The sequence below is a fragment of the Procambarus clarkii genome, chromosome 15, assembly GCF_040958095.1.
Source record: "Procambarus clarkii isolate CNS0578487 chromosome 15, FALCON_Pclarkii_2.0, whole genome shotgun sequence".
Classification (NCBI taxonomy): domain Eukaryota; kingdom Metazoa; phylum Arthropoda; class Malacostraca; order Decapoda; family Cambaridae; genus Procambarus; species Procambarus clarkii.
In genome coordinates this window covers 34,103,416-34,175,504 of record NC_091164.1, presented here as the reverse complement: position 1 = coordinate 34,175,504, position 72,089 = coordinate 34,103,416, and the positions used below count along the sequence as shown (strand labels likewise).

At 49.1% G+C, this 72,089-nt stretch overlaps 1 protein-coding gene across 1 annotated transcript; it reads right to left on the bottom strand.

Annotated features, from left to right (window-relative positions):
- Nucleotides 1-28,823: 28,823 nt before the first annotated feature.
- On the bottom strand, nt 28,824-68,597 carry LOC138364925 (peptidyl-prolyl cis-trans isomerase-like). The gene is made up of 4 exons (XM_069325008.1): nt 67,914-68,597; nt 66,763-67,147; nt 31,525-31,704; nt 28,824-31,396 (listed from the first exon to the last, which is right to left on the bottom strand). The coding sequence occupies exons 2-4, from the start codon at nt 66,877-66,879 to the stop codon at nt 30,884-30,886; spliced, it is 810 nt and encodes a 269-aa protein (XP_069181109.1). The 5' UTR covers nt 66,880-67,147; nt 67,914-68,597; the 3' UTR covers nt 28,824-30,883.
- Nucleotides 68,598-72,089: the final 3,492 nt, after the last annotated feature.

The following is a 72,089-nucleotide window of genomic DNA, read 5'->3' as shown; positions in this document are numbered from 1 at the left end:
GTTTGAATTCCATTTGTTCTGCCGCCCTCTGTGTGACAAAGATTTTCTTGGAACCCTCATAAAACCGCCCCTGACTAGTAGTTTCCTTTTCCCCTGAGGCAGAGTTAACATGGCTGTTGGTAGGGTTGTAGCAGTGTTGGTTTGGGTCAGCATAGCCCCTGTACTGCCTTCCACTTGACAGTCGTTGTCTGCTGCAGTAGTTTTGGGTTTAACGCCGGGTGACGATGGAGTTGGTCTCCTACCGTCCCCCCTTCACATTCCAGCCCGTTGTTGACGTGAGGAGGCTTGGTGGGCTGCTGTCAGAGTGTGATGCTCCATGGGACAGCATTTCCTCTGTCCTTTAGTAGCCTTATGCTTCTAAAGAACATACCCCATTGCCCTTTCGTGAGAGGGGCTTAGTGGGCAGCAGCCAGGGTGTGATGCTCCATGGGACAATCCTCTGCCGTCTTCACTAATCATGCTGGATGCTATTTCCTCTTCCTTATGTTTTGTTTTGCCTTCCCCTTCTTCTTTCTAATTGTCATTTCCCGCCGATCTTTTGCATGGCTTCATTATTCTTTCGAACATCTTCAGTTTTGACGCCCGGATGTTAGGGGAGGCACACTTTCACCCGTAGAATTGTGGTACCCGACGTTGCGAGGGAGGGGGACGCTTTTATTGTCAATCCTCGCCTTCTTGCTGAACCCGATTTCAGCGAACTGACGGTTCTTAAGGTGATGATTGCGGGGAGTATACTCATGATACACCCTTCTTGCCGGGCCTGTTCTACCTTCTAATTGTGGCTCCATGATGGGTATGGGGGTTTATTCGTAAATTAAATTATTACCTGCTCATTCCTATGCAACTGAATGATCCTCTTATAATTTCCCCCAGGCTCGTGGGGTGGGCGACCAAGCCTCCGAGGCAGACTGTGTTGGAAAATTGGGCTCTTTAGCCCCCACTACATTGGGCCCAGACCAAGCTACTCCTTTGACCCTATCGACTAACCCCCTCCGGTCCCCTCCCACCTCTGTGGTAGGGTTGAGCTCCACGACCCCAGAGATGACCACCTCATCACCTTTTACCCCCCCCCCCCCCCAGCTGCACTTTGCATGATTCCTACCAGTGGTAGTATGATCCACACCTTGTTTGGCCCTGCTACATGGACGAAATACTTTGATCTCAACCATCTGGATTCTACACAGCCTGATGATTTCATCCTCCATAAACACCTCACTGATTCAGTGGATACCTCTGTTTCTTTTAACCCGTACTGGTTCATGTGTCATTGCTGCTCCTTCTCAGGAAGCAGCTGCCCACTTAGCCATATTGTCCAGCATTGGGGAGACCCCTGTTAGGATCTCCAAAAATGTCTGGTTAATTGTTACAGTGACCATGATTACCTCAGTGACCATGGATGGTATTAACCTTCCGTTACAGTGACCATGGATGGTACTAACCTTCCGTTAGTGACCATGGATGGTACTAACCTTCCGTTATAGTGATGATGGATGGTACTAACCTTCCGTTAGTGACCATGGATGGTACTAACCTTCCGTAAGTGACCATGGATGGTACTAACCTTCTGGTACAGTGACCATGGATGGTACTAACCTTCCGTTACAGTGACCATGGATGGTACTAACCTTCCGTTATAGTGATGATGGATGGTACTAATCTTTCGGTACAGTGACCATGGATGGTACTAACCTTCCGTTATAGTGATGGATGGTACTAACCTTCCATTACAGTGACCATGGATGGTACTAACCTTCCGTTACAGTGACCATGGATGGTACTAACCTTCTGTTAGTGACCATGGATGGTACTAACCTTCCGGTACAGTGACCATGGATGGTACTAACCTTCCGTTATAGTGACTATTGATAGTACTAACCTTCCGTTACAGTCACCATGGATGGTACTAACCTTTCGTTACAGTGCCCGTGAGTAGTGGAGATGAAGACTTAGTGCCAATTTTAGTTTTTCAAGTCCAATGGTGTTGTCACACTGGACTGAACGAGCTTTAAAATTGTCGCTCTGTCACACACCCGTTTGAGCCCTAATTTTAGTTTTATTGGTCACTTTGTCACACCCATTTAAAACCGAAATATTTTCAGAGTATAGTTTAAGAACGAATTTATTTCAGAGTTCATATAATGATAGAAGTGTTCCTAATGAAATCTAATAGGAAAAATATTAAGGATCGTCTCTACTTTTTTTTTTATTAAACTCTTCTGTCATAAACATATCTTTTAAACTATAGTGTTTGAGTAACTATTATGTTATGTTTCTGTGAATAATACAATTTCTCCCACCCTACCCATCAACACTGGTGTTCCTCAGGGCAGCATACTTGGCCCTCTCCTCTTTCTCAACTACATTAATGACCTTCCAAATGCCTCCCAACACCTCAAACCAATTCTATTTGCTGACGACACAACCTTCATTTACTCCAGTCCTGACCCCCTTGCTCTAAATGCCACAGTAAATACTGAGCTACAGAAAGTCCATCTTTGGCTAACTGCCAACAAACTCACCCTAACATTGACAAAACGTTCTATATTCTATTTGGCAATAAATCCTCCAATCAAATAAATCTCAAAATAAACAATACCCAAATTTGTAATAAATTAGATGGCAAATTCCTTGGCGTTCTCATCGACCACAAGCTGAATTTCCAGGGACACATTCTAAATATTTCAAAAACTGTTGGCATTCTTTCTAAGATCATATATTATGTACCCCGGCCTGCACTGGTGACTCTCTATTACTCCCTCATCTATCCATATCTCAACTATGGTATTTGTGCTTGGGGTTCTACTACCCAAAATTATTTACGTCCTCTAATTACTCAACACAAAGCTGCTATTAGGACAATATCCAACTCTAGCCCCAGACATCACTCGGTACCCCTACTCAAATCTCTGAATATGTAAGATATTAAGTCACTGCACATTCTCTCATGTGTATTATACATATATAAAACGCTGAACTGTAATGCCAATCCTGACCTCAAAAGATTCATTGAAGGTTGTAACAGAACCCATGAGCACCACACCAGAAATACAGTTTTGATATTCCTAGAGTATGACTTAATTAAACTAGAAATGCTCTTCAAATCAAGGGACCCAGATTGTGAAATGATCTTCCCAACCATGTTAAAGACAGTACCTCTCTCAACCAGTTTAAGATAAAAACGAAGCACTTCCTAATAAATTCCCGGTAACCTACCTTACCCCTCTGTTGTCAACCCATGTATGTTTTTTGTTTTTTTCAAAACAACGCTGTTTGAATGTAATTGTCTGTAATAATTTGTAATTGTATTTGTGCCGCTTTTTCAGCCATGTTCCCCCCTCTTTTACCTCTATTTTTATTTGTTCTCAACACATTTGTTACGGACCCGAATCCAGCATCCGAGCCTGGAGCAGTGACGACCACACCATCTGTGGGTCAGCTCCCGAAACCGCCTCCAAATGGATGATGACACCTGGTGAGGACGAGGTGTACTGGCCACCAGGGCTAGTTTCCAGTCCTAATCAGCTCATAACACAGCCGCTGCTGACCTCTGGTGAGGTGGAGCTTAGACAGCAACGCAATCTATGGAATGGATACGTCGGGCGTTTGTGTCTAATCCTGTAAGTGAGGTGCTTTAGTGTGTCCCTGTTACTGATGACGTGTCTGATTACAGAGTCGACCTGGGACTGCTGTAATGGAAGTTGAGTCAGTCTACCCAAGGCAGCCGTCTCGTCACCAAGTGTTTGCTGCAGCAGCTGTGAGTTGCCCCCCGGATGAACACTGTGGTGTTACCCTGCCTGTGAAGCGGCAGTTGAAGGATTGTCATACCCGGGACTGACTGGTGGAGACGCTTAACCACTGGGGTGTTGTGGAACGGAGAGTGATCTGTGGTATCACACGAGGCTCCTGACTAGGGCGTGACCCTAGTATCGCTCGTGGAGTGGCCTAACCAGCGTCACTGATTTGGAACCTGCCAGCTATCTGCTGGACTTGTGGTTGACGGCCTCCACGACGGTGCCCCCCCCCCCCCTTTGGAACGGTGTTTTGGCTGGCCTGTGGCCGGGGTAGACTCAAGATTCTCGAAGGATTCGTCGTGAGGCCACGAGAGCACCAAGAGCTTGGCACCGTGAACGTCCAGGGTCTTCAGAGGAAGACTACATCGTGTATTATAGTGTTTATACCCCCCCCCCCCCCGTGTAATCGTTTATATCTTATTTATTGGTGACGGTGATAATTATATTATATTAAGTTTTTGACTTTATTTCCCTTCCCCTTTAATTTACTTGCGTTACGGATCACATCCCTTGAAAGCCACTACTGGCTTGGGGCCGGATACCCTTCCTCTAACAACATCAGAGTAAGAACCCGGTTGCGACCCGAGAGGGCCGTAACATTGTTTTTACCCATAAGTAATAAGCTTTAGTCATTAATGTTTTTCCTGCCCGAAACTCTTTGCGTAATAGTGGCTCTAGGCATTGTATATACTAGCTCTATCTATAAATCCAACAAACTTTGTAAAATCTCTTTATGTATGTGCCTTACCTAAATAAACATTTATTTATTATTATTATTTATGTAGGATGTAGTGACACCAGTCAAGCACCTGACATAAGTCAGTGTAACCAAGCTCTAGCTCCTGGTCCCCATCTTACTTTACTTATGTAACTTCGTTAGTATCCAAGCAATTTTCTCATGATTTAAGACCGCTGTATTTCAGACGCTATAAAAGAAATCAAAGCAAAAGACCGAGTTTCAGCTCTGTTTCAACCTTACTTTTCTTATGTAACATCTTTACTATCGGTTTAATCTCCCTGAAATTTAAACCCGCTATATTTCAGGCCCTGTAAATTAATTCTAAATAAATACCGAGTTCCAGCTCCCGTCCTCCACCTTAGTTCATTTGTGCAACTTCTTTAGTATCAAGCCAATTTCCCCGAAATTTATAGCAGACATACTTCTGAGTAAGTAAAGAAAATAGAGTTGCGGAACTTTAGCTCCTGTCCCCCACCTTGGTTCATTCGTACAACTTTGTTACTTTCCGTCCAATCCCCCGTAAATCTACGGCCGCTATATTTCTTAAACAGTAAATTAAATCAAAGTAAATCCCAGGTCCAACTCCCGTCCTCCGCCTTAGTTCAATGTTCATCAAACCTAATTATTCCAGAACAAGTAAGTAGCTCTCATCGCTTATTCAGTCACCTAATCAAAGTAAACAAATCCTCTCCTTCAATACTCTTGTTTACTCAGCTGTGTAAACAATCTGTAATGAGGTAATAATAATCACACGGTCATAATACACCTCAGCTCTCCCTCCTGTCTTCCTCCTTATCTCCCCCACCCCCCACTTACCCTTCCCTCCACACCTTCCTCCTTCCATACCTCCCTCTCTCCCTCCATTCCCCCCACCCCGCTCACCCCCATGTCTCATCTTCCTAACCTTCCCCCTCCCTTACCTTTCCCCCCTCCCTTACCTCCCCCACCCGTTACCTCCCCCTCTCTTACCATCCCCAATCCCCTTCCTCGCCCTTCTCACCCTACTCCCCCCTTCCCCAGATTCAGTCACAACTCTGCACCCTCAATAATGTAAATATACAGCTATATTCTTACCATATGTACATATTCTTTCCATGTTCACAGCATATTCTCTGTACAACTTTTATACCCATTATTCATGTTCTCTGCAAGTTCAAATTATACCTTTTACCTGTTTCTCCATGTTCTGCAAAATGTTCACAGCATGTTCAGTTCATATTCCCAACAAGTTCCCTGCATTCATTGCATTCTCTTGCATGTTTTCTGTATTCTTTGTCATATTCTCCCATGTTCTCTGCGTTCATCGCATTCTCTTACATATTCTTTAAGGGGGCATTAGAGTGGTGTTGGAAAAGTTGTTCAATGTCAACCAATATTATTTGACTAGTTGTATATGAAAAGTGCTGAAATTGTCACAAGTTTCAGTTCTGCAGCGTAAATAGAAAGGGAGATGATTTTTTTTTCAACGGTTTTTACACATTTTCAAGTCCACACTTCAGAACACACGTTTCAGATATGATTATTCTGTGACGCTTTTCTGACACATTAGCATATAATAAAGGATTGTGTGTTTTAGAATTTCCAGAACATCTTTAGTTTTCTTAATACTTAAGTTCAAAGTTCCCCCAAAAAATTATGCAAATATGGCATGTTTATTGCTATTATAAAATCAATAAATGAACTTAGAGAAAACTGAAAACATGCAAATGTAGAGAGATGCCCTCCACATATACTGTGTAAGTTTCATGTAAATTGAATAAAAAATTAATCAGTTTTGTAAACGTTTGTGTCAATTGAAAAAAAACAGAAATGAATAAAGTCTAAGGTTCTAAAATCTGTGGCTGAGGTTGACATCAACCAATTTTCTCCAAAATTGGCATCCTTACAGATAGGCTTACGTACAGTCAGGTGTGTAAGTTTGATGCAAATCGCCCGAAAAAAATGAAAAAAAAAAAAACCATTTTTTTTCTTAAATTTTTTTCCAATTAAACTAATTATAATATTTGTTTAATATATGCTATTGTGATAGCAAAGAGTCATAGCTATGATTTCAGTTGACACTTTTGATTGATAATCGATTTTGACCATTTTGGCATAATTTTCACAACTACTTCAATATTTTTTTTCTCCCTTCCTATTTATGCTACGATGCTGCAACTTGGACCAGATGAAACACTTTTCATATAGAACTTGTCAAAAAAGTTTGATTGAAATCGAACGAGTTTTCATTTATTGCATTTTTGGGGCAAATTGAAACCCTAATGCCCCCTTAAAATCCAATAAACAACTGTTTCTGTCATTCAGTAACTAGTTCTTTGTCAACCACGCTACTGTTCCCCTAATAGATTAGCTAAAATAGTCACCAAATTTATTTTAATAAATTACGTAAATGTATTTCTCGTTATCAACTTATTATTTCTTAACAGCACTGTTCTTAAACTAATCTACACTTTATACAGTAACAAATTTACAAAGACAGATTTTCTTATCGTTTCTTAAGTAAAATTATTCATCAATCAATTAAAAATAGTCCCATTTATTATCTTTTCTTATTATTTCTTAAATAAAATTATTCGTCAATCAACTGAGAAAATAGTCACGTTCATCATCTTTCCTTCATGTCTTAACTTAATTATTCGTCAATCAACTAAAAATAGCCACATTCATCGTATTTTCTTGTAGCTTCTTAACTAAAATAACATTTCTCTCAGCTAAAAATATTCAAGTGTTGCTTCGTTCAATACTTTCTTAACAAACATACTTCATGGAGTAAGAAAAAATAATGAAGTGTAATTTCTTTTCGTCATATCTTAACTAAAATAACCTTTCTCTCAACCGGAAATAGCCGAAGGAATCATTCAACACTGTTCTTAACTAAAATTATGCGTCGTTAAGTAAGAAAATTGTCGAAGATACTCTTCAAGACACCAATAACACACTCAAAGACATCAATAAAACACTCAAACACATCAATAACACACTCAAACACATCAATTACACACTTAAAGACATCAATTACACACTCAAAGACATCAATAACACACTCAAAGAGATCAAAGACATCAATAACACACTCAAAGACTTCAAAAGCATCAATAACACACTCAAAGACATCAATAACACACTCAAAGACATCAATAACACACTCAAAGACATCAATTACACACTCAAAGACATCAATTACACACTCAAAGAGATCAAAGACATCAATAACACACTCAATGAGATCAAAGACATCAATAACACATTCAAAGACATCGAGACATCAATAACACATTCAAAGACTTCAAAGGCATCAATAACACACTCAAAGACATCAATAACAGACTCAAAGACATCAATTACACATTCAAAGACATCAATTTCACACTCAAAGACATCAATAACACACTCAAAGACATCAATAACACACTCAAAGACATCAATTACACACTCAAAGACATCAATTACACACTCAGAGACATCAATAACACACTCAAAGAGATTAAAGACATCAATAACACACTCAAAGACATCAAAAACACTCTTAAAGACATCAATAACGCACTCAAAGACATCAATAACACACTCATAGACATCAATAACACACTCAAACACATCAATTACACACTCGCAGACATCAATTACACACTCAAAGACATCAATAACACACTCAAAGAGATTAAAGACATCAATAATACACTCAAAGACTTCAGTAACACACTCAAAGACATCAATAGCACACTCAAACACATCTATTACACACACAAAAACTTCAATAACACACTCAAAGACATCAAAATTACTCTTTAAGACATCAATAAAACACTCAACGACATCTATTACACACTCAAAGACATCTATTACACACTCAAAAGACACAAAAGTTACTCCTTAAGACATTAATAACACACTCGAAGACATCAATAACACACTCAAAGACATCAATAACACACTCAAAGACATCAACAACACACTCAAAGATATTAAAGACATTAATAACACACTCAAAAACATCAATAACACACTCAAAGACATCAATAACACACTCAAAGACATCAACAACACACTCAAAAATATAAAGACATTAATAACACACTCAAAAACATCAATAACACACTCAAAGACATCAATAACACACTCAAAGACATCAATAACACACTCAAAGACATCAATATCACACTCAGTGACAACAAAGACACACTCACAGTCATTAAAGACACACTCAAAGACATCAAAATACTATTCATGGCCTCAAAAGTTATTCTCAGAGTCATCAATCCTTGGAATTTATTCTCTAACTCACCTTCGTTCATCAAAGAAACTGTCTAGGACATCTTCGTTCATCAAAGTTGTTCTCTAACTCACCTTCGTTCATGAAAGAAGTTCTCTAAGACATCTTCGAGCATTAAAGAAATATCCTAAAACATCTTCACCCTCTTAAGAATTTCTCCGAGGCAGCAATAATACATTCCAAGATCATTTTAATTAACATTTGCACTCATTAACGCGACTTTGTATAAAAGATTTAATCTTTAGAACTTCTATGTGCATTAAATAAACTCTTACTGCAAGTAAAATCGTTCTTTAATCGTCAGAAAATAGTCACTAGCATCTTTGTTCAAGAAATATGTAAACTAGAGTTTGTGCTAAGCTTACTAAGACATGTCATTATGCACTCACAACCAACTTTAAGTATTAAATCAAACTAAACATGTACTACTTTATGTACTAATAAACTTACACTTCAAGTAAAAGTAATAAAATAACTGACTTTTATGTAGTAACAGCGTTCACTAAGACAGTTTTACTAAGACATTTACAGTCAAACACTTAATAATAACACTTATGTCACAAAACACACAAAGCTCTTCAAGCAACTAGTTCACCTTTTCGTAGCAAACTTGTATTTTGTTTTTATTAATTATGCTGTTAAAATACATTTTCAGTGGACAGCACTCGGGATTCATTCGTAGTCCTGAGGTTCCGGGATCGATTCCCGGTGGAGGCGGAGACAAATGGGCAAAATGTTTCTTTCAGCGCAATGCTCCTGTTCACCTAGCAGTAAATAGTCACCTGGGAGTTAGACTCCCAGGTGACTAACGTTGATAACGAGAAATACATTTACGTAATTTATTAAAATAAATTTGGTGACTATTTTAGCTAATCTATTAGCGGAACACTAGTGCGGTTGACAAAGAACTAGTTACTGAATGACAGAAACAATTGTTTATTGGATTTTAAAGAACATGTAAGAGAATGCGATGAACGCAGAGAACATGAGAGAATATGACAAAGAACACAGAAAGCATGTAAGAGAATGCGATGAACACAGTGAACTTGTGGGTAATATAAACTGAACATGCTGTGAACATTTTGCAGAAAATGGAGAACAGGAAGAAACAGGTAAAAGGTATAATTTGAACTTACAGAGAACACAAATAATAAATATGAAAGTTGTACAGAGAGTATGCTGTGAAGATGGAAAGAATATGTACATATGGGAGCCGGGAGCCGGTGGCTGAGCGGACAGAACATTGTATGACCGGGCCGCGGGAACATTAAGCCCCGAAATCATCTCAAGATAAGCTCAAGAAGATTGGTAAGAATATAGCTGAATATTTACATTCTTGATGGTGCAGAGTTGTGACGGAATCTGGGGAAGGGGGAGAAAGGGGATTGGGGATGGTAAGGGAGGGGGAGGTAACGGGTGGGGGAGGTAAGGGAGATGAGACATAGGGGTGGGGGGAATGGAGGTAGAGAGGTATGGAAGGAGGAAGGTGTGGAGGGGGTAAGTGGGGGGAAGATAAGGAGGAAGGGAGAGATGAAGTGTATTATGGCCGTGTGATTATTATTACATCTTGAGGTTATCTTGAGATGATTTCGGGGCTTTAGTGTCCCCACGGCCCGGTCCTCGACCAGGCCTCCACCCCCAGGAAGCAGCCCGTGACAGCTGACTAACTCCCAGGTACCTATTTACTGCTAGGTAACAGGGGCATTCAGGGTGAATGAAACTTTGCCCATTTGTTTCTGCCTCGTGCGGGAATCGAACCCGCGCCACAGAATTACGAGTCCTGCGCGCTATCCACCAGGCTACGAGGCCCCTTCGTTACAGATTGTTTACACAGCTGAGTAAACAGGAGTATTGAAGGAGAGAAATTGTTTACTTTGATTAGGTGATTAGGTAAGGAATGAGAGCTACTTACTTGTTCTGGAATAATTAAGTTTGATGTACATTGAACTAAGGCGGAAGATGGGAGCTGGAGCTCGATATTTACTTTGATTTAATTTACTGTTTAAGAAATGTAGCGATCGTAGATTTACGGGGGATTGGGCGGAAAGTAACAAAGTTGTACGAATGAACCAAGGTGGGGGACAGGAGCTAGAGTTCCGTAACTCCATTTTCTTTACTTACTCAGAAGTATGTCTGCTTTTAATTTAGGGAAAATTGGCTTGATAATAAAGAAGTTGCACAAATGAACTAAGGTGGAGGACGGGAACTGGAACTCGGTATTTATTTAGAATTACTTTACAGGGCCTGAAATATAGTGGGTTTAAATTTCAGGGAGATTAAACCGATAGTAAAGAAATTACATGAGTAAAGTAAGGCGGGGGACAAGAGCTGAAACTCGGTATTTACTTTGATTTCTTTTATAGCGTCTGAAATACAGCAGACTTGAATCATGAGAAAATTGATTGGATACTAACGAAGTTACTTAAGTAAGATGGGGACCAGGAGCTAGAGCTTGGTAACACTGCCTTATGTCAGGTGATTGACTGGTGTCACTATATCCTACATAATAGTTACTTAAAACACTATAATTTATAACATATGTTTATGACAGCAGAGTTTAATATAAACAGTAGAGACGATCCTTAATATTTTTCCTATTAGATTTCATTAGGAACACTTCTATCATTATATGAACTCTGAAATAAATTCGTTCTTAAACTATACTCTGAAAATATTTCGGTTTTAAATGGGTGTGACAAAGTGACCAATAAAACTAAAATTAGGGCTCAAACGGGTGTGTGACAGAGCGACAATTTTAAAGCTCGTTCAGTCCAGTGTGACAACACCATTGGACTTGAAAAACTAAAATTGGCGCTAAGTCTTCATCTCCACTACTCACGGGCACTGTAACGAAAGGTTAGTACCATCCATGGTGACTGTAACGGAAGGTTAGTACTATCAATAGTCACTATAACGGAAGGTTAGTACCATCCATGGTCACTGTACCGGAAGGTTAGTACCATCCATGGTCACTAACAGAAGGTTAGTACCATCCATGGTCACTGTAACGGAAGGTTAGTACCATCCATGGTGACTGTAACGAAAGGTTAGTACCATCCATGGTGACTGTAACGAAAGGCTAGTACCATCCATGGTGACTGTAACGGAAGGTTAGTACCATCCATGGTGACTGTAACGGAAGGTTAGTACCATCCATGGTGACTGTAACGGAAGGTTAGTACCATCCATGGTGACTGTAACGAAAGGTTAGTACCATCCATGGTGACTGTAACGGAAGGTTAGTACCATCCATGGTGACTGTAACGAAAGGTTAGTACCATCCATGGTGACTGTAACGGAAGGTTAGTACCATCCATGGTGACTGTAACGGAAGGTTAGTACCATCCATGGTGACTGTAACGGAAGGTTAGTACCATCCATGGTGACTGTAACGGAAGGTTAGTACCATCCATGGTGACTGTAACGGAAGGTTAGTACCATCCATGGTCACTAACGGAAGGTTAGTACCATCCATGGTCACTAACGGAAGGTTAGTACCATCCATGGTCACTGTAACGGAAGGTTAGTACCATCCATGGTCACTAACGGAAGGTTAGTACCATCCATGGTCACTAACGGAAGGTTAGTACCATCCATGGTCACTAACGGAAGGTTAGTACCATCCATGGTCACTAACGGAAGGTTAGTACCATCCATGGTCACTAACGGAAGGTTAGTACCATCCATGGTCACTGTACCAGAAGGTTAGTACCATCCATGGTCACTGTAATGGAAGGTTAGTACCATCCATCATCACTATAACGGAAGGTTAGTACCATCCATGGTCACTAACGGAAGGTTAGTACCATCCATGGTCACTAACGGAAGGTTAGTACCATCCATGGTCACTAACGGAAGGTTAGTACCATCCATGGTCACTGTACCAGAAGGTTAGTACCATCCATGGTCACTGTAATGGAAGGTTAGTACCATCCATCATCACTATAACGGAAGGTTAGTACCATCCATGGTCACTAACGGAAGGTTAGTACCATCCATGGTCACTGTAACGGAAGGTTAATACCATCCATGGTCACTGTAACGGAAGGTTAATACCATCCATGATCACTGTAACGGAAGGTTAATACCATCCATGGTCACTGAGGTAATCATGGTCACTGTAACAATTAACCAGACATTTTTGGAGATCCTAACAGGGGTCTCCCCAATGCTGGACAATATGGCTAAGTGGGCAGCTGTTTCCTGAGAAGGAGCAGCAATGACACATGAACCAGTACGGGTTAAAAGAAACAGAGGTATCCACTGAATCAGTGAGGTGTTTATGGAGGATGAAATCATCAGGCTGTGTAGAATCCAGATGGTTGAGATCAAAGTATTTCGTCCATGTAGCAGGGCCAAACAAGGTGTGGATCATACTACCACTGGTAGGAATCATGCAAAGTGCAGCTGGGGGGGGGGGGGTAAAAGGTGATGAGGTGGTCATCTCTGGGGTCGTGGAGCTCAACCCTACCACAGAGGTGGGAGGAGACCGGAGGGGGTTAGTCAAAAGGGTCAAAGGAGTAGCTTGGTCTGGGCTCAATGTAGCGGGGGCTGAAGAGCCCAATCTTCCAACACAGTCCGCCTCGGGGGCTTGGTCGCCCACCCCATGAGCCTGGGGAAGTTATAAGAGGATCATTCGGTGGCATAGGAATGAGCAGGAAATAATTTAATTTACGAACAAACCCCCATACCCATCATGGAGCCACAATTAGAAGCTAGAACACCTGGCAAGACGCCCCCCCCCCCTCCATCCCAGGAGTGAATCATGAGTATACTCCCCGCAATCATCTCCTTAAGAACCGTCAGTCCGTCGAAATCGGGTTCAACAACGCAGGCGAGGATTGACAATAAAAGCGTCTCCTCCCTCACAACGTCGGGTACCACAGTTCTACGGGTGAAAGTGTGCCTCCCCAAACATCCGGGCGTCAAAACTGAAGGTGTTCGAAAGAATAATGAAGCCATGCAAAAGATCGGCGGGAATTGACAATTATAAACAAGAAGAGAGGGAAGGCAAAACGAAACATAAGGACGAGGAAATAGCATCCAGCATGATTAGTGAAGACGGCAGAGGATTGTCCCATGGAGCATCACACCCTGGCTGCTGCCCACTAAGCCCCTCTCACGAAAGGACAATGGGGTATGTCCTTTAGAAGCATAAGGCTACTAAAGGACAGAGGAAATGCTGTCCCATGGAGCATCACACTCTGACAGCAGCCCACCAAGCCTCCTCACGTCAACAACGGGCTGGAATGTGAAGGGGTGACGGTAGGAGACCAACTCCATCGTCACCCGGCGTTAAACCCTAAACTACTGCAGCAGACAACGACTGTCAAGTGGAAGGCAGTACAGGGGCTATGCTGACCCAAGCCAACACTGCTGCAACCCTACCAACAGCCATGTTAACTCTGCCTCAGGGGAAAAGGAAACTACTAGTCAGGGGCTGTTTTATGAGGGTTCCCAGAAAACCTTTGTCACACAGAGAGCTGAACAAATGGAATTCAAACCAGTGATGCAGGTCACCCTGAATATACTTGGGTTTTTATCCAACAGTGGACCTAAACTCTACAACATAGTCAAACCCTACATTCCCTTGGGTAGTTACCTCAGACCTGTATTCTCTATAGTCGTGGACACAATCCCATCTGACCTACATGTACCAGGTCTAGGGATCACAATTAAATATTTAAAACAATATCAAGTCAAATTAGCTAACCCATAAATCAAATCTGACTGTATCAAAGATTTAGGAGTGTTAATTGGGTTAGATTATAAATTCATCTCTGGCAATCACCAATTGCCCTGGATGACCGTACATGTGGAAAGTCCTATTGTGTGAAGAGAACTAGAATGGTGGAGATGTGATTATAAACTAATGGAGATATTGACTCTTATACGTTTCACCTTCTTTAAGCCGGGTCTTTCCCTCTACCCCCGTCCACTCCCACAGCAGTACACAGGTGCACATAGTTACACAGCAGTACACAGGTGCACATAGTTACACAGCAGTACACAAGTGCACATAGTTACAAAAGCAGTGTGTAAACAATAGGCTGGGTTGATATATTTGGAGGACAGTGTGAAGCCCAGACTGTTACTGGGTCTCAGCCAGCAAGGGAGGCACTACGCTGCCAGATGCATCAGTGTAAACATTGCCTCAACATCCCATTGGAGTGTTTAAGGCACTCAACAACGGGTCGTTAGCAGTGTCTCCTATGACCAACTGCTCATACCTTTCCATGCATGTAATACTCTTTTGTCTTGGTGTCAAGAATGGCTGATCTTAATTACCTCAGGGAATGTTATTGATGAACAATCGTCAAGGGACTTACCAATATTAGACATATATGTGCAAGTTAGTGTACCCATTTATTGTTGTCCATTATGTGGAGTGTTTGACCATATGTTGATTTATTGGTAACTATTTTTGGCCAGGAGGTGAAGGTTATGTGGTGAAGATATTGAACACATGAGCACATTAGATATATGTACAGTTTTGACCAAAGGTTCACCTCAGTTACAGAGGAGACAGTCACGTGTGATACAAGATAATTAACAACATGTTTGTGACATGGTGTAACGGGAGTGTTGAGAGTTCAAGAAGAGTACACTGAGGGGTTGTGGGTCCAGCCTCAGTTAATATCAATATTTGCCATCGTCAATTATTTGTATTAAATGTTTTAATTTTTGACTTAGGAGTTTATTTCCTACCTCTGCAGGTGTGAAAGTGACCCAATTAAAGCCTATCACTATTTCTCGAATGCATTAATGCATATAGATACTAATCAGGATAGGAACAATCAAATTAGTGAAAAAATCCTTAGGAGCCGTGATGAGGATTCGAACCTATGTGGTGGGTATTCCCATGCACACACCCCAGACAATCAGGCCACGACATGGGAAAAGGACTGCAATTTGGAGTTTTCACACAATCCCCACCCCCCCCCCCCCGCACCATTCACTCTGACAAAGTGCATGGGGGTAATCACATGTTAGTGTCATTACTCTGTGTATTAAAAGAGGAGCATCAGAGGTAGAACATTCCTAGATGACAGCCAGAGTGCATGGGGGGGGGGGGGGGGTATTGTGTGAAAAGCCTGGTCAGGCTTCAGTGGAAGCCTCAGGACATTCTCGTGTGTTCAGCAGAACTCCAGGTTGCAGTCCTTTTCCATGTTGTGGCCTGATTGTCTGAGGCGTGTGTGGTGGACTACCAAACACATAAGTTGTTAATGTGATTACTCGCTGTAAATCAAATTAGTATTGGTGAGGATTGCTAAATATGCCCTCGTACTGATTTTTTTGGCTTACACTAATTTCTTTGTCGTCCTCTGTGCATGAACCTTTGTTTATAATAATAGGTCCAATACTGGAGGAGATTTTTATTACTATTTCACATACTTGAAGAAATATTTTGGAGTGTTCTTTTTCTCTTGATTGGCTTTCTGTTCTAATTTACAAGGCTTTACAAGAATGTAAAAACATCATTGCTACGTATTCTTATAAACTCAATGTACCTACTTTTATATACAAATAAATAAATAAATATATAAATAAATGGCATTTCTTCAATCTGGTATGGTTGGTGCACGTATGGTTGATGTGAGGCCTCACCAGGTGACTCTCTGGGTGTTACTGGCATCAGTGAAGTGCCAGAAGCAGAGCTTTCTTTCCTTCACAGTTGAGGGGAGGAACCAGTGGAGCTGGGGGTGCCCAAAGCCTCACAGGGACAACGACTATCCAAAGTGGACTTCTGGGCTCATATTGCTGCTCAGCAACGACAGCAGTGATTCTTGTTGACACTCCCAAGTTGGGTCAGAAAGAACTAAGAAATTATCCCCCCCTATATATATATATATATATATATATATATATATATATATATATATATATATATATATATATATATATATATATATATATATATATATATATATATATATATGTCGTACCTAGTAGCCAGAACTCACTTCTCAGCCTACTATTCAAGGCCCGATTTGCCTAATAAGCCAAGTTTTCCTGAATTAATATATTTACTATAATTTTTTTCTTATGAAATGAAAAAGCAACCCTTTTCTCTATGTATGAGGTCAATTTTTTTTTATTGGAGTTAAAATTAACGTAGATATATGACCGAACCTAACCAACCCTACCTAACCTAACCTAACCTATATTTATAGGTAAGGTTAGGTTAGGTAGCCAAAAAAAGCTAGGTTAGGTTAGGTTAGGTAGACGAAAAAATATTAATTCATGAAAACTTGGCTTATAAGGCAAATCGGGCCTTGAATAGTAGGCTGAGAAGTGCGTTCTGGCTATTAGGTACGACATATATATATATATATATATATATATATATATATATATATATATATATATATATATATATATACATATATATATGTATATATATATATATATATATATATATATATATATATATATATATATATATAAAGAGTCTACTTTCAAGTGTGGTCTAGAGCAGACACTTGCGAGATACTGTACCGACGCTCAGTGCGCTCAACTCACACCAACGTATCACCTGTGTACTTCTGTATATTCAACCAAATATATGTATAGTATCTTAGTGTCTGTGTTTGTCACCATACTTTACGTAACAATAGAACCGTTACATTGGTAGAAAGTAGACTTTTAAAAAAAAAAAATATATATATATATATATATATATATATATATATATATATATATATATATATATATATATATATATATATATATATATATATATATATATATATATATGTATATATATATATATATATATATATATATATATATATATATATATATATATGTATATATATATATATATATGTATATATATATATATATATATATATATATATATATATATATATATATATATATATATATATATATATATATACATATATATATATATATATATGTCGTACCTAGTAGCCAGAACTCACTTCTCAGCCTACTATGCAAGGCCTGATTTGCCTAATAAGCCTAGTTTTCATGAATTAATGTTTTTTCGACAACCTAACCTACCTAACCTAACCTAACCTAACGTTTTCGGCTACCTAACCTAACCTAACCTATAGAGATAGGTTAGGTTAGGTTAGGTAGGGTTGGTTAGGTTCGGTCATATATCTACGTTAATTTTAACTCCAATAAAAAAAAATTGACCTCATACATAATGAAATGGGTAGCTTTATCATTTCATAAGAAAAAAATTAGAGAAAATATATTAATTCAGTAAAACTTGGCTTATTAGGCAAATCGGGCCTCGCATAGTAGGCTGAGAAGTGAGTTCTGGCTACTAGGTACGACATATATATATATATATATATATATATATATGTCGTACCTAGTAGCCAGAACGCACTTCTCGGCCTACTATGCAAGGCCCGATTTGCCTAGTAAGCCAAGTTTTCATGAATTAATTGTTTTTCGACTACCTAACCTACCTAACCTAATCTAACCTAACTTTTTCGGCTACCTAACCTAACCTAACCTATAGAGATAGGTTAGGTTAGGTTAGGTAGGGTTGGTTAGGTTCGGTCATATATCTACGTTAATTTTAACTCCAATAAAAATAGAATGACCTCATACATAATGAAATGGGTAGCTTTATCATTTCATAAGAAAAAAAATCGAGAAAATATATTATTTCAGGAAAACTTGGCTTATTAGGCAAATCACTCCTTGCATAGTAGGCTGAGAAGTGCGTTCTGGCTACTAGGTACGACATATATATATATATATATATATATATATATATATATATATATATATATATATATATATATTATTAAATATGACCGAAAAAGTAAGATTAATAATTCTAACATGAATTTTCTCAATAATTCTTATGTTTCTTTCCACTGTCGATGGTAATTGAAGAAATTACCAAATTGAAGAAATTTGTCTGACATCAGGTATCTGATGTCAGATATCTGCAGGGGCTGAAGGAGGCATTTGAGTGGAATTCTGTCTTGCGTTTCACTTACGAGATGGAGAAGGATGGGAAGCTGCCCTTTCTAGATGTAACAGTCATGGAAAGGAGCGGAGGTTTCCACACTGCAGTCTACACTAAGGAAACAAACATAGGAATGTGCCTCAATGCCAACAGTGACTGCCCAGACAGGTACAAGAGAAATGTTGTTAACGCCTATGTCGACCGTGCTCTCAGCCACAGCTCAGGATGGAAGCAAGTCGATGAAGAACTCTGTAGGGTAAGGCAGGACCTAGTCAACAACGGCTTCTCCAATGGATTCGTTGAAGACATCATAAGACGGAAAGTGAAACGCCATGCAACCTCTGAAGAGACAACTAACACAACACCTGTACCCCCTATTAGACTCTTTTACAGGAACTTCTTTTCCACAGCTCATAAAACGGAGGAAAGGGTCCTGAAAGATATTGTTAATAGGAACGTTATCCCTACAGACAAAAATCAGAAGATACAATTGATGATTTACTATAAAACCAAAAAAACTGCCAACCTACTCATGAGAAACTCTCCAGACAGAAAGCAGAACACTTTAAAAAGAGACCAATGTCGTCCATGCCTTCAAATGCCCACTTGGGGACTGTAAGCCTCAAAGAACTCAGTATAAAGGCAAGACAACATCTCTTTCCAGGCGATTAACGATGCATAAGCAACAGGGCACCATTAAGGAATAAAAAAAAAAAAAAAAAAAAAATGTTTATTTAGGTAAGGTACATACATACAAGAAATTTTTACAAAGATTGGTTGACTTATAGGTAGAGCTAGTACATACAATGCCTAAAGCCACTATTACGCAAAGCGTTTTGGGCATGATAAACTTAAATGACAAGCTTAATACTAATTGAGCATAATGAGTAGAATGAAAACAAGAAATGAAAACATAGATGAAAAAGCAGCACAAATACAATTATGTCGACAAACAGCGCTCTTTAAAAAAAACAGACATTGGTTGACAATAGAAGGGTAAGGTAGGTTACAGGGAATTTATTAGGTATAGCTTCGTTTTTATCTTAAACTGGTTGAGAGAGGTACAGTCTTTAACATGGTTGGGAAGGTCATTCCACATTCTGGGCCCCTTGATTTGTAGAGCATTTCTAGTTTGATTAAGTCGTACTCTAGGAATATCAAAACTGTATTTATTTCTGGTGTGGTGCTCATGGGTTCTGTTACAACCTTCTATGAAGCTTTTGAGATCAGGATTGGCATTATAGTTTAGCGTTTTATATATGTATAATACACATGAGAGAATGTGCAGTGACCTAATGTCTAACATATTCAGAGATTTGAGTAGGGGCAATGAGTGATGTCTGGGGCCAGAGTTGGATATTGTCCTAATAGCAGCTTTGTGTTGAGTAATTAGAGGACGTAAGTGATTTTGGGTAGTAGAGCCCCAAGCACAAATACCATAGTTGAGATATGGATAGATAAGGGAGTAATAGAGTCACCAGGGCAGGGCGTGGTACATAATATCTGATCTTAGAAAGAATGCCCACAGTTTTTGAAACTTTTTTTGATATATTTAGAATGTGTCCCTGGAAATTCGGCTTGTGGTCAATGAGAATGCCAAGGAATTTGCCATCTAATTTGTTACAAATTTGGGTATTGTTTATTTTGAGATTTATTTGATTAGAGGATTTATTGCCAAACAGAATATAGAAAGTTTTGTCAATGTTAAGGGTGAGTTTGTTGGCAGTTAGCCAAAGATGGCCTTTATTAAGCTCAGTATTTACTGTGGCATTTAGAGCAAGGGGGTCAGGACTGGAACAAATGAAGGTTGTGTCGTCAGCAAATAGAATTGGTTTGAGGTGTTGGGAGGCATTTGGAAGGTCATTAATGTAGATGAGAAAGAGGAGAGGGCCAAGTATGCTGCCCTGAGGAACACCAATGTTGATGGGTAGGGTGGGAGAAATTGTATTATTCACAGAAACATATTGGAGCCTGTCAGTAAGGTAGGATTTGAGGTATTGTAGGGAGTGTCCTCTGACTCCATAATGATGTAATTTAAGAAGAAGGTTTTGGTGGTTGACAGTATCAAAAGCTTTACGCAGGTCCACAAATAACCCAACAGGGAACTCATTTTTATCAAGAGCTGTATGAATCGAGTTGAGCATACTAATAAGTGCATCGTTAGTGCTTTTTTTGGGTCTGAAGCCATATTGGCAAGGGCTAAGTATATTGAGTTTGGCTAGATATGAGTAAAGCTGCTTATAGATTAGTTTTTCAAAATTTTTTGACAAGTTTGGCAGGATTGATATAGGTCTGTAGTTGTTAACATCTGTGAGATCACCACATTTGTGGACAGGCGTTACTCTCGCTTTTTTTTAGAATATCTGGAAAGGTTTGGAGTTCAAGTGACTTGTTGAAGAGCAAAGCAATAGCAGGGGCTAAAGATCTGGAGGCTTTTTTTTAAATTAAAGTTGGTATCTCCTCAAGGGCACTAGACTTGGTTTTAAGGGAAAGGATTATCTCATTGACGTCAGTGGAATTAATAAGCTTTAGGTACAGAGACTGTGGATAGTTACCTGTAAGATAGTCCTTAATGTCAGTACTGGAAGATGGAATATCATTTGCAAGGGATGAACCAATGGAAGAGAAGAACCTATTGAACTCAATAGCAGAATCAGAGGCTGAAAGCTGACCATCGTTATTAGACAGGAGAGTCGGTTTGTTATTTAAAGACTTCTTTGATCCCAGTATTTGTGAAATTGTGCTCCAAGTTTGTTTAATGTTGCTCTTTAATTGGGTATATTTATCTTCGTAGTATTTAGTTTTGGCTCGTCTAATTATCTTAGATAGCAATAATGAGTAATTCTTTGAGAATTCTTTGGAGACAATTCCTAACCTATACTTCTTCTCAAGGTCATGTTTTTTATTTATAGATTTAAGTATTCCCTTTGTAAGCCAGGGATTGTTATATAATCTCAAAATATATAATTGAATATATAATTGAATATATAATCTCTTCCCACAACCAGACCATCACCAAAGAAGTCTTAACAGAAAACACAGAAATCATCGATAGATACAGCGATAGCAGGCGGTTTGATATCTGCGAGGCACTACACATCAAGAAGTCAACACCAGCACTCAACAGCCAATCAATGCACAACTATATTCTACCCACTTCAAAACTCCGCACCAATATAGAAGCATCAAGAAATATGGGCCAATAGGCCCTTTGCAGTTACTTCCATTCTTCCCTTTAATTTACCCAATATTATACCCATTGTTTCATGTTCTGTCTTGTGTTGAAAGTTTGTTTTCACCTCATCCAAAACTGTTGTAACATATCATCTCACCCAAATGCAGATATATAAGATAAGTGATAGCCGAAGCTATTTGAACCACTTCCCCGCTGGCACTTGGATGATAATCTTGGGCATAGCATTTTATCAAATCACCTCATTCTTTGGGGCACACGTGAGGAACACAAATGCGAACAAGCCTGAATGGTCCCCAGGACTATATGCAACTGAAAACTCACACCCCAGAAGTGACTCGAACCCATACTGCCAGGAGCAATGCAACTGGTATGTACAGGACGCCTTAATCTGCTTGACCATCACGACCAGACATAAGGAATCCGCTTGACCATCACGACATGTCCGGTCATGATGGACAAGCAGATTAAGGCGTCCTGTACATACCAGTTGCATTGCTCCTGGCAGTATGGGTTCGAGTCACTTCTGGCGATGTGAGTTTTCAGTTGCATATAGTCCTGGGGACCATTCAGGCTTGTTTGCATTTGTGTTCCACACGTGTGCCCCAAAGAATGAGGTGATTTGATAAAATGCTATGCCCAAGATTACCATCAGAGTGCCGGCGAGAATGTGGTTCAATTAGCTTCGGCTATCACTTCCTTATGTCTGATTGTGATGGTCAAGCGGATTAAGGCGTCCTGTACATACCAGTTGCGTTGCTCCTGGCAGTATGGGTTCGAGTCACTTCTGGGGGTGTGAGTTTTCAGTTGCATATAGTCCTGGGGACCATTCAAGCTTGTTAGCATTTGTGTTCCGCACGTGTGCCCCAAAGAATGAGGTGATTTGATAAAATGCTATGCCCAAGATTACCATCAGAGTGCCGACGGGGAAGTGGTTCAAATAGCTTCGGCTATCACTTCCTTATGTCCGGTTGTCATGGTCAAGTGGATTAAGGCATCCTGTACATACCAGTTGTGTTGCTCCTGGCAGTATGGGTTCGAGTCACTTCTGGGGTGTGAGTTTTCAGTTGCATATATTCCTGGGGACCATTCAGGCTTGTTCACATATATATATATATATATATATATATATATATATATATATATATATATATATATATATATATATATATATATATATATAATGTCGTACCTAGTAGCCAGAACGCACTTCTGAGCCTACTATGCAAGGTTCGATTTGCCTAATAAGCCAAGTTTTCATGAATTAATTGTTTTTCGACTACCTAACCTAACTTTTTCAGCTACCTAACCTATAAAGATAGGTTAGATTAGGTTCGGTCATATATCACGCTAATTTTAACTCCAATAAAAAAAATTGACCTCATACGTAATGAAATGGGTAGCTTTATCATATCATAAGAAAAAATTAGAGAAAATATATTAATTCCGGAAAACTTAGCTTATTAGGCAAATCGGGCCTTGTATAGTAGGCTGAGAAGTGCGTTCTGGCTACTAGGTACGACATATATATATATATATATATATATATATATATATATATATATATATATATATATATATATATATATATATATATGTATGTATATATATATATATATATATATATATATATATATATATATATATATATATATATATATATATATATGTCGTACCTAGTAGCCAGAACGCACTTCTCAGCCTACTATGCAAGGCCAAATTTGCCTAATAAGCCAAGTTTTCATGAATTAATTGTTTTTCGACTACCTAACCTACCTAACCTAACCTAACCTAACCTTTTTGGCTACCTAACCTAACCTAACCTATAGAGATAGGTTAGGTAGGGTTGGTTAGGTTCGGTTATATATCTACGTTAATTTTAACTCCAATAAAAAAAAATTGACCTCATACATAATGAAATGGGTAGCTTTATCATTTCTTAAGAAAAAAAATAGAGAAAATATATTAATTCAGGAAAACTTGGCTTATTAGGCAAATTTGGCCTTGCATAGTAGGCTGAGAAGTGCGTTCTGGCTACTAGGTACGACATATATATATATATATATATATATATATATATATATATATATATATATATATATATATATATATATATATATATATATATATATATATATATACATATATATATATATATATATATATATATATATATATATATATATATATATATATACATATATATATATATATATATATATATATATATATATATATATAATATATATATATATATATATAACTTTAGAACACTTTCCCACCAGGAGACTCGAACCCTAGCCAGCACAGAAGCCTTCCAGCAACTGGCATAACAGGTACGCCTTAACCCACTCCATCACCTGCTCAGACCCCTAAAAGAGATGGTAATTTTGGAGTATTTATACACTCCAAAGACTACCACCTCCCAAGAGCACTAGAGCAAGTGAGGGGTCATTTTTAGTTTTTTTTCATCAAGTCCCTGTTAATATGGGAGAACACTGTGTCTATGCTTGAGGCACAACTCTCCTAAACACGAGAGTGAAGTATACAACTTTAGAACACTTTCCCACCTGGAGACTCGAACCCTAGCCAGCACAGAAGCCTTCCAGCAACTGGCATAAGAGGTACGCCTTAACCCACTCCACCACCTGCTCAGACCCCTAAAAGAGATGGTAATTTCGGAGTATTTATACACTCCAAAGACTACCACCTCCCAAGAGCACTAGAGCAAGTGAGGGGTCATTTTTCCGTTTTTTTCATCAAGTCCCTGTTAATATGGGAGAACTGTTATGGGAGAACCTGTTATGCCAGTTGCTGGAAGGCTTCTGTGCTGGCTAGGGTTCGAGTCTCCTGGTGGGAAAGTGTTCTAAAGTTGTATACTTCACTCTCGTGTTTAGGAGAGTTGTGCCTCAAGCATAGACACAGTGTTCTCCCATATTAACAGGGACTTGATGAAAAAAACGTAAAAATGACCCCTCACTTGCTCTAGTGCTCTTGGGAGGTGGTAGTCTTTGGAGTGTATAAATACTCCAAAATTACCATCTCTTTTAGGGGTCTGAGCAGGTGGTGGAGTGGGTTAAGGCGTACCTGTTATGCCAGTTGCTGGAAGGCTTCTGTGCTGGCTAGGGTTCGAGTCTCCTGGTGGGAAAGTGTTCTAAAGTTGTATACTTCACTCTCGTGTTTAGGAGAGTTGTGCCTCAAGCATAGACACAGTGTTCTCCCATATTAACAGGGACTTGATGAAAAAAACGTAAAAATGACCCCTCACTTGCTCTAGGGAGGTGGTAGTCTTTGGAGTGTATAAATACTCCGAAATTACCATCTCTTTTAGGGGTCTGAGCAGGTGGTGGAGTGGGTTAAGGCGTACCTGTTATGCCAGTTGCTGGAAGGCTTCTGTGCTGGCTAGGGTTCGAGTCTCCTGGTGGGAAAGTGTTCTAAAGTTGTATACTTCACTCTCGTGTTTAGGAGAGTTGTGCCTCATATATATATATATATATATGCTAAGGGGGAGTAACCTACAGCATCAAAGGAAAACACAGCCTGGCCAAATATCAATAAGTGTCTAGGAGAGTGAAAGGCTAACAAAAAATATACCAGTTTACTGGGCATTAACATAAATGAACATAACATAAAAAAGAATACAATCTATAAACTCACACTCAATGATTTATCCAGCTTCTCACAGCTGGGCATGATCATCAACAGGTCTCAAAACTGCATACAATCAGCACTAGCTGACACCAGGCTCTATCGTGGCGCAGTGGGACACTAGCGCCTATTATGCTGCTAATACCAATACAGGGTGGTGGTGGTGGTGTCACAACCATTAACAAATGAGGTATGAGGAATCAATATCATATACAGCACAATGGCATCACTTAAGATCCTCAGGTACCCACCTCACTAAGATATATAACAGCACCTATCACCTGGTATAAAGGATGCACAATGGTAGAATTGATCCATGGTATACATTACTGCAACATGACAAATATCCCAGCAGTCAAATGACACAAATAAGGTCACAAAACCCAGACCGTCGCGGCAACACATGCGCTCGACTGAGAAAATCAAAGAGTGACCGCCCAGAGCCATGCTGGCCGGGAGCGACACTGTATCCACCTCTATGAGTCAGCTGACTCCTCTCTTTCAAATATCTCAAGCTCATATACAGACATATCTCCATCAAGAACTTGTAATTCATATATCAACAAAATGAAGACTATAATACACAACCTTACATAATAATACATATCAATAATTCAGTACATTAAAGATTATATAATGATATAAAAATATGTGAACAAAGAATTCATACTGGCAGGACATGGTAACACTGGCGGGAGAAGGGAGGGGTAAGGGAGGATTTCAAGACGTCTGCCCGCCAGCCATTATACATAAGTATACATGAATGCAATATAAAGTATATATATTGTGACGATAATCTCTTTCAAGAGAGATTGAGCCTGCTCTTCCCTACTTCAAGTTACGCCAAAGCAACAAGTATAAGATGCTACATTCAAGATACGTCACCAGTAGCACAAAACGTTTTGACCAGGAGGCAAAACGTATCCAAGATCCCCCCACTCCACACACCCTCCCTCACGCCGGCTCGTCATCAAACCAGCTAACTACCCTTCACCAGCTTGCCTGCCTGTGATTGGCGACTCGCCAGCCGCGCACCTGGACACAGCCCCTCAGTACCCTCTACACGAATCGACGTCTTAGCCTGACCAGCAATCCACTTCAGAATATTCCTTGTGCTCTTACGGTTGATCTCTCTCTCTGGCATACTCGCTCATTAGCTTGTATACGAAGGGAGGTTTCAGCCATAGCCGATATTCTCAGCACCATTTTAACATTGTATTTTGTATTTCACATTGTCTTTGAATTTTCTTTATTATTTAACTGTAATTTAACTTCCCGAGATTTGTCTTTATTTTCATTTATGTTTAAAGTAAATATATTAAAATTTCATTGTTCATATTTTGTGTTTTACGTGTTCCTCCCTCTAACTTATCACAGACAACAGGCAAGCAGTCAATAATTTTGTTTAAAGTGTGACCAGGCTTTGACACCTGCCATTGGAGGACTGCCGAACATCAACACTCCAACACTTTCCCGTCACAATATATATACAACATGTATATCAAAACCATGTATATGTGGTATACATCTCACAGTGCCAAAATCTAATTAAATGTTAGAGGACAATGTAATGAACAATAATGAAAGGGAAATTATACAGTATACATGACAGTAATACATCCGAGACCTAAATTTATACATTCTCCATCATAGTTCACATAATATTTCCTATACAGCATTATGTCGCATTCCATAATATAAGCATATATGGATGTTTTTCAAGCTACATGACATTAGGCTACTGCTATTCACTAGACTTCTAATATATATCCACAAATACATGGCAAGGGCTTATGGTACAGATATATAATATACATAGATATATGGAGAATACATTGGCAATACACATTTAATACTAAGGTGTTGTAAAAAGAATAACTACATAAATTAATATTCGTGATACTAGGCTAATCAGCCAAGACATCACTATACAGTTTGAGCACATCATACACCAGCTACAGTATAATCATTCTGGTGTATGTGTGGTCATAACACCACCTCACACCCATATGGTAATATCAAAACACACCCTGGACTAGTATGGTAATATCACAACACACCATGGTCCAGTATGGTAATATCACAACACACCATGGTCCAGTATGGTAATACCACAACACACCATGGACTAGTATGGTAATATCACAACACACCATGGTCCAGTATGGTAATATCACAACACACCATGGTCCAGTATGGTAATATCACAACACACCATGGTCCAGTATGGTAATATCACAACACACCATGGTCCAGTATGGTAATATCACAACACACCATGGTCCAGTATGGTAATATCACAACACACCATGGTCCAGTATGATATCACAACACACCATGGTTCAGTATGGTAATATCACAACACACCATGGACCAGTATGGTAATATCACAACACACCATGGTCCAGTATGTTAATATCACAACACACCATGGTCCAGTATGGTAATATCACAACACACCATGGAGCAGTATGGTAATATCACAACACACCATGGAGCAGTATGGTAATATCACAACACACCATGGTCCAGTATGGTAATATCACAACACACCATGGACCAGTATGGTAATATCATAACACACCATGGTCCAGTATGGTAATATCACAACACACCATGGACCAGTATGGTAATATCACAACACACCATGGTCCAGTATGGTAATATCACAACACACCATGGACCAGTATGGTAATATCATAACACACCATGGTCCAGTATGGTAGTATCACAACACACCATGGTCCAGTATGGTAATATCACAACACACCATGGACCAGTATGGTAATATCACAACACACCATGGTCCAGTATGGTAATATCACAACACACCATGGACCAGTATGGTAGTATCACAACACACCATGGTCCAGTATGGTAATATCACAACACACCATGGTCCAGTATGGTAGTATCACAACACACCATGGTCCAGTATGGTAATGTCACAACACACCATGGACCAGTATGGTAATGTCACAACACACCATGGTCCAGTATGGTAGTATCACAACACACCATGGTCCAGTATGGTAGTATCACAACACACCATGGTCCAGTATGGTAGTATCACAACACACCATGGTCCAGTATGGTAGTATCACAACACACCATGGTCCAGTATGGTAATATCACAACACACCATGGTCCAGTATGGTAGTATCACAACACACCATGGTCCAGTATGGTAGTATCACAACACACCATGGACCAGTATGGTAATATCACAACACACCATGGTCCAGTATGGTAGTATCACAACACACCATGGTCCAGTATGGTAGTATCACAACACACCATGGTCCAGTATGGTAGTATCACAACACACCATGGTCCAGTATGGTAATGTCACAACACATCATGGACCAGTAACACTATGGATAATGAAGTAATATATATTACATTGTCATATTTGGTGTAAAATATATACACGGCAACTTATCCACAGCTAAGTTTTGTTACTCAAATTGGTCAGTGTCTGACCCTATGTGTGGAACCCGAGTGATAGTGAGGCAATGGTTATATAGCAGTGATAGTGAGGTGATGGTGAAATAGCAATGACAGTGAAGTGATGGTGATATAGCAGTGATAGTGAGGTGATATAGCAGTGATAGTGACATGGTGGTGATATAGTGATAATGAGGTGATGGTGATATAATAGATATATTGAGGTAATGGTGATATATCAGTGATAGTGAGGTGTTGGTGATATAGCAATGACAGTGAAGTGATGGTGATATAGCAGTGATAGTGACATGATGGTGACATAGTGATAGTGAGGTGATGGTGATATAGCAGTGATAGTAAGGTGGTGGTGAAATAGCAGTGATAGTGAGATGATAATGATTTAGCAGTGGTAGTGTGATATTACAGTGATGGTGATGGTGATATAGCAGTGATAGTGAGGTGATATAGCAGTGATAGTGACATGACGGTGATATAGTGATAGTGAGGTGATATTGATATAACAGTGATAGTGAGGTGATATTGATATAACAGTGATAGTGAGGTGATGGTGATATGGCAATGCTAGTGACATATAGCATGATGGTGATGCTATGATGGTGACATATAGCATGATGGTGACATATAGCAGTGATAGTGAGGTGATGGTGATATAGCAGAGATAGTGAGGTGATAGTGATATATCAGTGATAGTGAGGGAAGAGTGGCAACACAACACCACAGTAGTGATGGTGATGGTACAGTGAACTAGAGTGGCAGCACAACACCACAGTAGTGATGGTGATGGTACAGTGAACTAGAGTGGCAGCACAACACCACAGTAGTGATGGTGATGGTACAGTGAACTAGAGTGGCAGCACAACACCACAGTAGTGATGGTGGAGGTACAGTGAACTAGAGTGGCAGCACAACACCACAGTAGTGATGGTGATGGTACAGTGAACTAGAGTGGCAGCACAACACCACAGTAGTGATGGTGATGGTACAGTGAACTAGAGTGGCAGCACAACACCACAGTAGTGATGGTGATGGTACAGTTAACCAGAGTGGCAGCCCAACACCACAATAGTGATGGTGGTGGTACAGTGAACTAGAGTGGCAGCACAACACCACAATAGTGATGGTGGTGGTACAGTGAACTAGAGTGGCAGCACAACACCACAGTAGTGATGGTGGAGGTACAGTGAACTAGAGTGGCAGCACAACACCACAATAGTGATGGTATAGTGAACTAGAGTGGCAGCACAACACCACAGTAGTGATGGTGGTGGTACAGTGAACTAGAGTGGCAGCACAACACCACAGTAGTGATGGTGATGGTACAGTGAACTAGAGTGGCAGCACAACACCACAGTAGTGATGGTGATGGTACAGTGAACTAGAGTGGCAGCACAACACCACAGTAGTGATGGTGGAGGTACAGTGAACTAGAGTGGCAGCACAACACCACAGTAGTGATGGTGATGGTACAGTGAACTAGAGTGGCAGCACAACACCACAGTAGTGATGGTGATAGTACAGTGAACTAGAGTGGCAGCACAACACCACAGTAGTGATGGTGATGGTACAGTTAACCAGAGTGGCAGCCCAACACCACAATAGTGATGGTGGTGGTACAGTGAACTAGAGTGGCAGCACAACACCACAATAGTGATGGTGGTGGTACAGTGAACTAGAGTGGCAGCACAACACCACAGTAGTGATGGTGGAGGTACAGTGAACTAGAGTGGCAGCACAACACCACAGTAGTGATGGTATAGTGAACTAGAGTGGCAGCACAACACCACAGTAGTGATGGTGGTGGTACAGTGAACTAGAGTGGCAGCACAACACCACAGTCCACCACAGTCACCTCCGTAATGTCACTGTGGTTGACTGCTGCCCTCACCACATCCAGGCCGCTCACCACATCACCGATGCAACGTGCCCACTGGTGACCATCCTGGTGGTCCCTGGTGATGATGGCGAACTGGGCACTCTTGGGACCCCCCGGCCCATACCTGGAGCACACAGCTCCTGCCCGGTCTGACTCCCGGTACTGCTCCTGGAGGTGAGGCAGCAGTGAAGCTCCTCCCTCACCATCATTACTCTCGTAGTCTCCGCCCCTCACACGTTCCCCCGGCTGACCCTTGTCCACCACCCCAAACAGTTTAGTGTTGCGGTAGGTGTGGCCCCGCTGGCCCGTACACAACAACACAAACTGTCTGGCCAGCGGAGTGTCAGGGGTCAGCCGGATGGTGACCCGCCCTCTTGTTGACCCCGCCCACCCGAGGTCAAGGAACGCCAGGGTGCAGGAGGGCTCCAGCATGCCCACAACCTCACTCTCCTGCAGAAAATGAAATAAATCATACTGATAACTGTACAACAAAATGTTATCATATTAGTTGTACAGTCATATTAGATAACTCAGTAAATCAGTAATGTCAGTAAGACTAGTGGGTGTAATAAAGTAACCTGGAGGGTGTGAGCGTCGGCGGGCGTGGGCTGACGCAGGAGTGAGTGGAGGAACAGCTGTCCGTCTTGTAGAGTTATCCTGGCGGAGCAGCGGCCATCTTGGTCTTCATGGACGGCCAACACCCGGCCAGCCTCCACCAGCCTCTTGACGGGCTCCCTCATCCTGCGGAGGTCCTCAACCTGTGGACAGTGTCAGCCCCATTATCACCTGTGGTCAGTGTCAGCCCCATTATCACCTGTGGTCAGTGTCAGCCCCATTATCACCTGTGGTCAGTGTCAGTCCCATTATCACCTGTGGTCAGTGTCAGCCCCATTATCACCTGTAGTCAGTGTCAGCCCCATTATCACCTGTGGACAGTGTCAGCCCCATTATCACCTGTGGTCAGTGTCAGCCCCATTATCACCTGAGGACAGTGTCAGCCCCATTATCACCTGTGGTCAGTGTCAACCCCATTATCACCTGTTGTGAGTGTCAACCCCATTATCACCTGTTGTGAGTGTCAGCCCCATTATTACCTGTGGACATTGTCAGCCCCATTATCACCTGTGGTCAGTGTCAGCTCCATTATCACCTGTGGTCAGTGTCAGCCCCATTATCACCTGTGGTCAGTGTCAGCCCCATTATCACCTGTGGTCAGTGTCAGCCCCATTATCACCAGTGGTCAGTGTCAGCCCCATTATCACCTGCGGTCAGTGTCAGCCCCATTATCACCTGTGGACAGTGTCAGCCCCATTATCACCAGTGGTCAGTGTCAGCCCCATTATCACCTGTGGTCAGTGTCAGCCCCATTATCACCTGTGGTCAGTGTCAGCCCCATTATCACCTATGGTCAGTGTCAGCCCCATTATCACCAGTATTCAGTGTCAGCCCCATTATCACCTGTGGTCAGTGTCAGCCCCATTATCACCTGTGGTCAGTGTCAGCCCCATTATGACCTGTGGTCATTGTCAGCCCCATTATCACCTGTGGTCGGTGTCAGCCCCATTATGACCTGTGGTCAGTGTCAGTCCCATTATCACCTGTGGTCACTGTCAGCCCCATTATCACCTGTGGTCAGTGTCAGCCCCATTATCACCTGTGGACAGTGTCAGCCCCATTATCACCAGTCGTCAGTGTCAGCCCCAATGTCACCTGTGGTCAGTGTCAGCCCCATTATCACCTGTGGTCAGTGTCAGCCCCATTATCACCTGTGGACAGTGTCAGCCGCATTATCACCTGTGGTCAATGTCAGCCCCATTTTCACCTGTGGGCAGTGTCGGCCCCATTATCGCCAGTGGGCAGTGTCAGCCCCATTATAACCTGTGGTCAGTGTCAGCCCCATTATCACCTGAGGTCAGTGTCAGCCCCATTATCACCTGTGGTCAGTGTCAGCCCCATTATCACCTGTGGTCAGTGCCAGCCCCATTTTGCTGGACCTGTAGCTCAAGCATCCCTCTACTGGCAGGGGGTTGGTGCTGGACCTGTAGCTCCAGCCCCCTTTACTGGCATGGGGGTTAGTGCTGGACCTGTAGCTCCAGCCCCACCATACTGGCAGGGGGTTGGTTCTGGACCTGTAGCTCCAGCCCCCCCTCTACTGGCAGGGGGTTGGTGCTGGACCTGTAGCTCCAGCCTCCCTCTACTGGCAGGGAGTTCGTGCTAGACGTGTAGCTATAGCCCCCCCCCCTTGTACTGGCAGGGGGTTGGTGCTGAACTTGCAGCTCCAGCCCCAATCTAGTGGCAGGGGGTTCTGTTGGACTTGTAGCTCCAGCCCCACTCTACTGGCAGGGGGTTGGTCCAGAACTTGTAGCTCCAGCCCCCCTCTACTGGCAGGGGGCTGGTCCTGAACTTGTAGCTCCAGCCCCCCTTCTACTAGCAGGGGGCCGGTGCTGGACCTGAAGCTCCAGCCCATCTCTACTGGCAGAAAGTTGGTGCTGGACCTGTAACTCCAGCCCCCCTCTACTGGCATTGGGTAGGTGCTGAACCTGTAGCTCCAGCCCCCCCTCTACTGGCAGGAGTTGGTGCTGGACCTGAAGCTCCAGCCCTTCTCTACTGCCAGGGGTTGGTGCTGGACCTGTAGCTCCAGCCCCCCCTACACTGGCAGGGGTTGGAGCTGGACCTGTAGCTCCAGCTTCCCTCTACTGGCAGGGGTTGGTGCTGGACCTGTAGCTCCAGCCCCCCTCTTCTGGCAAGGGGTTGGTGCTGGACCTGTAGCTCCAGCTTCCCTCTACTGGCAGAGGTTGGTGCTGGACCTGTAGCTCCAGCCTCCCTCTACTGGCAGGGGTTGGTGCTGGACCTGAAGCTCTAGCCCCCCTCTACTGGCAGGGGGTTGGTGCTGGATCTGTAGCTCCAGCCCCCCCCCTCTACTGGCAGGGGGTAGGTGCTGGACCTGTAGTTTCAGCCCCCCTCTAATGGCAGAGGGTTGGTGCTGGACCTGTAGCTCCAGCCCCCCTCTACTGGCAGGGAGTTAGTACTGGACCTGTAGCTCCAGCCCCCCTCCACTGGCAAGGGGTTGGAGCTGGACCTGAATCTCCAGCCTCCCTCTACTAGCAGGGGTTGGTCCTGGACCTGTAGCTCCAGCCCCCCTCTACTGGCAGGGGTTGGTGCTGGACCTGAAGCTCCAGCCCATCTCTGCTGGCAGGAAGTTGGTGCTGGACCTGAAGTTCCAGCCCCCATCTATTGGCAGGGGGGGGGGGGTTTCTGTTGGACTTTAGTTTCAGCCCCCCTCTACTGGCATTGGGTAGGTGCTGGACCTGTAGCTCCAGCCCCCCTCTACTGGCAGGAGTTGGTGCTGGACCTGAAGCTCCAGCCCTTCTCTACTGCCAGGGGTTGGTGCTGGACCTGTAGCTCCAGCCCCCCTCTACTGGCAGGGGGTTGGTTCTGGACCTATAGCTCCAGCCACCCCCCTCTACTGGCAGGGGGGTTGGTGCTGGAATAGCAGCACCAGCCCCCCTCTACTGGCAGGGAGTTGGTGCTGGACCTGTAGCTCCAGCCAACCCCCCCCCCCCGCCTACTAGCAGGGGTTTGGTGCTGGACCTGTAGCTCCAGCCCCCTTCTACTGGCAGGGGTTGCTGCTGGACCTGTAGTCTCAGCCCCCCACTACTGGCAGGGGTTGTTGCTGGGCCTGTAGCTCCAACCCTCCCTCTACTGACAGGGGGGTTGGTGCTGAACCTGTAGCTCCAGCCCCCCTTTTACTGGCAGGGGTTGGTGCTAAACCTCTAGCTCCAGCTCCCCTCTACTGGCAGGGGGTTGGTGCTGAACCTGTAGCTCCAGCCCCACTCTACTGGCAGGAGGTTGATGCTGGTCCTGTAGCTCCAGCCCCTCTCTACTGGCAGGGGGGTTTGTGTTGGACCTGTAGCTCCAGCCCCACTCTACTGGCAGGAGGTTGATGCTGGTCCTGTAGCTCCAGCCCCTCTCTACTGGCAGGGGGGTTTGTGTTGGACCTGTAGCTCCAGCCCTCCCCCATCTACTGGCAGGGCGTTGGTGCTGGACCAGTAGCTCCAGCCCCCCCTATACTGGCATGGGGTAGGTGCTGAATTTGTATTTCCAGCCCCCATTTACTGGCAGGGGGGTTGATGCTGGACTTGTAGCTCCAGCCGCACTCTACTGGCAGAGGGTAGGTGCTGGACCTGTAGTTTCAGCCCCACTCTACTGGCAGGGGGTTGGTCCTGGACTTGTAGCTCCAGCCCCCGTCTTCTGGCAAGGAGTTGGTGCTAGACCTGAAGCTCCAGCCCCCCCTTCACTGGCAAGGGGTTGGTGCTGGACCTGTAGCTCCAGACCCCCTCTACTGGCAGGGGGGGTGCAGGACCTGCAGCACTAGCCCCCTCTACTGGCAGGGGGTTGGTGCTGGACCTGTAGCTCCAGCCCTTCTCTCCTGCCAGGGGGTTGGTGCTGGACCTGTAGCTCCAGCCCCCCCTCTACTGGCAAGGGGTTGGTCCTGGACTTGTAGCTCCAGCCCCCATCTACTGGCAGGGGTTGGTGCTGGACCTGAAGCTCCAGCCCCCCCCTTCACTGGCAAGGGGTTGGTGCTGGACCTGTAGCTCCAGCCCCCCCTATACTGGCAAGGGGGGGATACAGGACCTGCAGCACCAGCCCCCTCTACTGGCAGGGGGTTGGTGCTGGACCTGTAGCTCCAGCCCCCCCTATACTGGCAAGGGGGGGGGGTACAGGACCTGCAGCACCAGCCCCCTCTACTGGCAGGGGGTTGGTGCTGGACCTGTAGCTCCATCCCGCCTCTACTGGCAGGGGGTTGGTGCTGGACCTGTAGCTCCAGCCCCCCCCCCTCTACTGGCAGGGTGGTTGGTGCTGAACCTGCAACACCAGCCCCCCTCTACTGGCAGGGGGGGTTGGTGCTGGACCTGTATCTCCAGCCCCCCACCCCCCCTCTACTGGCAAGGGGTTGGTGCTGGACCTGTAGCTCCAGCCCCCCCTATACTGGCAGGGGGGGGGGTACTGGACCTGCAGCACCAGCCCCCTCTACTGGCAGGGGGTTGGTGCTGGACCTGTAGCTTCATCCCCCCCTCTACTGGCAGGGAGTTGGTGCTGGACCTGTAGCTTCAGCCCTCCCCCCTCTACTGGCAGGGCGTTGGTGCTGGACCTGTAGCTCCAGCCCCCCTCTAATGGCAGGGGGTTGGTGCTGGACCAGTAGCTCCAGGCCCACCTCTACTGGCAGGGGTTGGTGCTGGACCTGTAGCACCAGCCCCACTCTACTGACAGGGGGTAGGTGCTGGACCTGTAGTTCCAGCCCCCCTTCTACTGGCAGGGGGTTGGGGATGGACCTGTTGGTCCAACACCGGTCTACTGGCAGGGGGTTGGTGCTGGACCTGTAGCTCCAGCCTCCCCCTCTATTGGCAGGGGGGTTGGTGCTGGACCTGTTGCTCCAGCCCCCTTCTACTGGCAGGGAGTTGGTGCTGGACCTGTAGCTCCAGTCACCCCCCCACCCGCCTACTAGCAGGGGTTTGGTGCTGGACCTGTAGCTCCAGCCCCCTTCTACGTGGCAGGGGGGTTGGTGCTGAACCTGTAGCTCCATTCCCCCTCTACTGGTAGGGGTTGGTGCTGGACCTGAAGTTCCAGCCCCCCCCCCCTCTACTGGCAAGGAGGTTGGTGCTGGACCTGTAGCTCCAGCCCCCCCTCTACTGGCAGGGGTTGGTGCTGGACCTGTAGCTCCAGCCCCCCTCTACTGGCAGGGGTTGGTGCTGGACCTGAAGTTCCAGCCCCCCTCTACTGGCAGGGGGGTTGGTGCTGGATCTGTATCTCCAGCCCCACTCTACTGGCAGGGGAGGTTCGTGCTGGACCTGCAGCACCAGCCCCCTCTACTGTCAGGGGGTTGGTGCTGGACCTGTAGCTCCATCCCCCTTCTACTGGCAGGGGGTTGGTGTTGAATCTGAATGCCCAGCCCCCCTCTACTGGCTGGGAGCTGGTGCTGGATCTGTAGCTCCATCCCCACTCTACTGGCATGGGGTTGGTGCTGGACCTGTAGCTCCAGCCCCCCTCTACTGGCATTGGGTAGGTGCTGGACCTGAAGCTCCAGCCCTTCTCTACTGCCAGGGGTTGGTGCTGGACCTGTAGCTCCAGCCCCCCCTATACTGGCAGGGGTTGGAGCTGGACCTGTAGCTCCAGCCCCCCCTCTACTGGCAGGGGTTGGTGCTGGACCTGTAGCTCCAGCCCCCCTCTTCTAGCAAGGGGTTGGTGCTGGACCTGTTGCTCCAGCTTCCCTCTACTGGCAGAGGTTGGTGCTGGACCTGTTGCTCCAGCCCCCCTCTACTGGTAGGGGGTTTGGTGCTGGAACTGTAGCTCCAGCCCCCCCCCCCTCTACTGGAAGGGGTTGGTCCTGGACCTGTAGCTCCAACCCCCCTCTACTGGCAGGAAGTTGGTGCTGGACCTGAAGCTCCAGCCCTTCTCTACTGCCAGGGGTTGGTGCTGGACCTGTAGCTCCAGCCCCCCTCTACTGGCAGGGGGTTGGTTCTGGACCTGTAGCTCCAGTCACCCCCCTCTACTGGCAGGGGGGTTGGTGCTGGAATAGCAGCACCAGCCCCCCTCTACTGGCAGGGAGTTGGTGCTGGACCTGTAGCTCCAGCCAACCCCCCCCCCCCCCACCTTCGCCTACTAGCAGGGGTTTGGTGCTGGACCTGTAGCTCCAGCCCCCTTCTACTGGCAGGGGTTGCTGCTGGACCTGTAGCTCCAGCCCTCCCTCTACTGACAGGGGGTAGGTGCTGGACCTGTAGTCTCAGCCCCCCACTACTGGCAGGGCTTGTTGCTGGGCCTGTAGCTCCAACCCTCCCTCTACTGACAGGTGGGTTGGTGCTGGACCTGTAGCTCCAGCCCCCCTTTTACTGGCAGGGCGTTGGTGCTGAACCTGTAGCTCCAGCCCCACTCTACTGGCAGGGGGTTGGTGCTGAACCTGTAGCTCCAGCCCCACTCTACTGGCAGGTGGTTGATGCTGGTCCTGTAGCTCCAGCCCCTCTCTACTGGCAGGGGGGTTTGTGTTGGACCTGTAGCTCCAGCCCTCCCCCATCTACTGGCAGGGCGTTGGTGCTGGACCAGTAGCTCCAGCCCCCCCTATACTGGCATGGGGTAGGTGCTGAATTTGTATTTCCAGCCCCCATTTACTGGCAGGGGGGTTGATGCTGGACTTGTAGCTCCAGCCGCACTCTACTGGCAGAGGGTAGGTGCTGGACCTGTAGTTTCAGCCCCACTCTACTGGCAGGAAGTTGGTGCTGGACCTGAAGCTCCAGCCCCCCTCTACTGGCAGGGGGTTGGTCCTGGACTTGTAGCTCCAGACCCCGTCTTCTGGCAAGGAGTTGGTGCTAGACCTGAAGCTCCAGCCCCCCCCCCTTCACTCGCAAGGGTTGGTGCTGGACCTGTAGCTACAGCCCCCTCTTCTGGCAAGGGGTTGGTGCTGGACCTGTAGCTCCAGCCCCCCCTTCACTGGCAAGGGGTTGGTGCTGGACCTGTAGCTCCAGACCCCCTCTACTGGCAGGGGGGGTGCAGGACCTGCAGCACCAGCCCCCTCTACTGGCAGGGGGTTGGTGCTGGACCTGTAGCTCCAGCCTTTCTCTCCTGCCAGGGGGTTGGTGCTGGACCTGTAGCTCCAGCCCCCCCTCTACTGGCAAGGGGTTGGTCCTGGACTTGTAGCTCCAGCCCCCATCTACTGGCAGGGGTTGGTGCTGGACCTGAAGCTCCAGCCCCCCCCCCTTCACTGGCAAGGGGTTGGTGCTGGACCTGTAGCTCCAGCCCCCTCTATACTAGCAAGCGGGGGGGGGGTACAGGACCTGCAGCACCAGCCCCCTCTACTGGCAGGGGGTTGGTGGTGGACCTGTAGCTCCAGCCCCCCCTATACTGGCAGGGGGGGGTACAGGACCTGCAGCACCAGCCCCCTCTACTGGCAGGGGGTTGGTGCTGGACCTGTAGCTCCATCCCCCCTCTACTGGCAGGGGGTTGGTGCTGGACCTGTAGCTCCAGCCCCCCCCCTCTACTGGCAGGGTGGTTGGTGCTGAACCTGCAACACCAGCCCCCCCTCTACTGGCAGGGGGGGTTGGTGCTGGACCTGTATCTCCAGCCCCCCACCCCCTTTCTACTGGCAAGGGGTTGGTGCTGGACCTGTAGCTCCAGCCCCCCCCTATACTGGCAGGGGGGGTACAGGACCTGCAGCACAAGCCCCCTCTACTGGCAGGGGGTTGGTGCTGGACCTGTAGCTTCATTCCCCCCCCCCTCTACTGGCAGGGAGTTGGTGCTGGACCTGTAGCTTCAGCCCTCCCCCCTCTACTGGCAGGGCGTTGGTGCTGGACCTGTAGCTCCAACCCCCCTCTAATGGCAGGGGGTTGGTGCTGGACCAGTAGCTCCAGCCCCACCTCTACTGGCAGGGGTTGGTGCTGGACCTGTAGCTCCAGCCCCTCCTCTACTGGCAGGGGGGAGGTGCTGGACCTGTAGTTCCAGCCCCCCTTCTACTGGCAGGGGGTTGGGGATGTTCTACTGCCAGGGGGTTGGGGATGGACCTGTTGCTCCAACACCGGTCTACTGGCAGGGGGTTGGTGCTGGACCTGTAGCTCCAGCCTCCCCCTCTATTGGCAGGGGGGTTGGTGCTGGACCTGTTGCTCCAGCCCCCTTCTACTGACAGGGAGTTGATGCTGGACCTGTAGCTCCAGCCACCCCCCCCCCCCCGCCTTCTAGCAGGGTTTAGTGCTGGACCTGTAGCTCCAGCCCCCTTCTACATGGCAGGGGGGTTGGTGCTGAACCTGTAGCTCCATTCCCTCTCTACTGGTAGGGGTTGGTGCTGGACCTGAAGTTCCAGCCCCCCCCCTCTACTGGCAAGGAGGTTGGTGCTGGACCTGTAGCTCCAGCCCCCCTCTACTGGCAGGGGTTGGTGCTGGACCTGTAGCTCCAGCCCCCCTCTACTGGCAGGGGTTGGTGCTGGACCTGAAGTTCCAGCCCCCCTCTACTGGCAGGGGGGTTGGTGCTGGATCTGTATCTCCAGCCCCACTCTACTGGCAGGGGAGGTTCGTGCTGGACCTGCAGCACCAGCCCCCTCTACTGCCAGGGGGTTGGTGCTGGACCTGTAGCTCCAGCCCCCTTCTACTGGCATGGGGTTGGTGTTGAATCTGAAGTTCCAGCCCCCCTCTACTGGCAGGGGGGTTGGTGCTGGATCTGTATCTCCAGCCCCACTCTACTGGCAGGGGAGGTTCGTGCTGGACCTGCAGCACCAGCCCCCTCTACTGGCTGGGGGCTGGTGCTGGATCTGTAGCTCCATCCCCACTCTAATGGCATGGGGTTGGTTCTGGACCTGTAGCTCCAGCCCCCATTTACTGGCAGGAGGTTGGTGCTGGACCTGTAGCTCCAGCCCCCGTCTACTGGTAGGGGGTTGGTGCTGGACCTGTAGCTCCAGCCCCCCTCTTCTGGCAAGGGGTTGGTGCTGGACCTGTTGCTCCAGCCCCCCCCCGCCTACAAGCAGGGGGTTGGTGCTGGACCTGTAGCTCCAGCCCCCCTCTACTGGCAGAGGGATGGTGCTGGACCTGTAGCTCCAGCCCCCCTCTACTGGCAGGGGTTGGTGCTGAACCTGAAGCTCTAGCCCCCCTCTACTGGCAGGGGGGTTGGTGCTGGACCTGAAGCTCCAGCCCCACTCTAGTGGCAGGGTGTTGGTGCTGGAATTGCAATTCCAGCCCCCTTTCTACTGGACTTGCAGCACCAGCCCCCCTCTACTGGCATGGGGGTTGATGCTGAACTTGCAGCTTCAGCCCCCATTTACTGGCAGGGGGGTTGATGCTGGACTTGTAGCTCAAGCCCCACTCTACTGGCAGGGGGTAGGTGCTGGACCTGTAGCTCTTGCCCCCCCTCTACTGGCAGGGGGTTGGTTCTGGACCTGTAGTTCCAGCCCCCCCCCCTTTCCCCCTCTACAGCCAGGGAGGTTAGTGCTGGACCTGTAGCTCCAGCCTTTCTCTACTGGCAGGGGTTTGGAGTTGGATCTGTAGGCCAAGCCCCCTTCTATTTGCAGGGGGGTTGGTGCTGGACCTGCAGCACCAGCCCCCCCCCCCTCCGCCTACAAGCAGGGGTTTGGTGCTGGACCTGTAGCTCTAGCCCCATTCTACTGGCAGGGGGTAAGTGCTGGACCTGTAGTTTCAGCCCCCCTCTAATGGCAAAGGGTTGGTGCTGAACCTGTAGCTCCAGCCCCCCTTCTACTGGCAGGGGGGTTGAGGATGGACCTGTTCCTCCAAACCTGCTCTACTGGCAGGGGGGGGGTTGGTGCTGGACCTGTAGCTCCAGCCCCCCTCTACTGGCAGAGGGTTGGTGCTGGACCTGTAGCTCCAGCCCCCCTCCACTGGCAAGGGATTGGTGCTGGACCTGTAGCTCCAGCCTCCCTCTACTGGCAGGGGTTGGTCCTCTACCTGTAGTTCCAGGCCCCCCTCTACTGGCAGGGGTTGGTGCTGAACCTGAAGCTCTAGCCCCCCTCTAATGGTAGGGGGGTTGGTGCTGGACCTGAAGCTCCAACCCCACTCTAGGGGCAGGGTGTTGGTGCTGGAATTGTAACTCCAGCCCCCCCCCTCTACTGGCAGGGGGGTTGGTGCTGGACCTGCAGCACCAGCCCCCCCTCTACTGGCAGGGGGGTTGGTGCTGGACCTGCAGCTCCAGCCCCCATTTACTGGCAGGGGGTTGGTGCTGGACTTGTAGCTTCAGCCCATTCTCTACTGGCATTGGGTAGGTGCTGGACCTGTAGCTCCAGCCTTTCTCCATTGGCAGAGGTTGGTGCTGGACCTGTAGCTCCAGCCCCACTCTACTGGAAGTCTACTGGAAGGGGGGGGAGGGGTGCAGGACCTGCAAAACCAGCCCCCTCTACTGGCATTGGGTAGGTGCTGGACCTGTAGCTCCAGCCCTTCTCTATTGGAAGGGGTTGATGCTGGACCTGTAGCTCAAGCCCTTCTCTATTGGCAGGGTGTTGGTGCTGGACCTGTAGCTCTAGCCCCCCCCCTCTACTGGCAGGGGGGTTGGTGCTGGACCTGTAGCTAAAGCCAACCCCCCCCTTCCCCGCCTACCAGCAGGGGTTTGGTGCTGGACCTGTAGCTCCAGCCCCCTTCTACTGGCAGGGGTTGCTGCTGGACCTGTAGCTCCAGCCCTCCCTCTACTGACAGGGGGTAGGTGCTGGACCTGTAGTTTCAGCCCCCCACTACTGCCAGGGGTTGTTGCTGGACCTGTAGCTCCACCAATCCCTCTACTGACAGGGGGGTTTGTGAGGGATCTGTAGCTTCAGCCCCCCCTTTTACTGGCAGGGGTTGGTGCTAGACCTCTAGCTCCAGACCCCCTCTAGTCGCAGGGGGGGGGGGGGTGCAGGACCTGCAGCACCAGCCCCCTCTACTGGCAGGGGGTTGGTGCTAGACCTGTAGCTCTAGCCCCCCTCTACTGGCAGGGGGTTGGTGCTGGACCTGTAGCTCGAGCCCCCCCTCTCCTGGAAGGGGGTTGGTGCTGGACCTGTAGCTCCATCCCCCCCCCCACCTCTACTGGCAAGGGGTTGGTGCTCGACCTGTAGCTCCAGCCCCCCTCTACTGGCAGGGTTGGTGCAGGACCTGTAGCTCCAGCCCCCCTTTACTGGCAGGGGTTGGTGCTGGACCTGTGGCTCCAGTCCCACCTCTACTGGCAGGGGGTAGGTGGTGGACCTTTAGTTTCAGCCCCCCACTACTGGCAAGGGGTTGGCGCTGAACCTATAGCTCCAGCCCCCCTTCTACTGGCAGGGGGATGGGGATGGACCTGTTGCTCCAACACCGGTCTACTGGCTGGGGGTTGGTGCTGGACCTGTTGCTCCAGCCCCCTTCTACTGGCAGGGAGTTGGTGCTGGACCTGTAGCTCCAGCCACCCCCTTCCCCCCCACCTACTAGCAGGGGTTTGGTGCTGGATCTGTAGCTCCATCCCCACTCTACTGGCAGGGGGGTTGGTGCTGAACCTGTAGCTCCAGCCCCACTCTACTGGCAGGTGGTTGATGCTGGACCTGTAGCTCCAGCCCCTTTCTACTGGCAGGGGGGTTTGTGTTGGACCTGTAGCTCCAGCCCCCCCCCCCTCTACTGGCAGGGCGTTGGTGCTGGACCTGTAGCTCCAGCCCCCCTCTACTGGCATGGGGTAGGTGCTGAACTTGGTGTTAACAGTCTCCGTGGTGTAGTGGTAATACACTCGCCTGGCGTTCCGCGAGCGCCACGTTATGGGTTCGTATCCTGGCCGGGGAGAATTTACTGGGCGCAATTCCTAAACTGTAGCCTCTGTTTAACGCAACAGTAAAATGTGTACTTGGATGAAAAAACGATTCTTCGCGGCAGTGGATCGTATTCCAGGGACCTGCCCGAAACGCTACGCGTACTAGTGGCTGTACAGGAATGTAACAACTCTTGTATATATCTAAAAAAAAAAAAAAAAATCTTGTAGTTCCAGCCCCCATTTACTGGCAGGGGGGTTGATGCTGGGCTTGTAGCTCCAGCCCCACTCTACTGGCAGGAGGTTGGTGCTGGACCTGTAGCTCCAGCCCCACTCTACTGGCAGGGGGTTGGTGCTGGACTTGTAGCTCCAGCCCCTCTACTGACAGGGGATTGGCGCTGGACTTGTAGCTCCAGCTCCTCTACTGGCAGGGGGTTGGTGCTGGACTTGTAGCTCCAGCCCCCCCCCCCCTGTACTGGCATGGGGGTAGGTGCTAAACTTGCAGCTCCAGCCCCCCTCTACTGGAAGGGTGGTTGGTGCTGGATCTGCATCTCCAGCCCCACTCTACTGGCAGGGGAGGTTCGTGCTGGACCTGCAGCACCAGCCCTCTCTACTGTCAGGGGGTTGGTGCTAGACCTCTAGCTCCAGCTCCCCTCTACTGGCAGGGGGTTGGTGCTGGACCTGTTGCTCCATCCCCCTTCTACTGGCAGGGGGTTGGTGTTGGATCTGTAGGCCCAGCCCCCCCTCTACTGGCTGGGGGTTGGTGCTGGATCTGTAGCTCCAGCCCCACTCTACTGGCAGGGGGGTTGGTGCTGAACCTGTAGCTCCAGCCCCACTCTACTGGCAGGTGGTTGATGCTGGACCTGTAGCTCCAGCCCCTCTCTACTGGCAGGGGGGTTTGTGTTGGACCTGTAGCTCCAGCCCCCCCCCCTCTACTGGCAGGGCGTTGGTGCTGGACCTGTAGCTCCAGCCCCCCTCTACTGGCATGGGGTAGGTGCTGGACCTGTAGCTCCAGCCCCCATTTACTGGCAGAGGGGTTGATGCTGGACTTATAGCTCCAGCCCCACTCTACTGGCAGGGTGTTGGTGCTGGACCTGTAGCTCCAGCCCCCCTCTATTGACATGGGGTTGGTGTTGAACTTGGTGTTAACAGTCTCCGTGGTGTAGTGGTAAGACACTCGCCTGGCGTTCCGCGAGCGCTATGTCATGGGTTCGTATCCTGGCTGGGGAGGATTTACTGGGCGCAATTCCTTAACTGTAGCCTCTGTTTAACGCATCAGTAAAATGTGTACTTGGATGAAAAAACGATTCTTCGCGGCAGTGGATCGTATTCCAGGGACCTGCCCGAAACGCTACCCGTACTAGTGGCTGTACAAGAATGTAACAACTCTTGTATACATCTCAAAAAAAAAAAAAAAAAACTTGTAGTTCCAGCCCCCATTTAGTGGCAGGGGGGTTGATGCTGGACTTGTAGCTCCAGCCCCACTGTACTGGCAAGGGGTTGGTGCTGGACCTGTAGCTCCAGCCCCACTCTACTGGCAGGGGGTTGGTGCTGGACTTGTAGCTCCAGCCCCTCTACTGGCAGGGGATTGGCGCTGGACTTGTAGCTCCAGCCCCTCTACTGGCAGGGGGTTGGTGCTGGACTTGTAGCTCCAGCCCCCCTCTACTGGCAGAAGGGTTGGTGTTGGACTTGTAGCTCCAGCCCCACTCTACTGGTGGGGGGGGGAGGGGGTTGGTGCAAGACCTCTAGCTCCAGCCCCCCCCCCCTCTTCTGCCAGGGAGGTTAGTGCTGGACCTGTAGCTCCAGCCTTTCTCTACTGGCAGGGGTTTGGAGTTGGATCTGTAGGCCAATCCCCCTTCTATTTGCAAGAGGGTTGGTGCTGGACCTGCAGCACCAGCCCCCATTTACTGGCAGGGGGGTTGATGCTGGACTTGTAGCTCCAGTCCCACTCTACTGGCAGGGGGTTGGTGCTGGACCTGTAGCTTCAGCATTCCTCTACTGGCCAGGGGTTGGTGCTGGACCTGTAGCTCCAGCCCCCCTTTTACTGGTAGGGGTTGGTGCTAAACCTCTAGCTCCAGCTCCCCTCTACTGGCAGGGGGTTGGTGCTGAACCTGTAGCTCCAGCCCAACTCTACTGGCAGGTGGTTGATGCTGGTCCTGTAGCTCCAGCCCCTCTCTACTGGCAGGGGGGTTTGTGTTGGACCTGTAGCTCCAGCCCTCCCCCATCTACTGGCAGGGCGTTGGTGCTGGACCAGTAGCTCCAGCACCCTCTATACTGGCATGGGGTAGGTGCTGAATTTGTATTTCCAGCCCCCATTTACTGGCAGGGGGGTTGATGCTGGACTTGTAGCTCCAGCCGCACTCTACTGGCAGGAAGTTGGTGCTGGACCTGAAGCTCCAGCCCCCCTCTACTGGCAGGGGGTTGGTCCTGGACTTGTAGCTCCAGACCCCGTCTTCTGGCAAGGAGTTGGTGCTAGACCTGAAGCTCCAGCCCCCCCCCCCTTCACTCGCAAGGGGTTGGTGCTGGACCTGTAGCTACAGCCCCCTCTTCTGGCAAGGGGTTGGTGCTGGACCTGTAGCTCCAGCCCCCCCTTCACTGGCAAGGGGTTGGTGCTGGACCTGTAGCTCCAGACCCCCTCTACTGGCAGGGGGGGTGCAGGACCTGCAGCACCAGCCCCCTCTACTGGCAGGGGGTTGGTGCTGGACCTGTAGCTCCAGCCCTTCTCTCCTGCCAGGGGGTTGGTGCTGGACCTGTAGCTCCAGCCCCCCCTCTACTGGCAAGGGGTTGGTCCTGGACTTGTAGCTCCAGCCCCCATCTACTGGCAGGGGTTGGTGCTGGACCTGTAGCTCCAGCCCCCCCTATACTGGCAAGCGGGGGGGGGGGGGGTACAGGACCTGCAGCACCAGCCCCCTCTACTGGCAGGGGGTTGGTGCTGGACCTGTAGCTCAATCCCCCCTCTACTGGCAGGGGGTTGGTGCTGGACCTGTAGCTCCAGCCCCCCCCTCTACTGGCAGGGTGGTTGGTGCTGAACCTGCAACACCAGCCCCCCCTCTACTGGCAGGGGGGGTTGGTGCTGGACCTGTATCTCCAGCCCCCCACCCCCCCCTCTACTGGCAAGGGGTTGGTGCTGGACCTGTAGCTCCAGCCCCCCCTATACTGGCAGGGGGGGTACAGGACCTGCAGCACAAGCCCCCTCTACTGGCAGGGGGTTGGTGCTGGACCTGTAGCTTCATCCCCCCCCCCCTCTACTGGCAGGGAGTTGGTGCTGGACCTGTAGCTTCAGCCCCCCCCCCCTCTACTGGCAGGGCGTTGCCCAGCAAACACAAATCATCTACACAACGTTCACCTATCTCTTCCCATAGGTGTGGGAATGATTTGCATTGAGAATGGTGCAGGAGAGCCTTTGAGAAACTTTTACTCAAAAAATCCAAACACAAAGGTTTAATTATAAATTGTTTTTCTACAATTATTTTCTTCCAAATGTAAAACAAATAGTTTTTGCATGTTTAAATATAAAATTTATGGTGTTTTTTTGTAAAATTCATTAATAAATTGTGAATGATATATATTGGCTGAGTGAAACCTTTAAAATCCATTTAGTTATAATATGAACAGAAAAAAGTAGTTTTCCAAATTTTCTAAAAAATCGCTCTTTTTAACACAATTTGACTCCTTATGCATTCCACTAAACACTAATATCATGTTTAAATATATAATTTATGTATTATTCCCTAAGATAATTTATATAAATTATAAAAGTTGCTGGAAAGTGGTGAGAAAGAATCTGAAAACGTTTTGTTGTCTTATATTGGCGTGTTCTTATTAACTAGAGTGAGTAAGAGTGAGCGAGAGTGGGTAAGAGTGAGTAAGAGTGACTGAAGGTGAGTGAGAGTGCCAGAGAGTGTGTAAGTGTGAGTAAGAGTGAGTATAAGTAAGAGTGACTGAGAGTGAGTAAGAGTGACAGAGTGAGTAAGAGTGAGAGTAAGGGTGACAGAATGAGTGAGAGTAAAGTGATTGAGAGTAAGGGTGAGTATGAGAGTAAGAGTGATTGAGAGTGAGAGTGAGAGTAAGAGTGATTGAGAGTTAGTGAGAGTAAGAGTGATTGAGAGTAAGAGTGATTGAGAGTAAGAGTGATTGAGAGTAAGAGTGATTGGGAGTAAGAGTGATTGAGAGTAAGAGTGATTGGGAGTAAGAGTGATTGGGAGTAGGAGTTAGAGTGAGAGTAGGAGTAAGAATGAGAATAAGAGTGATTGAGAGTAAGAGTGAGTAAGAGTAAGAATGAGAGTAAGAGTGATTGAGAGTAAGAGTGATTGAGAGTAAGAGTGATTGGGAGTAAGAGTGATTGGGAGTAAGAGTAAGAGTGAGAGTAAGAGTAAGAATGAGAATAAGAGTGATTGAGAGTAAGAGTGATTGGGAGTAAGAGTAAGAGTAAGAATGAGAGTAGGAGTGATTGAGAGTAGGAGTGATTGGGAGTAGGAGTGATTGGGAGTATGAGTGATTGAGAGCAAGAGTAATTGAGAGTAAGAGTATGAGAGTAAGAGTGAGAGAGTGAGTATGAATGGGTAAGGGTGACTGAGAGTGAGTAAGAGTGACAGAGTAAGAGTGATAGAGAGTAAGAGTGATAGAGAGTAAGAGTGACAGAGAGTAAGAGTGACAGAGTAAGAGTGACAGAGAGTAAGAGTGACAGAGAGTAAGAGTGACAGAGAGTAAGAGTGACAGAGAGTAAGAGTGACAGAGAGTAAGAGTGACAGAGAGTAAGAGTGACAGAGTAAGAGTGACCGAGAGTAAGAGTGACAGAGAGTAAGAGTGACAGAGTAAGAGTGACAGAGAGTAAGAGTGACAGAGAGTAAGAGTGACAGAGAGTAAGAGTGACAGAGAGTAAGAGTGACAGAGAGTAAGAGTGACAGAGTAAGAGTGACAGTGAGTAAGAGTGACAGAGTAAGAGTGACAGAGAGTAAGAGTGACAGAGAGTAAGAGTGACAGAGAGTAAGAGTGACAGAGAGTAAGAGTGACAGAGAGTAAGAGTGACAGAGTAAGAGTGACAGAGAGTAAGAGTGACAGAGAGTAAGAGTGACAGAGAGTAAGAGTGACAGAGAGTAAGAGTGACAGAGTAAGAGTGACAGAGTAAGAGTGACAGAGAGTAAGAGTGACAGAGAGTAAGAGTGACAGAGTAAGAGTGACAGAGAGTAAGAGTGACAGAGAGTAAGAGTGACAGAGAGTAAGAGTGACAGAGAGTAAGAGTGACAGAGTAAGAGTGACAGAGTAAGAGTGACAGAGTAAGAGTGACAGAGAGTAAGAGTGACAGAGAGTAAGAGTGACAGAGAGTAAGAGTGACAGAGTAAGAGTGACAGAGTAAGAGTGACAGAGTAAGAGTGACAGAGTAAGAGTGACAGAGAGTAAGAGTGACAGAGAGTAAGAGTGACAGAGAGTAAGAGTGACAGAGAGTAAGAGTGACAGAGAGTAAGAGTGACAGAGAGTAAGAGTGACAGAGTAAGAGTGACAGAGTAAGAGTGACAGAGAGTAAGAGTGACAGAGAGTAAGAGTGACAGAGAGTAAGAGTGACAGAGAGTAAGAGTGACAGAGTAAGAGAGTGAGAGTGATTATGAGAGAGTTAAGAGTGTGAGCCCAGCAAACACAAATCATCCACACAACGTTCGCCTATCTCTTCCCATAGGTGTGGGAATGATTTGCATTGAGAATGGTGCAGGAGAGCCTTTGAGAAACTTTTACTCAAAAAATCCAAACACAAAGGTTTAATTATAAATTGTTTTTCTACAATTATTTTCTTCCAAATGTAAAACAAATAGTTTTTACATGTTTAAATATAAAATTTATGGTGTTTTTTGTAAAATTCATTAATAAATTGTGAATGATATATATTGGCTGAGTGAAACCTTTAAAATCCATTTAGTTATAATATGAACAGAAAAAAGTAGTTTTCCAAATTTTCTAAAAATCGCTCTTTTTAACACAATTTGACTCCTTATGCATTCCACTAAACACTAATATCATGTTTAAATATATAATTTATGTATTATTCCCTAAGATAATTTATATAAATTATAAAAGTTGCTGGAAAGTGGTGAGAAAGAATCTGAAAACGTTTTGTTGTCTTATATTGGTGTGTTCTTATTAACTAGAGTGAGTAAGAGTGAGCGAGAGTGGGTAAGAGTGAGAAAGAGTGACTGAAGGTGAGTGAGAGTGCCAGAGAGTGTGTAAGTGTGAGTAAGAGTGAGTATAAGTAAGAGTGACTGAGAGTGAGTAAGAGTGACAGAGTGAGTAAGAGTGAGAGTAAGGGTGACAGAATGAGTAAGAGTGAGAGTAAAGTGATTGAGAGTAAGGGTGAGTATGAGAGTAAGAGTGATTGAGAGTTAGAGTGAGAGTAAGAGTGATTGAGAGTTAGTGAGAGTAAGAGTGATTGAGAGTAAGAGTGATTGAGAGTAAGAGTGATTGAGAGTAAGAGTGATTGGGAGTAAGAGTGATTGAGAGTAAGAGTGATTGGGAGTAAGAGTGATTGGGAGTAGGAGTTAGAGTGAGAGTAGGAGTAAGAATGAGAATAAGAGTGATTGAGAGTAAGAGTGAGTAAGAGTAAGAATGAGAGTAAGAGTGATTGAGTAAGAGTGATTGAGAGTAAGAGTGATTGAGAGTAAGAGTGATTGGAAGTAAGAGTGATTGGGAGTAAGAGTAAGAGTGAGAGTAAGAGTAAGAATGAGAGTAGGAGTGATTGAGAGTAGGAGTGATTGGGAGTAGGAGTGATTGGGAGTAAGAGTGATTGAGAGTAAGAGTAATTGAGAGTAAGAGTATGAGAGTAAGAGTGAGAGAGTGAGTATGAATGGGTAAGGGTGACTGAGAGTGAGTAAGAGTGACAGAGTAAGAATGACAGAGTAAGAGTGATAGAGAGTAAGAGTGACAGAGAGTAAGAGTGACAGAGAGTAAGAGTGACAGAGAGTAAGAGTGACAGAGAGTAAGAGTGACAGAGAGTAAGAGTGACAGAGAGTAAGAGTGACAGAGAGTAAGAGTGACAGAGTAAGAGTGAGTATGAGAGTGAGTAAGGATGACAGAGAAAGAGTGAGTAATAGTGCGTAAGAGTGATTGAGAGTTAGAGTGAGAGTAAGAGTGATTGAGTTAGTGAGAGTAAGAGTGATTGAGAGTAAGAGTGATTGAGAGTAAAAGTGATTGAGAGTAAGAGTGATTGAGAGTAAGAGTGATTGGGAGTAAGAGTGATTGAGAGTAAGAGTGATTGGGAGTAAGAGTGATTGGGAGTAGGAGTAAGAATGAGAATAAGAGTGATTGAGAGTAGGAGTGAGTAAGAGTAAGAATGAGAGTAAGAGTGATTGAGAGTAAGAGTGATTGGGAGTAAGAGTGATTGAGAGTAAGAGTGATTGGGAGTAAGAGTGATTGAGAGTAAGAGTGATTGGGAGTAAGAGTGATTGGGAGTAGGAGTAAGAATGAGAATAAGAGTGATTGAGAGTAAGAGTGATTGGGAGTAAGAGTGATTGAGAGTAAGAGTGATTGGGAGTAAGAGTGATTGGGAGTAGGAGTAAGAATGAGAATAAGAGTGATTGAGAGTAGGAGTGAGTAAGAGTAAGAATGAGAGTAAGAGTGATTGAGAGTAAGAGTGATTGAGAGTAAGAGTGATTGAGAGTAAGAGTGAGTGAGAGTAAGAGTGATTGAGAGTAAGAGTGATTGGGAGTAAGAGTAATTGAGAGTAAGAGTGATTGGGAGTAAGAGTGATTGGGAGTAGGAGTAAGAATGAGAATAAGAGTGATTGAGAGTAAGAGTGATTGAGAGTAAGAGTGATTGAGAGTAAGAGTGATTGGGAGTAAGAGTGATTGGGAGTAAGAGTAAGAGTGAGAGTAAGAGTAAGAATGAGAATAAGAGTGATTGAGAGTAAGAGTGATTGGGAGTAAGAGTAAGAGTAAGAATGAGAGTAGGAGTGATTGAGAGTAGGAGTGATTGGGAGTAGGAGTGATTGGGAGTAAGAGTGATTGAGAGTAAGAGTAATTGAGAGTAAGAGTATGAGAGTAAGAGTGAGAGAGTGAGTATGAATGGGTAAGGGTGACTGAGAGTGAGTAAGAATGGCAGAGTAAGAGTGACAGAGAGTAAGAGTGACAGAGAGTAAGAGTGACAGAGAGTAAGAGTGACAGAGTAAGAGTGACAGAGAGTAAGAGTGACAGAGAGTAAGAGTGACAGAGTAAGAGTGACAGAGAGTAAGAGTGACAGAGAGTAAGAGTGACAGAGAGTAAGAGTGACAGAGAGTAAGAGTGACAGAGAGTAAGAGTGACAGAGTGACAGTGAGTAAGAGTGACAGAGTAAGAGTGACAGAGAGTAAGAGTGACAGAGTAAGAGTGACAGAGTAAGAGAGTGAGTGTGATTATGAGAGAGTTAAGAGTGTGAGGTGTGAGAGGGTATAGCAGGCCAGGGAGGCAGGATGTGTGGTCACAGGCGAGGCCTAGGCCTCGTGATCTCTAATGTTGGTTTTTATATATATGTTGGATTTTTTGTCCTGTTTCAAATTATAATTATTTAGCAGGAATGTAATAAGATATTGCACAGTATTAATGTGACAATAATATATGCATTATTTCCTTGATAACCAAACTTGTTGTTCAAAGATAATATACAATCTTTGAAGGAAACATTTTGAGAGCGCGAGCTGGCAACACTGTTCTGGTGGTGAGAGAGACACATGGTTAGTTCTGCTCAGACCTTCAGTGGTGAAGGGTGTGTCCCAGCTGGCCGCCACCCGCCGCCACCCGCCACCACCCGCCACCCACCACCAGCCGCCACCCGCCACCCACCACCAGCCGCCACCCACCACCACCCACCACCCGCCACCACCCACCACCAGCCGCCACCCGCCACCACCCACCACCAGCCGCCACCCACCACCAGCCGCCACCTGCCACCACCCACCACCAGCCGCCACCCGCCACCACCCACCACCAGCCGCCACCCACCACCAGCCGCCACCAGCCGCCACCCGCCACCCACCACCAGCCGCCACCCACCACCAGCCGCCACCCACCACCAGTCGCCACCCGCCACCAGCCGTCACCCGCCACCACCCACCACCCGCCACCACCCACCACCCGCCGCCACCCACCACCCGCCGCCACCCACCACCAGCCGCCACCCGCCACCACCCACCATCCGGCCGCCACCCGCCACCACCCACCACCAGCTGCCACCCACCACCAGCCGCCACCCGCCACCCACCACAAGCCGCCACCCGCCACCAGCCGCCACCCACCACCCACCACCAGCCGCCACCCGCCACTCGCCACCACCCACCACCAGCCGCCACCCACCACCAGCCGCCACCCGCCACCACCCACCATCCGGCCGCCACCCGCCACCACCCACCACCAGCCGCCACCCGCCACCACCCACCACCAGCCGCCACCCACCACCAGCCGCCACCAGCCGCCACCCGCCACCAGCCGCCACCAGCCGCCACCCGCCGCCCACCACCAGCCGCCACCAGCCGCCACCCACCACCACCCACCACCCACCACCAGCCGCCACCCACCACCAGCCGCCACCCGCCACCACCAGCCGCCACCCACCACCAGCCGCCACCACCCACCATCCGGCCGCCACCCGCCACCACCAGCCGCCACCCACCACCAGCCGCCACCAGACGCCACCCACCACCACCCACCACCAGCCGCCACCCGCCACCACCCACCACCAGCCGCCACCCACCACCAGCCGCCACCCGCCACCCACCACCAGCCGCCACCCGCCACCCACCACCAGCCGCCACCCGCCACCAGCCGCCACCCGCCACCAGCCGCCACCCACCACCAGCCGCCACCACCCACCACCCACCACCAGCCGCCACCCGCCACCACCCACCACCAGCCGCCACCCGCCACCACCCACCACCAGCCGCCACCCACCACCAGCCGCCACCCACCACCAGCCGCCACCCGCCAACACCCACCACCACCACCGCCGCCCGCCGCCGCCACTGTCCACCACCGCCGCCAAAGCCGCCACTATCCACCCGCCGCCACTGTCCGCCCGCCGCCACTGTCCTCCCGCCGCCACTGTCCACCCGCCGCCACTATCCGCCACCGCCGCCACTGTCCGCCCGACGCCACTGTCCGCCCGCCACCACTATCCGCCACCGCCGCCACTGTCCGCCCGCCGCCACTATCCGCCACCGCCGCCACTGTCCGCCCGCCGCCACTGTCCGCCTGCCGCCACTATCCGCCACCGCCGCCACTGTCCGCCCGACGCCACTGTCCGCCACCGCCGCCACTGTCCGCCCGCCGCCACTGTCCGCCCGCTGCCACTATCCGCCACCGCCACCACTGTCTGCCACCGCCACCACTGTCTGCCACCGCCACCACTGTCCGCCCGCGGCCACCACTGTCCGCCCGCCGCCACCACTGTCCGCCCGCCGCCACCACTGTCTGCCCGCCGCCGCCACTGTTCGCCCGCCGCCGCCACTGTCAGCCCGCCGCCGCCACTGTCCGCCCGCCGCCGCCACTGTCCGCCCGCTGCCGCCACTGTCCGCCCACCGCCGCAACTGTCCGCCCGCCGCCACTGTCCACCACCGCCGCCAAAGCCGCCACGGTCCGCCCGCCGCCACTCTCCGCCACCGCCGCCACTGTCCGCCCGCCGCCACTGTCCGCCCGCCGCCACTATCCGCCACCGCCGCCACTGTCCGCCCGCCGCCACTATCCGCCCGCCGCCACTGTCCGCCCGCCGCCACTATCCGCCACCGCCGCCACTGTCCGCCCGCCGCCACTATCCGCCACTGTCCGCCACCGCCGCCACTGTCCGCCCGCCGCCACTATCCGCCACCGCCGCCACTGTCCGCCCGCCGCCACTGTCCGCCCGCCGCCACTATCCGCCACCGCCGCCACTGTCCGCCCGCCGCCACTATCCGCCACCGCCCGCCCGCCGCCACTGTCCGCCCGCCGCCACTATCCGCCACCGCCGCCACTGTCCGCCCGCCGCCACTATCCGCCACCGCCGCCACTGTCCGCCCGCCGCCACTATCCGCCACCGCCGCCACTGTCCGCCCGCCGCCGCCACTGTCCGCCCGGCGCCACTGTCCGCCCGCCGCCACTATCCGCCACCGCCGCCACTGTCCGCCACAGCCGCCACTCTCCGCCGTACAGCCTCCCCTCTCTCCGTTAGTAAATAATTATAATTGTTAGTAAATAATAAAAGAAATATAAATTATTAGATTTTTTTTACCCTTAAATTGGTTTTAATATTTAAATTGAAAATAATAATATAATATAAAAAATAATAAAAATAATATAATATAAAATAAAATTTAATTTCAAGAAATTTAACTTTAAACACAAAGATGTGAAAAGGGTTCAGATTATTGGCTCAAACCTTTCATAAGAGATTCATATTGGTATATGAATGGATTATGAATGACTCATGTTAGGAGTGTAAAGTTGCCACAACATCTCAAATTAGTGTTAGATACATATGTCTTGGTTATAAGTTTTGGAAACCTATTTAAGTCCACACACAATATCGTATCTGATACGATAAAACAAACGTTTCCAATACTTTCAAATACTTTCCAGATATGTTGTGGCAACCTAAAATTGTTTGCTGGGAGGTGTGAGAGGGTAGCAGGCCAGGGAGGCAGGATGTGTGGTCACAGGCGAGGCCTAGGCCTCGTGATCTCTAATGTTGGTTTTTATATATATGTTGGATTTTTTGTCCTGTTTCAAATTATAATTATTTAGCAGGAATGTAATAAGATATTGCACAATATTAATGTGACAATAATATATGCATTATTTCCTTGATAATCAAACTTGCTGTTCAAAGATAATATACAATCTTTGAAGGAAACATTTTGAGAGCGCGAGCTGGCAACACTGGGCTGGTGGGTGAGAGAGACATATGGTTAGTTGTTCTCAGACCTTCACTGGTGAAGGGTGTGTCCCAGCTGGCCGCCACCCGCCGCCACCCGTCACCCACCACCAGCCGCCACCCACCACCCACCACCAGCCGCCACCCACCACCAGCCGCCACCCGCCACCACCCACCACCAGCTGCCACCACCCACCACCAGCCGCCACCCGCCACCCACCACCAGCCGCCACCCACCACCAGCCGCCAGCCACCACCAGCCGACACCCGCCACCACCCACCACCAGCCGCCACCCGCCACCACCCACCACCAGCCGCCACCACCCGCCACCAGCCGCCACCAGCCACCACCACCCACCACCGCCACTCACCACCCGCCGCCACCACCCACCACCAGCCGCCACCAGCCACCGCCACCCACCACCGCCACCCGCCGCCACCACCCACCACCACCACCCACCACCACCACCCACCACCACCAGCCGCCGCCGCCACCACCACCCACCACCACCGCCACCACCACCCATCACCGCCGCCGCCACCACCACCCACCACCACCGCCGCCGCCACCACCCATCACCGCCGCCACCACCCACCACAGCCGCCACCACCGCCACCACCCACCACAGCCGCCACCACCACCCACCACCACCACCCACCACCGCCGCCACCACCAGCCGCCACCACTAGCCGCCACCACCAGCCGCCACAAGCCGCCACCGCCTTCCACCGCCCGCCACCAGCCGCCATCACCACCACCACCACCACCAGCCGCCATCACCGCCACCAGCCGCCACCAGCTGCCACCACCACCAGCCGCCACCACCACCAGCCGCCATCACCGCCACCAGCTGCCACCACCACCAGCTGCCACCACCACCAGCCGCCACCACCTGCCACCAGCCGCCACCACCGCCCGCAATCAGCCGTCACCGCCCGTTGCCACAGTCGCCACCGCAAGCCGCCACTGCCAGCCGCCACCGCCAGCCGCCACCAGCCCCCCCCCACCGCCAATCGTCACCACGCACCACAGCCGCCGCAGCCCGCCACCGCCCGCCACCACCCACCACAGCCGCCACCACCCACCACCCACCACCACCAGCCGCCGCCGCCACCCACCACCGCCAGCCGCCACCACTCATCACAGACGCTGCCACCCGCCACCGCCCGCCACCACCGCCAGACACAGCCGCCAGTGTCCGCCACCGCCGCCACTGTCCGCCACCGCCGCCACTGTCCGCCACCACTGTCCGCCACCGCCACCACTGTCTGCCACCGCCACCACTGTCCGCCCGCCGCCACCACTGTCCGCCCGCCGCCACCACTGTCCGCCCGCCGCCACCACTGTCCGCCCGCCGCCTCCACTGTCCGCCCGCCGCCTCCAATTTCCGCCCGCCGCCACCACTGTCCGCCCGCCGCCGCCACTGTTCGCCCGCCGCCGCCACTGTCCGCCCGCCGCCGCCACTGTCCGCCCGCCGCCGCCACTGTCCGCCCGCCGCCACCACTGTCCGCCCGCCGCCGCCACTGTCCGACCGCCGCCACTGTCCACCACCGCCGCCAAAGCCGCCACGGTCCGCCCGCCGCCACTATCCGCCACAGCCGCCACTGTCCGCCCGCCGCCACTGTCCGCCCGCCGCCACTGTCCGCCCGCCGCCACTATCCGCCACCGCCGCCACTGTCCTCCCGCCGCCACTGTCCGCCCGCCGCCACTGTCCGCCCGCCGCCGCCCTGTCCGCCCGCCGCCACTATCCGCCACCGCCGCCACTGTCCGCCCGCCGCCACTGTCCGCCCGCCGCCACTGTCCGACCGCCGCCACTATCCGCCACCGCCGCCACTGTCCGCCCGATGCCACTGTCCGCCCGCCGCCACTATCCGCCACCGCCGCCACTGTCCGCCCGACGCCACTGTCCGCCCGCCGCCACTATCCGCCACCGCCGCCACGGTCCGCCCGCCGCCACTATCCGCCACAGCCGCCACTATCCGCCACCGCCGCCACTGTCCGCCCGCCGCCACTATCCGCCACCGCCGCCACTGTCCGCCCGCCGCCACTGTCCGCCACCGCTGCCACTGTCCGCCCGCCGCCACTGTCCGCCCGCCGCCGCCACTGTCCGCCCGCCGCCACTGTCCGCCCGCCGCCACTATCCGCCATTGCCGCCACTGTCCGCCTGCCGCCACTGTCCGCCCGCCGCCACTGTCCACCCGCCGCCACCGCCGCCACTGTCCGCCACAGCCACCACTCTCCGCCGTACAGCCTCCCCTCTCTCCGTTAGTAAATAATTATAATTGTAAGTAAATAATAAAAGAAATATAAATTATTAGATTTTTTTACCCTTAAATTGGTTTTAATATTTAAATTGAAAATAATAATATAATATAAAATATAATAAAAATAATATAATATAAAATATAATTTAATTTCAAGAAATTTAACTTTAAACACAAAGATGTGAAAAGGGTTCAGATTATTGGCTCAAACCTTTCATAAGAGATTCATATTGGTATATGAATGGATTATGAATGACTCATGTTAGGAGTGTAAAGTTGCCACAACATCTCAAATTAGTGTTAGATACATATGTCTTGGTTATAAGTTTTGGAAACCTATTTAAGTCCACACACAATATCGTATCTGATACGATAAAACAAACGTTTCCAATACTTTCAAATACTTTCCAGATATGTTGTGGCAACCTAAAATTGTTTGCTGGGTGGTGCTGGACCTGTAGCTCCAACCCCCCTCTAATGGCAGGGGGTTGGTGCTGGACCAGTAGCTCCAGCCCCACCTCTACTGGCAGGGGTTGGTGCTGGACCTGTAGCTCCAGCCCCTCCTCTACTGGCAGGGGGTAGGTGCTGGACCTGTAGTTCCAGCCCCCCTTCTACTGGCAGGGGGTTGGGGATGTTCTACTGGCAGGGGGTTGGGGATGTTCTACTGGCAGGGGGTTGGGGATGGACCTGTTGCTCCAACACCGGTCTACTGGCAGGGGGTTGGTGCTGGACCTGTAGCTCCAGCCTCCCCCTCTATTGGCAGGAGGGTTGGTGCTGGACCTGTTGCTCCAGCCCCCTTCTACTGGCAGGGAGTTGGTGCTGGACCTGTAGCTCCAGCCACCCCCCCCCCCCGCCTTCTAGCAGGGGTTTGGTGCTGGACCTGTAGCTCCAGCCCCCTTCTACATGGCAGGGGGGTTGGTGCTGGACCAGTAGCTCCAGCCCCACCTCTACTGGCAAGGGTTGGTGCTGGACCTGTAGCTCCAGCCCCTCCTCTACTGGCAGGGGGTAGGTGCTGGACCTGTAGTTCCAGCCCCCCTTCTACTGGCAGGGGGTTGGGGATGGACCTGTTGCTCCAACAACGGTCTACTGGCAGGGGGTTGGTGCTGGACCTGTAGCTCCAGCCTCCCCCTCTATTGGCAGGGGGGTTGGTGCTGGACCTGTTGCTCCAGCCCCCTTCTACTGGCAGGGAGTTGGTGCTGGACCTGTAGCTCCAGCCACCCCCCCCCCCCCGCCTTCTAGCAGGGGTTTGGTGCTGGACCTGTAGCTCCAGCCCCTTTCTACATGGCAGGGGGGTTGGTGCTGAACCTGTAGCTCCATTCCCTCTCTACTGGTAGGGGTTGGTGCTGGACCTGAAGTTCCAGCCCCCCCCCCCTCTACTGGCAAGAAGGTTGGTGCTGGACCTGTAGCTCCAGCCCCCCTCTACTGGCAGGGGTTGGTGCTGGACCTGTAGCTCCAGCCACCCTCTACTGGCAGGGGTTGGTGCTGGACCTGAAGTTCCAGCCCCCCTCTACTGGCAGGGGGGTTGGTGCTGGATCTGTATCTCCAGCCCCACTCTACTGGCAGGGGAGGTTCGTGCTGGACCTGCAGCACCAGCCCCCTCTACTGTCAGGGGGTTGGTGCTGGACCTGTAGCTCCAGCCCCCTTCTACTGGCAGGGGGTTGGTGTTGAATCTGAAGGCCCAGCCCCCCTCTACTGGCTGGGGGCTGGTGCTGGATCTGTAGCTCCATCCCCACTCTAATGGCATGGGGTTGGTGCTGGACCTGTAGCTCCAGCCCCCATTTACTGGCAGGAGGTTGGTGCTGGACCTGTAGCTCCAGCCCCCGTCTACTGGTAGGGGGTTGGTGCTGGACCTGTAGCTCCAGCCCCCCTCTTCTGGCAAGGGGTTGGTGCTGGACCTGTTGCTCCAGCCCCCCCCCCCCCGCCTACAAGCAGGGGTTGCTGCTGGACCTGTAGCTCCAGCCCCCGTCTACTGGCAGGGGGTTGGTGCTGGACCTGTAGCTCCAGCCCCACCTCTACTGGCAGGGGGTAGGAGCTGGATCTGTAGTTTCAGCCCCCCTCTACTTGCAGAGGGTTGGTGCTGGACCTGTAGCTCCAGCCCCCCTCCACTGGCAGGGGGTTGGTCCTGGACCTGTAGCTCCAGGCCCCCTTCTACTGGCAGGGGGGTTGGGGATGGACCTGAAGCTCCAGCCCATCTCTACTGGCAGGAAGTTGGTGCTGGACCTGAAGCTCCAGCCCCCCTTCTACTGGCAGTTGGTTGGGGATGGACATGTTGCTCCAACCCTGCTCTACTGGCAGGGGTTGGTACTGGACCTGAAGTTCCAGCCCATCTCTACTGGCAGGAAGTTGGTGCTGGACCTGTAGCTCCAGCCCCCCTCTACTGGCAGAGGGATGGTGCTGGACCTGTAGCTCCAGCCCCCCTCTACTGGCAGGGGTTGGTGCTGAACCTGAAGCTCTAGCCCCCCTCTACTGGCAGGGGGGTTGGTGCTGGACCTGAAGCTCCAGCTCAACTATAGTGGCAGGGTGTTGGTGCTGGAATTGCAATTCCAGCCCCCTTTCTACTGGACCTGCAGCACCAGCCCCCCTCTACTGGCATGGGGGTTGATGCTGAACTTGCAGCTTCAGCCCCCATTTACTGGCAGGGGGGTTGATGCTGGACTTGTAGCTCAAGCCCCACTCTACTGGAAGGGGGTAGGTGCTGGACCTGTAGCTCTTGCCCCCCCTATACTGGCAGGGGGTTGGTTCTGGACCTGTAGCTCCAGCCCCCCCCCCTTTCCCCCTCTACTGCCAGGGAGGTTAGTGCTGGACCTGTAGCTCCAGCCTTTCTCTACTGGCAGGGGTTTGGAGTTGGATCTGTAGGCCAAGCCCCCTTCTATTTGCAGGGGGGTTGGTGCTGGACCTGCAGCACCAGCCCCCCCCCCCCCCGCCTACAAGCAGGGGTTTGGTGCTGGACCTGTAGCTCTAGCCCCATTCTACTGGCAGGGGGTAAGTGCTGGACCTGTAGTTTCAGCCCCCCTCTAATGGCAAAGGGTTGGTGCTGAACCTGTAGCTCCAGCCCCCCTTCTACTGGCAGGGGGTTGAGGATGGACCTGTTCCTCCAACCCTGCTCTACTGGCAGGGGGGGTTGGTGCTGGACCTGTAGCTCCAGCCCCCCTCTACTGGCAGAGGGTTGGTGCTGGACCTGTAGCTCCAGCCCCCCTCCACTGGCAAGGGATTGGTGCTGGACCTGTAGCTCCAGCCTCCCTCTACTGGCAGGGGTTGGTCCTCTACCTGTAGCTCCAGGCCCCCCTCTACTGGCAGGGGTTGGTGCTGAACCTGAAGCTCTAGCCCCCCTCTAATGGCAGGGGGGTTGGTGCTGGACCTGAAGCTCCAACCCCACTCTAGTGGCAGGGTGTTGGTGCTGGAATTGTAACTCCAGCCCCCCCCTCTACTGGCAGGGGGGTTGGTGCTGGACCTGCAGCACCAGCGCCCCCTCTACTGGCAGGGGGGTTGGTGCTGGACCTGCAGCTCCAGCCCCCATTTACTGGCAGGGGGTTGGTGCTGGACTTGTAGCTTCAGCCCATTCTCTACTGGCATTGGGTAGGTGCTGGACCTGTATCTCCAGCCTTTCTCTATTGGCAGAGGTTGGTGCTGGAGCTGTAGCTCCAGCCCCACTCTACTGGAAGGGGGGGGGAGGGGTGCAGGACCTGCAAAACCAGCCCCCTCTACTGGCATTGGGTAGGTGCTGGACCTGTAGCTCCAGCCCTTCTCTATTGGAAGGGGTTGATGCTGGACCTGTAGCTCCAGCCCTTCTCTATTGGCAGGGTGTTGGTGCTGGACCTGTAGCTCTAGCCCCCCCCCTCTACTGGCAGGGGGGTTGGTGCTGGACCTGTAGCTAATGCCAACCCCCCCCCCCCCCGCCTACCAGCAGGGGTTTGATGCTGGACCTGTAGCTCCAGCCCCCTTCTACTGGCAGGGGTTGCTGCTGGACCTGTAGCTCCAGCCCTCCCTCTACTGACAGGGGGTAGGTGCTGGACCTGTAGTTTCAGCCCCCCACTACTGCAAGGGGTTGTTGCTGGACCTGTAGCTCCACCAATCCCTCTACTGACAGTTTGTGAGGGGGGTTTGTGAGGGATCTGTAGCTTCAGCCCCCCCTTTTACTGGCAGGGGTTGGTGCTAGACCTCTAGCTCCAGACCCCCCTCTAGTCGCAGGGGGGGGGGGGTGCAGGACCTGCAGCACCAGCCCCCTCTACTGGCAGGGGGTTGGTGCTAGACCTGTAGCTCTAGCCCCCCTCTACTGGCAGGGGGTTGGTGCTGGACCTGTAGCTCGAGCCCCCCTCTCCTGGAAGGGGGTTGGTGCTGGACCTGTAGCTCCATAGCCCCCCCACCTCTACTGGCAAGGGGTTGGTGCTCGACCTGTAGCTCCAGCCCCCCTCTACTGGCAGGGTTGGTGCAGGACCTGTAGCTCCAGCCCCCCTTTACTGGCAGGGGGTAGGTGCTGGACCTTTAGTTTCAGCCCCCCACTACTGGCAAGGGGTTGGCGCTGAACCTATAGCTCCAGCCCCCCTTCTACTGGCAGGGGGATGGGGATGGACCTGTTGCTCCAACACCGGTCTACTGGCTGGGGGTTGGTGCTGGACCTGTAGCTCCAGCCCCCCCCCCCCCCTCTATTGGCAGGGGGGTTGGTGCTGGACCTGTTGCTCCAGCCCGCTTCTACTGGCAGGGAGTTGGTGCTGGACCTGTAGCTCCAGCCACCCCCTCCCCCCCCCCCGCCTACTAGCAGGGGTTTGGTGCTGGACCTGTAGCTCCAGCCCCCTTCTCCTGGCAGGGGTTGCTGCTGGACCTTTAGCTCCAGCCCCCCCCTCTACTGACATGGGGTAGGTGCTGGACCTGAAGTTTCAGCCCCCCCACTACTGGCAGGGGGTTGGGGATGGATCTGTAGCTCCATCCCCACTCTACTGGCAGGGGGGTTGGTGCTGAACCTGTAGCTCCAGCCCCACTCTACTGGCAGGTGGTTGATGCTGGACCTGTAGCTCCAGCCCCTCTCTACTGGCAGGGGGGTTTGTGTTGGACCTGTAGCTCCAGCCCCCCTCTACTGGCATGGGGTAGGTGCTGAACTTGGTGTTAACAGTCTCCGTGGTGTAGTGGTAATACACTCGCCTGGCGTTCCGCGAGCGCCACGTTATGGGTTCATATCCTGGCCGGGGAGGATTTACTGGGCGCAATTCCTTAACTGTAGCCTCTGTTTAACGCAACAGTAAAATGTGTACTTGGATGAAAAAACGATTCTTCGCGGCAGTGGATCGTATTCCAGGGACCTGCCCGAAACGCTACGCATACTAGTGGCTGTACAGGAATGTAACAACTCTTGTATATATCTCAAAAAAAAAAAAAATCTTGTAGTTCCAGCCCCCATTTACTGGCAGGGGGGTTGATGCTGGGCTTGTAGCTCCAGCCCCACTCTACTGGCAGGAGGTTGGTGCTGGACCTGTAGCTCCAGCCCCACTCTACTGGCAGGGGGTTGGTGCTGGACTTGTAGCTCCAGCCCCTCTACTGACAGGGGATTGGCGCAGGACTTGTAGCTCCAGCTCCTCTACTGGCAGGGGGTTGGTGCTGGACTTGTAGCTCCAGCCCCCCCCCCTGTACTGGCATGGGGGTAGGTGCTAAACTTGCAGCTCCAGCCCCCCTCTACTGGAAGGGTGGTTGGTGCTGGATCTGCATCTCCAGCCCCACTCTACTGGCAGGGGAGGTTCGTGCTGGACCTGCAGCACCAGCCCTCTCTACTGTCAGGGGGTTGGTGCTAGACCTCTAGCTCCAGCTCCCCTCTACTGGCAGGGGGTTGGTGCTGGACCTGTAGCTCCATCCCCCTTCTACTGGCAGGGGGTTGGTGTTGGATCTGTAGGCCCAGCCCCCCCTCTACTGGCTGGGGGTTGGTGCTGGATCTGTAGCTCCAGCCCCACTCTACTGGCAGGGGGGTTGGTGCTGAACCTGTAGCTCCAGCCCCACTCTACTGGCAGGTGGTTGATGCTGGACCTGTAGCTCCAGCCCCTCTCTACTGGCAGGGGGGTTTGTGTTGGACCTGTAGCTCCAGCCCCCCCCCCCTCTACTGGCAGGGCGTTGGTGCTGGACCTGTAGCTCCAGCCCCCCTCTACAGGCATGGGGTAGGTGCTGGACCTGTAGCTCCAGCCCCCATTTACTGGCAGAGGGGTTGATGCTGGACTTGTAGCTCCAGCCCCACTCTACTGGCAGGGTGTTGGTGCTGGACCTGTAGCTCCAGCCCCCCTCTATTGACATGGGGTTGGTGTTGAACTTGGTGTTAACAGTCTCCGTGGTGTAGTGGTAAGACACTCGCCTGGCGTTCCGCGAGCGCTATGTCATGGGTTCGTATCCTGGCCGGGGAGGATTTACTGGGCGCAATTCCTTAACTGTAGCCTCTGTTTAACGCATCAGTAAAATGTGTACTTGGATGAAAAAACGATTCTTCTCGGCAGTGGATCGTATTCCAGGGACCTGCTTGAAACGCTACCCGTACTAGTGGCTGTACAAGAATGTAACAACTCTTGTATATATCTCAAAAAAAAACAAAAAAAAACCTTGTAGTTCCAGCCCCCATTTACTGGCAGGGGGGTTGATGCTGGACTTGTAGCTCCAGCCCCACTCTACTGGCAAGGGGTTGGTGCTGGACCTGTAGCTCCAGCCCCACTCTACTGGCAGGGGGTTGGTGCTGGACTTGTAGCTCCAGCCCCCCTCTACTGGCAGGGGGGTTGGTGTTGGACTTGTAGCTCCAGCCCCACTCTACTGGCGGGGGGGGGGGGGGGGGGGTTGGTGCTAGACCTCTAGCTCCAGCCCCCCCCCCCCCTCTTCTGCCAGGGAGGTTAGTGCTGGACCTGTAGCTCCAGCCTTTCTCTACTGGCAGGGGTTTGGAGTTGGATCTGTAGGCCAATCCCCCTTCTATTTGCAAGGGGGTTGGTGCTGGACCTGCTGCACCAGCCCCCATTTACTGGCAGGGGGGTTGATGCTGGACTTGTAGCTCCAGTCTCACTCTACTGGCAGGGGGTTGGTGCTGGACCTGTAGCTTCAGCATTCCTCTACTGGCCAGGGGTTGGTGCTGGACCTGTAGGTCCAACCGCCATCTACTGGACGGGGGTTGGTGCTGGACCTGTAGCTCCAGCCCCCCCTCTACTGGCAGGGGATTGGTGCTGGACCTGTAGGTCCAACCGCCTTCTACTGGACGGGGGTTGGTGCTGGACCTGTAGCTCCAGCCCCCCGCTCTACTGGCAGGGGATTGGTGCTGGACCAGTAGCTCCAGCCCCCTCTACTGGCAGGGGGATGGTGCTGGACCTGTAGCTCCAGCCCCCCTCTACTGGCAGGGAGAGGGGGCTGGACCTGAAGCTCCAACCCTCCTTTTCTGGCAGGGGGGGGGGGGGTTGGTGCTGACCCTGTCTCTCCAACCTCCTCTACTGGCAGGGGGTTGGTGCTGGACCTGTATCTCCAGCCCCCCCCTCCCCCTCTACTGGCAAGGGGTTGGTGCTGGACCTGTAGCTCAAGCTTCTCTCCACTGGCAAGGGGGTTGGTGCTGGACTTGTAGCTCCAACCCCCCCCCTTCCCCCCTCTACTGCCAGGGAGGTTAGTGCTGGACCTGTAGCTCCAGCCTTTCTCTACTGGCAGGGGTTTGGAGTTGGATCTGTAGGTCAAGCCCCCTTCTATTTTCAGGGGGGTTGGTGCTGGACATGTAGCACCAGCCCCAATTTACTGGCAGGGGGGGTTGATGCTGGACTTGTAGCTCCAGCCCCACTCTACTGGCAGGGGGTTGGTGCTGGACTTGTAGCTCCAGCCCCTGTACTGACAGGGGGTTGGCGCTGGACTTGTAGCTCCCGCCCCTCTACTGGCAGGGGGTTAGTGCTGGACCTGTCGCTCCAGCCCCCCTCTACTAGCAGGGAGGTTGGTGCTGGACCTGAAGATCCAGCCCCCCTCTACTGGCAGGGGGTTGGTGCTGGACCTGTAGCTCCAGCCCCCCTCTACTGGCAGGGGGTTGGTGCTGGAACTGAAGCTCCAGCCCACCTCGACTGGCAGGGGTTTGGTGCTGGACCTGTAGCTCCAGCCCCCTCTACTGGCAGGGGCTAGGTGCGGGACATATTCAATTTAGCCCCCTGTCTACTGGCAGGGGGTTGGTGTTGGACCTGTAGCTCCAACCCCTCCCCCCTTTACTGACAGGGGGTTGGTCCTGGACTTGTAGCTCCAGCCCTACTTTACTGGCAGGGGGTTAGTGCTGGACCTGTAGCTTCAGCCCCCCACTACTGGCAGGGGGTTGGTGCTGGACCTGTAACTTCAGCCTCCCACTACTGGCAGGGGGTTGGTGCTGGACCTGTAGCTCCAGCCCCCTTTACTAGCAGGGGTTGGTTCTGGACTTGTAGCTCCATCCCCCTTTACTGGCAGGGGGTTGGTGCTGGACTTGTACCTCCAGCCCCCCTCTACTGGCAGGGGGTTGGTGCTGGACCTGTAGCTCCAGCCCCCCTCTACTGGCCGGGGATTGGTGCTGGATATGTAGCTCCAACCCACTCTACTGGCAGGGGGTTGATGCTGGACCTGTAGCTCCAGCCCACCTCTACTGGCAGGGGTTTGGTGCTGAACCTGTAGCTCCAGCCCCCCTCTACTAGCAGGAGGTTGGCGATGGACCTACTGTTCCAGCCCCCTCTACTGGGAAGGAGTTGCTGCTGGACCTGTTGTTCCAGCCCCCCTCTACTGGCAGGGAGTGGGGGCTGGACGTGTTTAATCCAGCCCCCTCTCTACTGGCAGGGGGGTTGGTCCTGGACTTGTAGCTCCAGCCCCCCTCTACTGGCAGGGGGTTGGTGCTGAACTTGTAGCTCCAGCCCCCCTCTACTGGCAGGGGGTTGGTGCTGAACTTGTAGCTCCAGCCTTCCTCTACTGGCTAGGGGGTTGGTCCTGGACCTGTAGCTCCAGCTCCCCTCTAATGGCATTGGATAGGTCCTGGACTTGTAGCTCCAGCTATCCTCTACTGGCAGGGGGTTGGTGCTGGATATGTAAATCCAACCCCCCTCTACTGGCAAGGAGGTTGGTGCTGGCATTGTTTAGAAGTTTGTTGGCAGTTTGAAGGCACCAGTCTCTTCGAAGCCAGCAGTGGTCTGTTTATTTTCAATGTCCTCCTGGATGCTTCCCTGGTAGGTTGGTGTAGTGTCACCCACTCTCTGTGCCTCTGTGAGGGGGGGGGGGGCAGGATCCCGGGTTCAATAGAGGATCACAGGCTTAATCATCACGCAGGACAGAAATGGTTCCCATGTTTCCTTTCACCTGATGTCTGTTCACTTACCAGAAAATATATATCCAGGAGTTAGACAACTATTTTAGATTGTATGTTAAGGAAAGTCAGAAGTAGAACTTGGGGAACCTCGATAAACCTAGGAACAAACTTCCTCTCCTCAAAACGCAACTCAATATCTTGTGATATGACCTATGAGAGAAAATAAAAAACTTACTGTTAATTGCTTCTGGGGGATCTCTCCAGTGATTTCCTGAACTTTATTCATGATGCTGGAGGCTGAGTCTCTCAGGTGTACGGGATCAGCTGTGGCACCTGTCTCTGTGGTCATCATCTCCAGGGCCTCCCTGATGGTCTCCTGCACCGGTCATTACCAACACAAACATTAATGGTGGAGGCTGAGTCTCTCAGGTGTACGGGGTCAGCTGTGGCACCTGTCTCTGTGGTCATCATCTCCAGGGCCTCCCTGATGGTCTCCTGCACCTGTCATTACCAACACAAACATTAATGGTGGAGGCTGAGTCTACCAGGTGTACGGGGTCAGCTGTGGCACCTGTCTCTGTGGTCATCATCTCCAGGGCCTCCCTGATGGTGTCCTGCACCTGTCATTACCAACACAAACATTAATGTGGAACCTGGACCAAAATGAAGCATCAGGCTCTGAGTAAAGTAACTGGACTATAATGAAGCATCAGGCTCTGAGTAAAGTAACTGGACCAAAATGAAGCATCAGGCTCTGAGTAAAGTAACTGGACTATAATGAAGCATCAGGCTCTGAGTAAAGTAACTGGACTATAATGAAGCATCAGGCTCTGAGTAAAGTAACTGGACTATAATGAAGCATCAGGCTCTGAGTAAAGTAACTGGACTATAATGAAGCATCAGGCTCTGAGTAAAGTAACTGGACTATAATGAAGCATCAGGCTCTGAGTAAAGTAACTGGACTATAATGAAGCATCAGGCTCTGAGTAAAGTAACTGGACTGTAATGAAGCATCAGGCTCTGAGTAAAGTAACTGGACTATAATGAAGCATCAGGCTCTGAGTAAAGTAACTGGACTATAATGAAGCATCAAGCTCTGAGTAAAGTAACAGGACTATAATGAAGCATCAGGCTCTGAGTAAAGTAACTGGACTATAATGAAGCATCAGGCTCTTAATAAAATAATTTCACAATATAAGTAATGGTGTTTCTCTACACTGACCACAGTGTAGAGAAACACCAAGATGACAGTTGACTTTATTAATAAAAATGTTTCCTATCTATAAAGTCAACTCTCATCTTGATGTGTTTCCATGTCAAAAGTGTTTATATAGAGGCAATACTACACTCAGTTGGGTGAGAACAATGTGACCTTCGGTAGTGTACCTTCACTGAGGTGTGGACAGTGTTGACATCTGGGAAGAGTTCCTGGCACTTCCGGAGCCAATCTTCTACCTTCATCTTGCACCCATCAGCTGTGTCTATGGTTGTGCCAACCTCCTGTGGGGTGTTGACTGTGTCGAGGCTCCCCAACATGGCCTGCAGCTGAGTCTTCCCTTCCTCTCCTTGTGTTGTCATATCTACCACACTGGTATCCTCCAGTTCCAAGAGTTTCATTGCTGACGTGTTCTGCTCTACCAGAGCATAGAGTCTGTCCTGGAGCTGGAGGTGGTGAGTCTTCCAGTCCCCCAGCTGCCCCCGGTACTCCCCCAGCTGGGACAGTACCTCTTCACAGCTAGTAATGAGGCTGCTGATGATGCTCTTCTGCTCCTGCACCAGGGAACGTAATGTCTTACTGATGCCTCTGGCGGGACCTTCATAATGTTTTGCTGGCACTACTTCCTCAGTTGTTAGCTGGGTATTTTTGAGTTTCCTAACAAAAGCCTCCACAGCATAGCTAATTGGGAACTGAGTAGAGGCTGTGGCAGCGTGCTGGCCACGGCAGCTGGGGCAGGACAGCTGACCATTCTTGATAGCATTGTTAATACACTGGGAGCAGAATGTGTGGCCACACGGCAGATTGCGAGGCCGTAGCTGATTGTCATCATAATCGTTAAAACACACTGAACATTCCTCTGGCTTGTTATCCTGTGGAAAAGAATATTTGGTTAAACTAGATGTATTTACAACAAAAAAGTAATATTACAGTACTTTATTTACTAATACAAATTGCATAATATTTATATACATTCTTTGCATTAGCTATTCTAGAGCAGAGTTAATATTACTTACAGATTAACATATTCACACAAGGGCCAATATTTTTTATAAATATATCCCGGAGTATGGGATAATATTTTTTGTTAACATATTGCAGCAGCAGGGCTGCCTGTAAGCCGTACCCGAGAGTACAGACTAACACTACCTGTCCTTACTTTCTTATGAATAATGGAAGGAAATGTATGTATCATATATGATAATTGGGGAAGGGTCAAGTATTCTTAGTCTAAATTGGACAATAAGTGCACTGGGGTTAAATCTTCACACATGGGCTTTATTGAACTCCGGATTATTCTACACTTATTAACTATGGGAACACACGATTACGTTTCTGGATTGTTGAAATTGAGTGATACTCTTCACCAAACATGATGGATGAATTGATTATTGGTCCAGCATGGACCAATAGTAGCATGGATTTTTACAATATAAGGTCTCTACACTTAATCACTTTACTAACGGGGATCAAGGTTGATGGAGTTTAAACCACGTGTTACAGTACTCCTTAAGCTCTGCACGCCTGGTTTCGACAAAAACTTTTTAGTGCAATTTTCAAGGACATATTTTTGTTGTTTTTATAAATGTCCAGGTAAAGTGCCAGGTAAAGTTAATGTCAAAAAGTTTCCAAACTCAACTATTTCCATTTCAAAACGCAAAGTAATGAAAACATTAAAAAACATTAAAATATAGCCTAATTAGAAAAAATAACACAATTCTCAGAGTGCCTAAAGGCACTTTGCGCAGTGCAGTGGTTAAAGTGGGTGAATGAGCCTAAAATAACACAAGACACACAGGGTTCTACAAACACACATTCCTAAAATTCCTATCCCTAAACTAACAAAGAAAAAAATCACTAGTACAGTTAATGCACTTATCATTACTGTAGAAGACCACCCCAAGCATTGCACTGACGTCTACTGGACACTGGAGTAGTCGCTGCCTGAGTGGACAACTTGCTGCCGCGCTCCACTCTGTGTGCACTCGCTTGGTTCCAATAATGTTTCACACAAAACTCATATCCCAAAATTGGTCATTTGTATGTCTTATAGAGTTCCAGACTGTTTTCATTATTTAACGCTGCTGTTTCTATATATATATTTTCAACCAGTGAATGTCTTAAATAAGTGTTTCCTATACAATTCCATTGCTTTGGGGAGGATATATAATTAATAATAATAATAATTTTCCTTTGTAAGTCACTGTGCTCCACATGTGCAGAACTGACTATTGTACTGGCAGAAATCATAAATTCATGATTGTCCTACCCTTCAAGAAGACCTGGACAAAATAAGTGTATGAGCACCACTTGGCAAATGGAATTTAATGTGAACAAATGCCATGTTATGGAATGTGGAATAGGAGAACATAGACCCCACACAACCTATAAACTATATAATTACCTAAGTGTAGTTACAGGATGAGAGCTATGCTCATGATGTCCCATCTTCCCGGCACTGTCATATAACGCTTTGAAATTACTGACGCTTTTGGCTTCCACCACCTTCTCACCTAACTTGTTCCAACCATCTACCCCACTTGTTTGTGAAAGTGAATTTTCTTATTCACTTCTAAAAAAATTAATTTTCTTCGGCTCCTTTGTTTAGTTTAAATCTATGACCTCTTGATCTTGAAGTTTCAGGTCTCGGGAATTTTTGCCTATCAATTTTATCAATTCCCGTTACTATTTTGTACGTAGTGATCATATCTCCTCTTTTTCTTCTATCTTTTAGTTTTGGAATATTTAACCGCATGGCTATATACCATTTGACACCCACAGGCGCATACAAAAAAAAAAATCTTTTTTCTTCCTAACCTGTTAATTTGTGTTCACTGATCATGGGAAAAATAATAAAACAATCGTAAGTGGCATATATTGCCCGCTCAACCCGTTCTCGCAAATTCGTAAAGTCAATATTGACTTATTAACTACGTGCATAGGTGATATACTAAACATAATAGATACCCTTAAAAAGATTCATAGAAAACACCGACCTTACCTAACCTTGTTAGTATCTTAAGATAAGCATCTTATTGCTTCGTAATTACAATTATTACTTAACCTATACCTATTATAGGTTAGGTAATAATTGTAATTACGAAGCAATAAGATGCTTATCTTAACATACTAAGTAGGTTAGGTAAGGTCGGTGTTTTCTATGAATCTTTTTAAGGGTATCTATTATGTTAAGTATGTCACCTATGCACATATTTAATAAGTCAATATTGACTTATTAAATTTGCAAGAACGGGTTGTGCCCGCTATATGGCGGAGAAGTCTGGCAAAAAAACAGCCGCTGACTCAGCGTGCGTCCCAGACGGTCTGTTGCTTGCCAGCTGTCAGGCCGGAGTTGCCACAAAGAGATAATTACCTAATTACTTCAATGTCTCTGATTGATTTCTCGTAGTTTTTTTGCTGTAATATTATTCAATAGTGTGTAGTGTGATATATTTATATAATAAAATGAGTGAATCATCGCTGTACTCAAAAATATGGTGTGCATATTGTTGATTTAATTATATTCATCAAACAGTGAACAAATACTTTGTCGGTTATTACACTATATACACAGTTTATATATAAGTATCTGCATGTTTTGTTCACCATAACGAACCACTAAGTTGCTATTATGAGTCAAAAAGTAACGAGGAGTGACCGCCGTGTACCAGCCAGCCACTCACGCCCTCCCTCAACACCTCACTCACCCACATTCTCCTCCCACCATACTGTTTTTGCTTTAATTCACTATATACAGACGTTATAAATAAGTATCTACATTCGTGTTCACCATAACGAACCACTAAGTTGGTACGCTGAGTGGCAGTGGCAGCCCGCCACTGGCTGCTACTTGCTCCCTCCCTCAAGTCACCTGACTCCCACACATTCTCCTCCCACAATACTATTTTTGCTTTTATTCACTATATACAGACGCTATATATAAGTATCTACATTCGTGTTCACCATAACGAACCACTAAGTTGGTACGCTGAGTGGCAGTGGCAGTGGCAGCAGCAGCCAGAGGCAGCCCGCCTCTGGCTGCCACTCCCTCCCTCCCTCCCTCACCTCACCTGACTTGCCACAATTCTCCACCCACCATACTGTTTTTGCTTTTATATACAGACATTATATATAAGTATTTACATGTTTTGTTCACCATAACTGTACATCAAAGCTTGTATGGTAATTAAAGGCACAAAGACGTAGGACCTCACACAATCAGCTGGCTGCCACACCTCAAGGCCAGACGCACTAATATTTCTTCTCCAACAATACTGTTTGTGGTGTTATTACGCTATATACACACATTTTATATAAATATCTACCTGTTTTATTCACCATACTTG

What these genes read in the sequence shown, in the direction of transcription:
- LOC138364925 (XM_069325008.1), bottom strand. Translation starts at nt 66,879, where the DNA reads ATGATGACCACAGAGACAGGTGCCACAGCTGATCCCGTACACCTGAGA. An exon ending in TCCCCCAGAAGCAATTAACA is followed by an intron (nt 31,705 to 66,762) that starts GTAAGTTTTTTA and finishes CACTGTCCACAG; the next exon opens with GTTGAGGACCTCCGCAGGAT. An exon ending in CCGACGCTCACACCCTCCAG is followed by an intron (nt 31,397 to 31,524) that starts GTTACTTTATTA and finishes CATTTTCTGCAG; the next exon opens with GAGAGTGAGGTTGTGGGCAT.